Source organism: Nycticebus coucang, chromosome X (assembly GCF_027406575.1).
Source record: "Nycticebus coucang isolate mNycCou1 chromosome X, mNycCou1.pri, whole genome shotgun sequence".
Lineage (NCBI taxonomy): Eukaryota > Metazoa > Chordata > Mammalia > Primates > Lorisidae > Nycticebus > Nycticebus coucang.
The window spans coordinates 45,544,678-45,616,766 of NC_069804.1; positions in this window are offsets into that span (position 1 = coordinate 45,544,678).

A 72,089-nucleotide genomic window follows, 5' to 3' on the forward strand; every position below is an offset into this window, starting at 1 on the left:
TGCATATAAACATATAAAAGGTACAGTAAGAATATGATATAATCTATGGGACCAGTGCCATGTATGTATGTTTATGGTTGACTAAAATATTGTTATGTGGTGTATAACTGTATATAAGTGTATATACTGTCCTCCTCGGTATCCATAAGTAATTAATTCCAGAACCTCCCTCAAATATCAAAATCCAAGCATTCTCAAGTCCCTGATATAAAATGGTATAGTATTCGAATATAACCTACACCCATCCTTCTGTATGCTTTCAATTATCTCTAGATTACTTATAATACCTATGTACTGTTTAGGGAACAATACAATGTAAGTGCTATATAAATAAATAAAGCAATATACTGTATTGTTTAGGTAATAATAATAAAGAACAAAGTCTGAACATGCTTAATACTGATGCAATTTTTCTCTAATTATTTTAATCCGTGCTTGGTTGAATCCATGGATGCAAACCCCACAGATTTGAAGGGCCAACTATATATACACAAAATGAATATATAATATGTAGTCTTAGAGACAGGTGAACAACCATTTACAATTGTAGACATAAATCCATTTTTCAAGTAGTCTTGATAATTGTGAATACTTGGGGCCAACATTTTGCACATCTGATGAGATTGTCAGTATTTTTCACCCCACAATGTAACTAATGAAGAACAGAAACAATGAGTATCAGAGGGCCAAGAACAGGAGAGCGAGTCATCTAGTTGTAAAACACTCCAGCCACCCATATAATGGATATTACTGATGCTTTACACTGTTGCTGATATGGCTTCTGTTGATGGTGAGGATGCCCTAACATTTTCTGCATTGCTGAATTACTCTCGCCAGTCTCAAAGCACACACCCCAAAAGGTAGAATCTGGGTTACTAGTCTGTGGCTGGCTACCCTGGGGTGGAGAGCAGAAGAAATTTTTCAAATTCTACATGAAATGGCAGTTTCTACATGCCAGGTTCTACATGAAATGGCAGTTTCCCAACAATAGAAAGGGGATAGACGCTGAATAGCTGCAATAATGAAAACTGTCCACTATTGCATGCCTTATCAATTCATAGTGGCTGAAAGCATGGGCACAGAGTCAATAGACTGGGATCAAAAACTGGATTAGTATTTGCCAGCTCTATAACCTGACTACTTTTCTTAATGGGGTTCTACCAGAGAATTAAGCATGGATGTCCTGACCCAATTGTTCTATGTAATGCATTAATTTCTCTCTTATGTGTCCTACTTGGAAGAATTGAGAAAATAGCCATTTGAATCTTTTTTTTTTTTTTTTGTGGGTTTTGGCTGGGGCTCGGTGTGAACCTGCCACCTCCGGCATATGGGACAGGCGCCCTACCACTTTGAGCCACAGGCGCTGCCCTTGAATCTTTTTCTTTAGAGCTTACTTTTCTCACTGAACTCCTTATGAGAGAAGCTGCAGGGTTAAATAAAACATTTATCTTTTTATGCGTGTTTTTGGATAAAAATTGTGCTTGTTTATAATTTTTAAAGAGAAATTAATGAGCTAAAACGTGAAGCACTTAGAACAATGCAAAGCACAATAATAAATGTCACTGCTATCAATATCATATTCATATTTAATTTTCCACTTCTGCCTATAGCATAGATGCTCAGTAAATCATTGAGAAATAAATGGATATGCATGGGTGACAAGGAACAGCAGTGGTGTGAAAAATAAATTAGGGGAGACAGGAGGTAGAAAGGCTGTTTGAAACCTGATAGAATAATAACTCAAAGAGGTAAGTAAAGAAGCTGTGAAATGGGGAAACAGTAGTGAAAATGGAAAGAACAAAGAGATATGACTTGGAATCTGATAGAGTATGGGGAGTGAAAATTAACTCAGACTTGCAAACTTGAATAATTGAGTGAATGAATGATGGAGTCATTCATAGAAAGGAAAAATTTCCAGGGAAAAATTATGAGCTCAGTTTGTGACATGAAGGTAATGAATCTTAAAAGTAATTAAAAGGGGAGACATTTATTCAAAACAATTCTGATATCTTTTTACATTCCCAGAACAGTGCCACATTTGGTATCTTGGTCATATGGTTGTAAGTCAAGAAGACAATTGTTATTACCTTTGAGAGAAAAAGTAGGAGGGTACAGGAATTTACTATTGTAATATAGGGAAATACCATGGAATTAATGGGAAAGAATACAGCACAGTCTCAGAAAGAGAATTCTTGAGAAAGAAAGCCATCAGATACCCAGAAAGGACTCTGTATTAGGGTCTTCTTTCATGGGTTGGCTTTCTCATTCTCTCACTGCAGACAAACCATTTCTGCTATTTAGTCCACATGCCAGGAGGTGGCTAGGCCTCTGTAGCAGATATAAGTGTTCTATCTATACCCCTTCCAATACTATTATACTCTTTTTATGGATTCCTAGCTTTTGGCATGCTATCCTTCCAATTAGTTCACACCTACAAATCTGTTTCAGGTCTGCCAAGAAGGTCCTGGAATCCCATTTGCCTGAACGTAGAAGAGATGGAAGTGTCTGAGAATTTATCTTGCCCTCACTTCTAAGGTGGCTCTTAGCCAATGATAACGGCTAAAGGTATATGAACATCTTGCCTCCTTGTTTTCTAATCAAGAAAACTCTAAGGCTTACCTTATACTCCACTGTAGAGTGAGATTGAATTCCCCTACCCTCTGCAGGGTACTTTTGCTTACTGCCTTAACCTGCCTTGTTTCTATTGATGCCTTACTGATATCTACTGTGATTATTTACTTAGTGATTTACTCACAGTGTATTTTCATCTCAGGGTGTGCTTCTGGGGAACACAACTGTATGAATTGATTTGTCTTTCCCCAAAATGATACATTGGAATAAAGTTATTGCAGATGTAATTATTTGTATAAGACAGTTAGAGTGAAGCCTGATCCAACATGAGTGGTGTCCTTATAAAAAGGAGAAATTTGGATATACATGCAGATATGTACAAACAAGGAGAAAATGGCCCTGAAACCAGAGTGATGTGTCTACAAGCCAAGGAATGCTAGGAGAAGCAAGAGAGGTTGAGAAGGAAAGCTCAGGTAGAGCAGGGTCTTGATTATGGACTTTCGGCCTCCAGAACTCAGAGAGAATAAATTTCTGTCATATTAAGCCACTGAGTTTTTGGTGCTTTATTGTGGCAGCCCTACAATTAGCCCTAGAAAGCTAATACACTACTTGACAATAGCCATGCTCCCATGTCTTTCTACCTCTTCTCTTTAAGGGATAGTAGACTGACACTAGATTCTCTTCGCTTTTATTCCAAATTCTCAGGGTACAGATTCTAATTGGATCATCCTGGTCCTTCAACTATATCTGCAAGGTGGGTAACATTTTGTAAACACCTACTATGTGATTAAAAGAAAGCAGTTTCCATAAGAAAGAAAGGGCATTATTTGTCCCATGGACAGGAGAGATACCCCAATGGCCACTACAAAAAGAATTTTCAGAATGGAATTTTCTGAGAAAACTATACAGTCCTAAGGCCAAACTAGCAAGTATCCAACAAAAACTGATGAGAGAGTTTGGTGAAATTTTTCACATTCGAAAGCTGTTCTGAAGGCTTCTTATCTTTTTTTTTTATTATTAAATTATAGCTGTGTACATTAATGCAATCATAGGGCACCATACACTGGTTTGGAGAACGTTTGACACATTTTCATCACACTGGATAACATAGCCTTCCTGGCATTTTCTTAGTTATTGTGTTAAGACATTTACATTCTACATTTAATAAGTTTCACATATACCCTTCTAAGATGTACCACAGGTGTAATCCCACCAATCACCGTCCCTCTACCCACCACCCTCCTCCCCCTCCCCGCCCCTCCCTCCCCTCCCTTTTCCCCTTCCCCCTATTCTTAGGTTATAACTGGGTTATAGCTTTCATGTGAAAGCCCTAAATTAGTTTCATAGTAGGGCTGAGTACATTGGCTCCGTTTTCTTCCATTCTTGAGATACTTTACTAAGAAGAATATGTTCCAGCTCCGTCCATGTAAACATGAAAGAGGTAAAGTCTCCATCTTTCTTTAAGGCTGCGTAATATTCCATGGTGTACCTATACCACAATTTATTAACCATTCGTGGATCGATGGACACTTGGGCTTTTTCCATGACTTAGCAGTTATGAATTGGGCTGCAATAAAAATTCTGGTACAAATATCTTTGTTATAATGTGATTTTTGGTCTTCTGGGTATATGCCTAGTAGACAAATTATGGGGTTGAATGGCAGATCTGTTTTTAGATCTCTGAGTGTTCTCCAAACATCTTTCCAAAAGGAATGTATTTGCATTCCCACCAGCAGTGTAGAAGGGTTCCCTTTTCTCCACATGCATGCCAACATCTCTAGTCTTGGGATTTTGTGATATGGGCTAATCTTACTGGAGTTAGATGATATCTCAAAGTAGTGTTGATTTGCATTTCTCTGATGATTAAGGATGATGAGCATTTTTTTCATATGTAGGCAGGCTGTGCACCTGTCTTCTTCAGAGAAGTTTCTCTTCAAGTCCCTTGCCCAGCCTGCAATGAGATCACTTGTTCTTTTCTTGCTTATATGTTTGAGTTCTCTGTGGATTCTGGTTATTAAACCTTTGTTGGAGACATAACCTGCAAATATCTTCTCCAATTCTGAGGGCTGTTTGTTTGCTTTACTTACTGTGTTCTTGGCTGTACAGAAACTTTTTACTTTGATCAGGTCCCAGTAGTGTATTTTTGAAGCTGCTTCAATTGCCTGGGGGGTCCTCCTCATAAAATACTCACCCAGACCGATTTCTTCAAGGGTTTTCCCTGCACTCTCTTCTAGTATTTTTATAGTTTCATGTCTTAAGTTTAAATCTTTAATCCAGTGAGAGTTTATCTTATTTAATGGTGAAAAGGGTGGGTCCAGTTTCAATCTTCTACAGGTTGCCAGGCAGTTCACCCGGCACCATTTGTTAAATAGGGAATCTTTTCCCCACTGAATGTTTTTAATTGGCTTGTCACAGATCAAATAACGGTAAGTAGCTGGGTTCATCTCTTGGTTCACTATTCTATTCCAGACATCTAATTCTCTGTTTTTGTGCCGGCACCATGCTGTTTTGATCACTATCGATTTATAGTATAGTCTGAGGTCTGGTAGCGTGATTCCTCCTGCTTTGTTTTTATTTCTGAGTAACGTCTTGGCTATTCAAAGTTTTTTCTGATTCCATACAAAATGAAGAATTATTTTCTCAAGATCTTTAAAGTATGACAGTGGAGCATTCAAAGGGATTGCATTAAAATTGTATATAGCTTTGGGTGGTATGGACATTTTAACAATGTTGATTCTTCCCAGCCATGAGCATGGTATGTTTTTCCATTTGTTAACGTTTTCAGCTATTTCTTTTCATAGAGTTTCATAGATCTCTTTATAGAGATCTTTCACGTCCTTTGTTAGATAAACTCCCAAATATTTCATCTTCTTTGGCACTACTGTGAATGGAATAGAGTCCTTAACTATTTTCAGCTTGACTATTGTTGGTATATATAAAGGCTACTGATTTAAGAATGTGGATTTTGTAACCTGAGACACTGCTCTATTCCTTGATCAATTCTAAGAGTTTTGTAGTAGAATCCCTGGTGTTGTCCAGATATACAATCATATCACCATTGAAGAGCAAAAGTTTGATCTCTTCTGCCCTATATGGATACCCTTGATTGCCTTTTCTTCCCTAATTGGAATGGCTAAAACTTCCGTTACAATGTTAAAGAGCAGTGGAGACAATGGGCAGCCTTTTCTGGTTCCCGATCTGAGTGGAAATGATTTCAATTTAACTCCATTCAATACGATATTGGCTGTGGGTTTGCTGTAGATTGCCTCTAATCCCTTCTGTACCAATTTTCTTAAGTGTTCTGATCATGAAGGGATAATAGATATTATTAAAACATTTTTCTGCATTAATTTAGAGAATAATATGGTCTTTGGTTTTTAATTTGTTTATGTGCTGAATTATACTTATAGATTTACATATATTGAACCAGCCTTGAGAACCTGGGATAAAACTGACTTGGTCATGATGTATAATTTGTTTGATGTGTTGCTGGATTCTGTTTGTTAGGATCTTGTTGAATATTTTTGCATCTATATTCAGTAGTGATATTGGTTTGCAATTTTCTTTTCTTGTTGGGTCTTTTCCTGGTTTGGGGATCAGGGTGATGTTTGCTTCATAGAATGTTTTGAGTAGTCTTCCTTCTTTTTCTACATTTTTGAACAGGTTGAGTAATATAGGTACTAATTATTCTTTAAAGGTTTGGTAGAATTCTGACGTGAAGCCATCTGGTCCTGGGGTTTTCTTTTTAGGGAGGTTTTGTATGGTTGATGCTATTTCTGAACTTGATATGCACCTGTTCAACATTTCCACTTGATTCTGGCTAAGTCTTGGAAGGTGACATGCTTGCAAGTATTGGTCAATTTACTTCAGATTTTCATATTTCTGAGAATCAAGTTTCTTGTAATATTCATTAAGGATTTTTTTGGATTTCTGAGGAGTCTGTTGTTATTTTGTCTTTGTCGTTTCTGATTGATGAGATTAGATATTTTAATCTTTTTTTCCTGGTTAGGTTAGCCAAAGTTTTATCTATTTTATTGACCTTTTCAAAAAACCAACTTTTTGATTTATTGATCTGTTGTATAAATTCTATTGTTTTCGATTTCATTTAATTCTGCTCTAAGTTTGGTTATTTCTTTTCTTCTACTGAGTTTGGGATTGGAATGTTCCTCCTTTTCCAGTTGCTTGAGATGTCCCATTAAGTTGTTAACTTCCTCTCTTTCTGTTCTCTTGAAGAAGGCTTTCAGTGCTATAAATTTCCATCTTACCACTCCCTTTGTGGTATCCAAGAGGTTCTGATAATTTGTGTCTTCATTGTCACTTTGTTCCAAAAATTTGGCAATATTTTTTAATGTCATCTCTGACCCAGCTATCATTCAGCATAAGGTTATTTAACTTCCATGTTTTTGTATGAGTATGCAGATTCCTGTTATTACTGAGTTCAACTTTTATTGCATGGTGGTCGGAGAAGATGCAAAGAATAATTTCCATTCCTTTAAATTTACTGAGGTTAGATTTGTGACCTAAGATGTGATCGATTTTGGAGTATGTTCCGTGGGCTGATGAGAAGTATGTGTATTCAGTTTTGTTGGGATGAAATGTTCTGCAGATGTCTGCTAAATCCAAATGTTGGATGGTTAGGTTTAAATCTAAAATTTCTTTGCTCAGCTTCTTATTGGAGGATCGATCCAACACTGCCAAAGGAGTTTTGAAAGCTCCAACTATTATGGAGATGGAGGAAATCAAGTTGCTCATGTCTGTTAGAGTTTCTCTTATAAATTGAGGTACATTCTGGTTGGGTGCATAAATATTAATAATTGAGATCTCATCATATTGAGTATTACCCTTAACAAATATGAAGTGACCATTCTTATCCTTCCTTACTTTTGTTGGTTAAAGCCTATTGTATCTGCAAATAGAATTGCAACATCTGCTTTTTTCTGATTACCATTTGCCTGAAATATGGATGACCATCGTTTCACTCTGAGTCTATATTTGACTTTTAAGGTAAGATGTGACTCTTGTATGCAAGAATTATCTGGCCTAAGTTTTTGTATCCAGTCAGCTAACCTATGCCTCTTTAGAGGACAGTTTAAGCCATTCACATTAATGGAGAATATTGATAAGTCTGGTAAAATTTTAAGTATCATGTTTTTCGAAATTCCAGTGGACATTTTTAATACTTTTGCCACTTTGGAAGCTTGAGTTTGATCAAAAGTTTCTGAGTGAGTTTACTTTTGTGGCAGAGGATTGGGGTGGTCATTTTGGAAGATAAGTCTGAGAATATCCTTAAGAGCTTGTTTGGTTATGGCAAATTTCTTCTACATATGAATGTCATTAAATTATTTAATTTCTCCAACCTAAATGAAACTCAGTTTAGCTGGATACAGGATCTGGGGTTGAAAGTTATTTTGCTTTAGGAGATTAAAAGTCAATGACCACCCTCTTGTGCCTTGAAAATTTCAGCAGAGAGATTTGCAGTCATTCTAATATTCTTCCCTTTGTAAGTAATGGATTTCTTATGTCTGGGTGGTTTCAAAATTTTCTCCTTCACATTAACTTTAGTGAAGTTAATTATGATATGCCTGGGGGATGTCTTAGTCAGATTGAGTTGTGCTGGGGTTCTGAAACTGTCTGCTGTCTGAATTTCAGAATCTCTAGGCATGTCTGGAAAATTCTGCTTCATAATTTCATGGAGAAGGGCCTCTGTGCCTTGTGAGGCCACTTCGTCACTTTCAGGGATTCCAATGAGGCAGATATTAGCCTTCTTTGAATTATCCCAGAGCTCTCTGAGAGAATGATCCATTTTTGCTCTCCGTTTCTCTTCCTCTTTGAGAGTTTGGGAGCGTTCAAAGGCTTTGTCTTCAATGTCAGAAATTCTTTCTTCTGCTTGCTCCACTTTGTTACTGAGGGATTCTACTGTATTTTTCAGATCTTTGAGGGCTACAGATTCTTGCTTCAGTGCATCAAAATCTTTAGTGGTTTTGTCTTTAAATTCATTAAATTCTTGAGACAAGTTTTGAATTTCCAAATTTTCCTCCATTCTATTAATCTTGTTTGCAATTCAAATTCTGAATTCAATTTTTGACATTTCGTCCAGCTGTTTATGAATGGGATCTTCAGTTACATCTGCCATATCTTTCCTTTTGGGGGTTGATCTATTCTGGTTATTCATGTTACCCGAGTTTTTCCACTGAATCCACCCTATGATTGCTTTACACCATTTGATTTTCCCCTAGAGCCTTGTCGAGGACCTGTACAGTGCTATGGCGTGAGAAACTGTGGACCTCTTTGGTGTGGTGTGGCTAAGTGTTTTTGTCTTGTTTTCAGCTAGTCTCTGTTGGACCCTTGTGAAACAGTTACTCTGGGTTGAAGTCTCAGCTGTGGAGAAATACCAGAAATTAAGTCACCCCGCCCCCACATGTAACAATTGGAAAAAGAAAATCAAACCTTCCCATAATGACACACCTAGGGCACCACCTGAATAGTCCTCTTGTGATTGGCTCAGTTCAAAAAGTCCAAATTAATTGTCTCAGTCAGCACCTGTCTCAGGTGGGAGATTTTAAAAGGTCTCGGGCAACTGGATTGCAGGGGTCTTGTGACTACTCAGGTATGGCTTGCTCCATTGCTCCATGGGGTCAGGTGGACCCACCCAGTAAATAGATCAGTTTGGGAAGGTTGATTCCTCCTTCCACACCTTGCACCTCTGTCACACCTAGTCAGTGATAGCCCCGCCGGGCTGTGACACAGTTGCCTAGTGGACAGATACTGCAGGGGTTTGCACCTGCCTGAATCACAAGGAAATCTATTTCTCCTCAGTCAGACCACTGCACTCTGCCTCTATCTAGCAGGGGGAGGTAAGGCCTGACATCCTTGGGCGCTTGATAGAGGCTGCGGTGTGTTCACTCAGTTCCAGCCCCTCCCCTGATTTATGTTACTGACAGAACAGAGCAACTTTGCGGGAATTCGTTTCTGTCCCTGCTAAATTCCTCTGCAGAAGAGAAGCTGTTTTGAAGCTGCTCATCTGGCCCTGTCTTTGCTCCTGCAGGTTTGTATTCAGTTAGCTGTCAGTTCTAGACACCTGTCTTCCTTTGTCTATAGGCTGACAATCCCCTGAGGGCCGGGTGTGTCGTAGGCTCAGTAAAGCCGTCCTCTGGGTCAGCCCCACACTGGAAACTTCCCAGCTCTGTGCATGTGTTTCTAGTCCCTGTGCTCCACCCAGGCTGGTACCACCTCAGGCAAACCCTTTACTCAGAGGGCCTGCATTTCTGTCGCAGATCTGTTCTGTGGTGGTTGCCACCTGAGTAGATGCCTGGCCTCCTCTGGTTGCCTAGGGAGACAGGGTGTGTGGCTTTGAAGTATCCAGGAGTGAGCCCTATTGTTGCCAAAAGACTGCTGTTACTTTGCCCCTTCGGGCACCACTGCTCCAGCGTGATTCCATCTCAGCGGACCATCCTCTCCTCACTCATGTGCTGCAGAGTCAGCACTGACCAGCTGAAGTTTAGGCACTGTCCACACCCCTTGAGAAATCACCCAAGTATCTGGACTCCTGGAGGGCAGGCCTTCAGACCTCAGAGTAAGAGTGGAGGGGAGTGCTGGGAGCTCTTATTTGCAGGTAGAGAATATACACAGTTTTATACAGTTTTATGCCTGGCAGAAGAATGCCATGGCACCCTAATAGGGGAGGTATGTCCAGTTTTTAGAGGGTGTCTTCTGTGAAGTGTAGTGGGAGGACCTTTGAACTCTGCCCGTTTGTTTGTGGGGCACTCCAAGCTGTTCTCATGGTGAGGGAGACTCCCATCTGCTTGGTGATGGATTTTGTACCTTTTGTTTGTATCCTTGAGGTCACAGCTCACCTCAGCAGGGTTGATGTGCATTCTTCAATCTTCTCCTTTGGTGCAGCTCTAATCCACCAGGTTACTTGCTAAATTTCTGTCCTTTAACTCTCCTTCTGTACGGGAGCCTCTGTGGAAAGCTGGCTTCAATCAGCCATCTTGTCTCCGCCCCGTCAAAACTTATGCTAAATTTTTTGGGGGGAACAACAGTGGAAGATGTGGTGTAAAAGACCTAACTCTTCATTTTCTGCAGTAATGAATCTACAGATAATAATTGGTGTACAAATACATCAACTGGCATATCCAAAGGGCTTCCCTCTCTGTTTATCATGGAGATGAATCCAAATCCCAGGCGCACATTGAACCACTTGCAATAGCCAGTCCCATGCAAAACCTGGGAAGATTCTTCCTCTGCCGGCTCAGACAGTTTCCCTGGGTTTTTTCCACCACCTTTGCTCACCCTGCGTGCATTTTTTTCATTTAACTCCGTTTTTCAGCCACATATTACAGTACAGCCCGCAATACTTGTTATGTGGCTGATTTAACACTGATCTCATTTACAAACAGAAATTTTCAGAAAAACCAGTCTCTCCAGCCGACACAAGGAGGAAAGAGAAATCGTGAACATGGGTAGATTAATGCCCTGAAAGTTTCTAAAACATGTGATTTGAAAAGGCTTTAAAGTTGATTAGTGTTGCCATTTTTACTTCTTGATTCTACTTCTCAATAGCAACAATGCATGCTACAGAATAATGTTAATTCAGAATGAACAACAAATCTTGCTGTGCACTGAAACATGAGGTCAATTTATGTCAAATTTTGTTGCACGAGGATCAAAACTTAATAAACAGAAATCTTAACCAGTGTACCTATGAATTTGTCTAGCAGAACAGTATTTTATCTTTTAAGCCAACTCTAAAAGGGAGAAAAAAAGAGATGAAGTTAAGGTAAGTTTCCTTTGCTTTTGTCTTATGATTCAAACTGAAAGCAGAACATTTTGTACTCAGGCTCAAAGAGTGAATTTCATTTCTACTATCTCAGCAGCAATTTGAATCTTATTCAAAGTTGATTGTTTTCAAGCAGTTACTAGCTTACAAGCATTTATTAATGGACAGGCACTGAGTCTCATTTTTCTTCTACTTCCTCTACTAATCTAGTTATGAAATGTAATTTTCAGCAACTCTGAACATATGTGTAGTGAGATGAAATGCAATTTGTTTATTACAATATCCATCTAACATTTCTTTTTAAATAACATTTATTTTCATCCAGGTAAACATAAAAGATGTAAGGGAGAGGGGAGGGGAGGAAGGAGGATGGGAGGAGAGAGAGTATTTGGTGGAACCTCACCTGTTATGCACAATGCAATGGTACATTTCAAATCTATTAAGAATCTATTAAGAATAGAGTATAAATGTCTGATCACAACAAATAAGTAAGTAAGGTTTTAGTTATGTTAACCAGTTTGATGTAAGTATTCCACATTGTATATCAAATTAGCACGCTGTACCCCATAAATGTACACAGTTATGATTTAATAAAAACAAAACAAAACAAAACAAAACAAAATACAGCTGTGCAAGCAAAGAACTGAAAAAATAAGTAACATTTATTTCCTCCTTTAGGGTATAGGAATTTCAAAGGGACCCCAGGTACTTGAAGCTTCTTCTAGAGTAGAAGCAGTATTGCCAGCCTCTGAGTGGAGGTTTTTCCATGTTGTTGGTGATCATCAGAAAATGAATTTTAGAATGTACCATGTAAGTAAGAAAGTGACAGCTTTTTATTTAAAGTGAAAATACACTCTCAGGGAAGAAAGCAGGCAGGCCTGAAAAAGAGTAGCTGCACATGGAGGAAGTGGTTTTAGAGCTTTTGTAGTTTTACTAATTGAGAGGAGGAATATTCAAGACCAGGAAGTTGGTTTTCATTAAGAATTTAGGTAGTAATTTTTAGGATTGGGTTCCTTCCCATTTTCTTACATTATATTCTTGTCTCGGAACTGCTGTGGTGATTTCAAGTGCAGAGAAATTTTGAAATCGCAATGTAAATATTATTTGTAATCAGTCAAAATACACATAGGCCAGGAAGTGCCCGTAGCTCAGTCAGCAGGGCGCCACCTACATACACCAAGGGGGGTGGGTTTGAACCCAGCCTGGGCCAGCTAAAACAACAATGACAACTGCAACAAAAAAATAGCTAGGCATTGTGAAGGGCTACTTGGGAGGCTGAAGCAAGACAATCACTTAAGCCCAGGAGTGGGAGGCTGCTGTGAGCTGTGATGCCATGGCACTCTTCCCAGGGTGACAGCTTGAGATTCTGTCTCAAAAAAAAAGAAGAAGAAGAAGAAGAAGATTCACATAGGGTGACAGAGATAGCTGACAACCAAATTGAAGCTAGTTCTTGCCTGTGGTTATCAGACCCTCTACTTAGCTTCTTCTTGCAGGTTGTTTACTTTGATACCTGCCCCTGTATCCAGTCTCAGCCCTATTTCCTAGTCTCCTATCCTAACAGTAATGGCTTTCTAATTATATTATCTAAATATTTGACTATCACTGTCAGTTACCCAGAAGCAGATATTGCAATGAGGATTCAAAAGCAAGTGCTTTATGAAGTTCTTCCAGGAGAACCTGTCAAAAGAGTGAGGAAAACAGGAAAGGGAAGGGGAAGAAAGCAAGAAAGGATGTGATTTTAGGCCAAGTTGTACCTCAGCCTGATCCTAAGTCACAACTTAGAATTTATGCTATTTCGGGGTTAATAGACGTGTTTTCTCACTCCTACACCAACCAGTCATTGAATGAAAGTCACTGCAGGTAGGGGTAGAAGGAGAAGAGTATGTCAATTCTCAGGCACTTCAAACTTTTTGCTTCTGTGGCAAAGCAGACCCAGTAGGTTAAGGGCAGTCTTCCAAAGAGAATCATAGATATATCCTATTAAAATCAAAATACACAGAAACGGGAAAAACAGTGCTTAGAATTGCTAAAAGTGATCCAGCAGTGTATTTGATAACTTTTTTATGCCAGCCACCTTCTAACTGACTTCATTAAAATAGAAAATGCAGGGTGATGTCTTTGGCTCAGTGAATAGAGTGCTGGCCCCATATACTGAGGGTGGCGGGTTCAAACCCAGCCCCAGCCAAATTGCAACAAATAATAGTCTGGCATTGTGGTGGGCACCTGTGGTCCCAGCTACTTGGGAGGGTGAGGCAAGATAATTGCCTAAGCCCAAGAGCTGGAGGTTGCTGTGAGCTGTGATGACACAGCACTCTACTGAGGGTGACAAAGTAAGACTCTGTCTCTTAAAAAAAAAAAGAAAGAAAGAAAAGAAAAGAAAAAAGAAAATACAGTCTTTTGGCCCAGCTGCTCCCCAACCTCCAATGATCTTCTTTAGCCTTCTGCACTGTAGCACCTGTAGCTAGCCCAGACTCCGGGGTCACCACATCTCAGCCTGAACATCAGTGTCTACAGTCTCCACTAACTTGACAGGGTGGATTCAACATAGACTAATTGTTTGCTCTTATTTAATTTGAAATTGGATTGATTTGTGACATGGGCTAAATTGAAGGCAACACTACTTAATAATATTCCAGTCTGAATTGTCAGAATTTCAGTGTTTGTTAATCCGTTGGATATTGTGATATTTAAATTTTATTTCCTTGATTACTAAATAGGTCATAAAATATATTTATGACTGCTTTGATTTTTATGCTATTCTAAATATTATCTTTATTTGGATTCCATTTTCCTTTTTTTTAAATAAACTTTTTGAGATACAATTTACACAGACAGATAAGATGCATCCATTTTATATGTGTGGGTCAATGAATTTTGACAAATGTAGGCACCTATATGACCATAACTATCTCAAGAAATAGAACTTTTCTCTCACCCCCAGGAACTTCCCTTATGGCCACTTGCAAATCTTCATCCCTAATTCCCATCACTGAGCAATGACTTGTCTTTCTTTCACTAGATTTAGATTAGTTTTGCTTGTTTTGGAATTTAATATAAATATAATCATATAAGAAACATTTGTGATAGCCAGTATCCAATGATCTCTGCTTTAGCTCCTATCCACATGGTAGCAGGATTGGCCTGTGTGAGCAACGGCATATAAGGTCTAACAATGAAGTTTGCAAACTTAATCACTGTGCACTTACTTATACTAGAAGTACTATGCAAACAAGTCAGTAAGGTTTCATAACCTTGATATACTAGTGTCTCACAGCTATGTTCATGTCAACATGTGACAGTGCATTGCTGGGTGTGTTCATTATTGTTGCTCCTTGTTTTTGTGTGTCATCATGAGAATGTCAGAGCTTGAATTACAGCAACAAACAAACATTACATTTATTGTTAAATTTGGCAATAATGGAAGTGAAATCAGGAATATGTTAGTCCAAGTTTATGGGGATAATGTAATGAAGAAAACAGTAGTGTACAAACTTTTTGCTTCTATGGAAAAGCATATCCATTAGGTTAAGGGCAGTCTTCCAAAGAGAAGCATAGGTAGGTGCTGTTAAAATCAAAATATACATGGCGGCACCCATAGCTCAGTGTGTAGGGTGCCAGCCACATACACACAGGCTGGTGGATTCAAACCCTGCCAGGGCCAGCTAAACAACAATGACAACTGCAGCAGCAACAACAACAACAAAATAGCTGGGCATTGTGGCAGGTGCCTGTAGTCCCAGCTACTTGGGAGGCTGAGGCAAGAGAATCACTTAAGCCCAAGAGTTTGAGGTTGCTGTGAGCTGTGACGCCATGGCACTCTACCAAGGTTGACATAGTGAGATTCTGTTTCAAAAAACAAACAAACAAACAAAAAAATCAAGGGCGGCACCTGTGGCTCAAGGAGTAGGGCGCCAGTCCCATATGCTGGAGGTGGTGAGTTCAAACTCAGCCCTGGCCAAAAAAAAAAAAAAAAAAAAAAAAATCAAAATACAGAGAAACTGGAAAAACCGTGTTCAGAATTGCTCAAAGCGATCCAGCAGTATACTTGATGGATCAGTATTTTTCTGAGGAAAGAGAAAACATCACTGATGAAGAGAGGTCAAGGCAGCCAGTAATGAGCAAAACTGATGAAAAATTGCAAAAATTCATCAAATTGTGTGTCAAAATCATCAGCTGACTGTTAGAAGCACAGCAGATCAAGTAAACATTGATAGAGAAACAGGAAAATCTTGAAAAATCTTGAAAACCTTGGCATGAGAAAGCTGTGCAGAAATGGTCCTGAAGGAGCTCACCAATGAACACAAGCAGGCCCTTTCCAGGCCCTTTTGGAGAGATGAGATGATGTTTTGGGTTGTGTTATCACTGGTGATGAAACGTGGGTGTACCAATATGACCCTGAAACAAAGTGTCAAAGTGCACAATGGAAGTCAGCCAATTCTCCATGACCAAAAATGTTCGATCAGTTTGAATGAAGAGTCAAAATAATGTTGCTAACCTTCTTTGATATCAGAAGAATTATTAGTTATAAATTTATACCAACTGGACAGTTAACCAAGACTACTATTTGGAAGTGTTGAAAAGGCTTTGTGCAAAGGTAAGACAAAAACTCCCTGAACTTTTTGCCAGCATCTCATGACTCTTGCACCATGACAATGAACCAGCTCACATGGCACCATCTGTGAGGGAGTTTTTAGCCAGTAAACAAATAACTGTATTGGAAACCCCCCCTTCACCTGATCTGGACCCCAGTGATATTTTTCTTCACCTTATAATAAAGAAAATATTGAAAGGAAGACTTTTGGATGACATTCAGAACATCAAAGGTAATATGACAACAGCTCTGATGGCCAATCCAGACAAAGAGTTCTGAAATTGCTTTGAAGAGTAGACTAGTTGCTGGCATCAATTCATAGTTTCCTAAGGGGAGTACTTCAAAGGCGACCATAGTGATATTTAGCAATGAAGTATGTAGCACTTTTTCTCAGGCGAGTTTACAAACTTAATTGTCAGACTTTGTATATAACAGAAGTAATTGTATGTCACTTCTGAGGTTAGGTTATAAAACACATACCAGCTTCCATCTTGAATATTTCACTCTCACTCTGTTGGGTCACTTGTTCCAGGTGAAGCTACATCCTGAACAGCCTGATGGAGAGACACATGGCAAGGAACTGAAGCCTTCTGTCAAAAGCCATGTAGCCATGTAGGTGATTTAACTTGGAAGCAGATCCTCTACCTCTAGTCATGTCTCCATCTGTATCTTAATTGCAACTTCCTAAGAGCCACTGAGAACTATCTGGCTAGGTCATTCCCATACTCCTAACCCAGAAAATTGAGATAATATGTTGTTTAAATCATTGAGTTTGGGGCCAGTATTATGCAGCAACAGATAACTAATATGTCACTCTTTTATATTTAGCTTGTTTTACTCAGTGTAACATTTTTGAGATTCATCAATGTTATTACATAAATCAATTGTTCTTTTTTATTCCTGAGTGATATTCCATCATATGACTATAATAATATTTATTTAAATATTGCCAGCCAGACAGAGTGGCTCACGTTTATAATCCTAGCACTCTGGGAGGCCGAGGCAAGTGGATCCCTTGAGCTCAAGAGTTTGAGATTAGCCTGAGCAAGAGAAAGACCCCATCTCTACTAAAAATAGAAAAAATTAGCCATGCACTGTGGTAAGTGCCTGTAGTCCCAGTTACTTGGGAGTCTGAGCCAGGAGGTTTGCTTGAGCCCAGGAGTCTAAGTTTGCTGTGAGCTGGGCTGACATCATGGAACTCTAGTTTGGACAACAGAATGAGACTCTTAAGAAATATACATCGGCAGTGCCTGTGGCTCAAAGGAGTAGGGCACCAGCCCCATATACCAGAGGTTCAAACCTGGCCCCAGCCAAAAACTTCAAAAAAAAAAAGAGAGACCATGGAATATTATGCAGCCTTAAAGAAAGATGGAGACTTTACCTCTTTCATGTTTACATGGATGGAGCTGGAACATATTCTTCTTAGTAAAGTATCTCAAGAATGGAAGAAAAAGTACCCAATGTACTCAGCCCTACTATGAAACTAATTTAGGGTTTTCACATGAAAGCTATAACCCAGTTACAACCTAAGAATAGGGGGAAGGGGGAAAGGGAGGGGAGGGAGGAGGGAGGTGGGTAGAGGGACGGGAATTGGTGGTATTACACCAGCGGTGCATCTTACAAGGGTATATGTGAAAATTGGTAAACGGTCTGTGAAGCTAGTGAATGATGCCCCATGATTATATCAATGTACACAGCTATGATTTAATAAAAAAAAAAAGAAATATGTATCATTGCTGATGATGTGGGTTCAGGGTATGTTACTCCAACATATGGCACCTTGGCCTATTGAACATACTAAGCTGAAAGAATCTGAGAAATGGCACATTCAGAAAGGATTTTCTGATCATTCTCTGAAGCAGATCATAAAACCCCCATGTAAGGAACCCTCTGTGGGAGAACAATATGAAGGATTGTTGAGCTGCAGATAATTAAGAAGGAGCAGATATAGAGAAGCTCTCTGCCCTTCACTTGCTTGAAAGAAGAACACAGATTTACAAAGACTAAAGGTATCCTTCCTGCCTTCCAGGGACAGCAAAGTTTGACCACTGAAGATTTAGACTCTCATTAATCTGGAAACGGTAACAGAGGAATCTACATAAACAAGCTTTTCTAACTAGCTTTTATCTGCCATTTATTTACCTTCTCCCAAGTTGCTGACCCCAAGGATTCCAAGCACCTTTTCTGTCTTGTCACTTCTAAAAATTTACTGTTCTTTGTTGAGGCTTGCATTCAAAGCCACTTCTTTGGAAAATAGTCAATCCCTGGGTGCTCCCATGTATGTATGAAATATACAGGTTACTAAATACCTGTTTGTTTTGCTCTTGTTGTTCTGTCTTTTGTAACAAGGATCCATTCCAATAAGAAACTATGGGGTTGTTTTTCCCCTTCTTATTCCTATATGCCTAGGAAAGGAATATCTGAACAAAATGCCTTACGAAGTATCCCCAGTTTACTACTCTTAGCTCACATCCCTTTGACCTACCATATTTTTTCACAACTCTACACTCTTCATCAAACCTGATATGAAAACATTCACGTTTGATTTGCTTCATTGGGTCTTCATTTCCTTATTACACAAGCTCCTGTGTCACATATAACTTAAAAAAATGTGTATGTTTTTCTTTCATCAATCCGTCTTTTGTTACAGGGTCCCCAGGCAAGAACTCAGAAGGATAGAAGGAAAAGTATTTTTCTTCTTCTACACTGATATGTAGAAATGCAATTCTTTTTATTAACATTTGTGTTCCACAAACTTTCTAAACTGTAATTGATTCTAAAAATTTAGTTGTATATTCATCTTGATTTTCTAAATGCACATTGTGTCATCTGTGAAAAATGATAGCATGATTCTCCTTTCCTAGACTAATAACTTTTATTTCTTTTGCTTGCTCTACTTCACTGACCAGGGCACCTAATACAATAAAGGATGGATATAAGGATAACAGCATCTTTATCTTATTTCTGATATGAAGGAGAAAGTTGAAGCTGAATTCACCATTAAGTATGATGATTGCTTTAGATTTGCTCATGTTCAATAACAGTGTTAAAAAATGAACACATGTTGAATTTAATTGTTTTTTCCCTAAATCTATTGATATAATTATATATGCAATGTGTGTGTGTCTTCCTTAATCTGCTAATGTGGTAAATTATATAAATTCATTTTCTAATGTTTTGCCATACTTGGATTCCTAGGATACTGACAATACAGAATGATATATCATCTTTTTTCAAATATTGTAAATTATGTTTAATATTTTACATAGCTGTTTTATATTCATGAATAAGATTTACCTTTAATTATTTATTCTTGTATTGCCTTTGAATGACTTTGAACATTAAGTTTATACTAGCTTCATAAAATAGTTCAAAGTATGTTTCTCCATTTGTTTTATTGGAAAAAATTTGTATCAAATTAAAATTATTTCTTTCTTGACTATTTTCTGGAACTCCCCATCAAAGATTCCTGATCTGGATATTACAAATTTTTGATCACTGGTATTATTTAATAATTTTAGGTTTTTTAGTTTTTCTGGAACATTTTGGAAAGTGTGGTAGTAATTAGGGCTGTTAACAGATAGTCCTGTTATCCTACTTCCAGGCATTCAATGGAATCATATTGTTCCACTGTCTTTGAAATTAGGTGCCTGCTCTACCTGCCTAGACCTGAAATGGGAACAGAAGCAACAAGTGTCATTTAGTCAGCAGCACTGAATAGCTCTCACAAAACTCTGCCATGCTTTTCCTCCTTTGTTGAGCACCCAGAAAAAATGGAATTTTGGTCAGCCTGAGTCTCTGAGTAAATATGATGAATGGAGGGCACTGCCAAGTGCATGGTAATGTATAATGAATGACAAATAAACTTTTGTTGTGTGAAGCCTCTGAGATTATGAAAAAAATCTCATTTTAATACATTAAAGTTGTTTATAACTTGAACATATTACATCATAATCTACCCAAGCTGGCTGATTCTGTATTTTCCTAGAAATTTGTATATTTATTTAGATTTACTAATTTTGCTTATAAACCTATTCATGAGATCCACTTAGATTTTTTTATTGTTAAACCATAGCTGTGTACATAGTATAATCCAGGGGTACAATGCAATGTGCTGGTTTCATATACAATCTAAAATATTCTCATCAAACTGTTCAACATAGCCTTCATTTTCTTAGGCATTTTCTTAGTTATTCTATGTAGACATTTGTATTCTGCATTTAGTAGGCTTTGCCTGTACTCATTCTAAGATGCACTGTAGGTGTGGCCCCTCCCATTGTCCTTCCTCCACCATAACCTCCCCCCTCCCTTCACCTCCCTTGGACCTTTTCCCATATTCTTGTGCTATAGTTGGGTTATAGCCTTCATATGAAAGCTAAAAATTAGCTTCATAGTAGGGCTGAGTACATTGGATACTTTTTCTTCCATTCTTGAGATACTTTGCTAAGAAGAATATGTTCCAGCTCCATCCATGTAAACATGAAAGAGGTAAAGTCTCCATCTTTCTTTAAGACTGCATAATATTCCACGGTATACATGTACCACAATTTGCTAATGCATCCATGGATTGATAGGCACTTGGGCTTCTTTCGTGACTTAACAATTATGAATTGGGCTACAATAAACATTGTGGTACAGATGTTTTCGTTATATTGTGATTTTTGGTCTTCTGGGTATATACCTAGTAAAGGAATTATAGGATCAAATGGCAGCTCTATTTTTAGATCCGTAACTATTCTCCAAACATCCTTCCAGAAGGAATGTATTAGTGTGCATTCCCACCAGCAGTGTAGAAGTGTGCCCTTTTCTCCACATGTACGCCAACATCTCTGGTTTTGGGATTTTGTTATGTGGGCTACTCTTACTGGGGTTAGGTGATATCTCAAAGTAGTTTTGATTTGCATTTCTCTGATGATTAAGGATGATGAGCTTTTTTTATGTGTGTATAGATCATGCATCTGTCTTCTCTAGAGAAGTTTATCTTCAAGTCCTTTGCCCACCTGATCCCACAAATGGGATCACTTGTTCTTTTCTTGCTAATACATTTGAGTTCTCTGTGGATTCTGTTTATTAAACCTTTATCAGAGGTATAACCAACAAATATTTTCTCCCATTCCGAGGGCTGTCTGCTTGCTTTACTTACTATGTTCTTGGCTCTGCAGAAGCTTTTTAGTTTGATCAGGTCCCAGTAGTGTATTTTTTTTTTTATTTTATTTATTTATTTTTTTTATTAAATCCTAGCTGTGTACATTACTATGATCATGGGGCACCATACACTTGGTTCATAGACCGTTTGACACATTTTCATCACACTAGTTAACATAGCTTTCCTGGCATTTTCTTAGTTATTTTGCTAAGACCTTTACATTCTACATTTACTAACATTCACATATACCCTTGTAAGATGCACCACTGCTTCAATTGCCTGGGAAGTCCTCCTCATAAAATATTCACCCAGGCCGATTCCTTCAAGAGTTTTCCCTGCACTTTCTTCAAGTATTTTAATAGTTTCATGTCTTAAGTTTAAATCTTTTATCCAGTGAGAGTCTATCTTAGTTAACGGTGAAAGGTGTGGGTCCAGTTTCAGTCTTCTGCAGGTTGCCAGCCAGTTCACCCAGCACCATTTGTTAAATAGGGAATCTTTTCCCCACTGACTGTATTTAACTGGCTTGTCAAAGATGAAATAATGGTAAGTAGCTGGATTCATCTCTTGGTTCTCTATTCTGTTCCAGACATCTACTTCTCTATTTTTGTGCCAGTACCATGCTGTTTTGATCACTATCAATTTATAGTACAGTCTCAGGTCTGGTAGCATGATTCCTCCTGCTTTGTTTTTATTTCTGAGTAATGTTTTGGCTATTCGAAGTTTTTTCTGATTCCATATAAAACGACGTATTGTTTTTTCAAGATGTTTAAAATATGACAGTGGAGCTTTGTCAGGAATTGCATTAAAATTATATATTTCTTTGGGTATTATAGATATTTTAACAATGTTGATTCTTTCCAGCCATGAGCATGGTATGTTTTTCCATTTGTTAACATCTTCAGCTATTTCTTTTCTTAAAGTTTTATAGCTCTCTTTATAGAGATATTTCACGTCCTTTGTTAGAAGAATTCCCAAACATTTCATCTTCTTTGGCACTACTGTGAAAGAAATAGAGTCCCTGACTGTTTTTTCAGCTTGGCTATTGTTGGTATATATAAAGGCTACAGATTTATGGGTGTTGATTTCGTAGCCTGAGACATTGCTGTATTCCTTGATCACTTCTAAAAATTTTGTAGTAGAATCCCTAGTATTTTCCAGATATACAATCATGTCTTCTGAAAAGAGTGAAAGTTTGATCTCTTCTGACCCTATGTGGATACCCTTGATTGCCTTTTGTTCCCTAATTGCAATGGCTAAAACTTCCATTACAATGTTAAAGAGCAATGGAGACATGGGCAACCTTGCCTGGTTCCTGATCTAAGTGGAAATTATTTCAATTTAACTCCATTCAATACAATATTTGCTGTGGGTTTGCTGTAGGTGCCCTCTATTAGTTTAAGAAATGTCCCTTCTGGGGCGGCACCTGTGGCTCAAGGAGTAGGGCACCGGTCCCATATGCCGGAGGTGGCGGGTTCAAACCCAGCCCCGGCCAAAAACCACAAAAAAAAAAAAAAAAAAAAAAAAAAAGAAATGTCCCTTCTATACCAATTTTATTAAGAGTTCTGATCATGAAGGGATGCTTGATATTATCAAAAGCTTTTTCTGCATTAATTGAGAGAATCATATGGTCTTTATTTTTTAGTTTGTTTATGTGCTGAATTACATTTATAGATTTACATATATTGAACCAGCCTTGAGGCCCTTGGATAAATCCCTCTTGGTCATGCTGTATAATTTTTTTGATGTATTGTTGGATTCTGTTTGTTAGGATCTTATTGAGTATTTTTGAATCAATGTTCATTAGTGATTTGGTCTATATTTATTTTTTTCTTGTTGGGTCTTTTCCTGGTTTGGGGATCAAGGTGGTGTTTGCTTTGTAGAATGTGTTGGTAATATTCCTTCTTTTTCTATATTTTGGGAAAGGTTTAGTAATATAGGTAGTAGTTCTTTAAAGTTTTGGTTGAATTCTGATGTAAAGCCATCTGCTCCTGGGATTTTCTTTTTAGGGATATTTTGTATAGTTGATGCTATTTCAGAACTTGATATAGGCCTGTTCAACATTTCCACTTTGTTCTGGCTAAGTCTTGGTAGGTGGCATACTTTCAAGTATTGGTCTATTTCTTTAAGATTTTCATATTTCTCAGAGTAAAATTTCTTATAATATTCATTAATGATTTTTTGAATTTCTGAGGGGTCTGTTGTTATTTCATCTTTACCATTTCTGAATGATGAAATTAGAGATTTCACTCTTTTTTTCCTGGTTAGGTTAGCCAAAGGTTTATCTATTTTATTGATCTTTTCAAAAAAAACAACTTTTGGATTTATTGATCTCTTGTATAATTCTTTTGTTTTCAATTTAATTTAATTCTGCTCTGATTTTGGGTATTTCTTTTCTTCTGCTGGGTTTGGGGTTGGAATGTTCTTCCTTCTCTTGTTGTTTAACATGTCCCATTAAGTTTTTTTTTTTTTTCTGATTTTGGCCAGGGTGGGGTTTTGAACCCACCACCTCTGGCATATGGGGCCGGCACTGTACTCAGTTGAGCCACAGACGCCATCCCCTTTAAGTTATTAACTTTCTCTCTTTCAATTTTCTTTAGGAAGCCTTGCAGTGTGATAAATTTCCCTCCCTTTGCAGTATTCCAGAGGTTCTGGTAATTCATGTCTTCATTGTTGTTTTTTCCAAAAATTTGGTGATTTTCTTCTTAATCTCATCTATAACCCATGTATCCTTCAGCATAAGGTTATTTAGCTTCCATATTTTTGAATGGGTATTCAGATTCCCATTGTTGTTGAGTTCAACATTTATTCCATAATGGTCTGAGAAGATGCAAAGAATAATTTCTATTTTTCTAAATTTGCTGAGGTTAGATTTGTGGCATAGGATGTGGTCAATTTTGGAGTATGTTTCATGGGCTGATGAGAAGAATGTGTATTCAATTTTGTTGGGATTAAATATTCTGTAGATATCTGTTAAGTCCAGATGTTGAATGGTTAATTTTAAATCTAAAATTTCTTTGCTTAGCTTCTTTTTGGAGGATCTATCCAGCACTGCTAATTGGGTGTTAAAATCTCCAACTACTATGCTGCAACTGGAGGAAATCAAGTTACTCATGTCTGTTAGAGTTTCTGTTATAAATTGAAGTGCATTCTGGTTGGGTCCATGGATATTAATAATTGAAATCTCATCATATTGAGTATTACCTTTAACAAATGTGAAATGTCCATTCTTATCCTTCCTTATTTTGGTTAGTTTAAAGCCTATTGCGGCTGCGAATAGGAATTGCAATGCCTGCTTTTTTCTGTTTTCCATTTGCCTGGAATATAGATGACCATCACTTCACCTTGAGTGTATATTTGTCTTTTAGTGCAAGATGAGATTTGTGTATGCAGCAGATATCTGGCTTGAGTTTTTGTATCCAGTCATCTAACCTGTGCCTCTTTAGCAGACAATTTAAACCATTCACATTAATTGATAATATTGATAAGCCTTTCGAGAGTCCGGTGGACATTTTTAATCCTTTTGAGACTGTGGAAGTTGGAATTTGATCAAAATTTTCTGGGTGGGTTTACTTTTGTGGTGGAGGATTACACTGGTCTTTATGGAGGATATGTCTAAGAATATCCTTGAGAGCTGGTTTAGATGACAAATTTCTTCAACATGTGAATGTCATGAAAATATTTAATTTCTCCATCATAAATGAAACTCAGTTTAGCTGGGTACAGGATCCTGGTTTGAAAGTTATTTTGTTTTAGGAGATTAAAAGTCGATGACCATCCTCTTCTAGCTTGAAAGCTTTCAGCAGAAAGATCTACAGTTATTCTACCTATCCCTTGTGGGTAATGGTTTTTTTTTGTCTGGCTGCTTTCAGAGTTTTCTCCTTCATATTTACTTTAGTGAAATTGATTATGGTGTGACTGGGGGATGTCTTATTCGGTTGAGTCGTGCTGGAGTTCTGAAACTGTCTGCTATCTGAATTTCAGAATCTCGTAGCATGTCTTGAAAGTTCTCCTTCATAATCTTGGAGAAGAGACTCTGTGCCTTGTGAAGCCACTTCATCACTTTCAGGGATCCCTATAAGATGAATATTGGTTTTCTTCAAATTATCCCAGAGCTCTCTGAGAGAGTGATCAGTTTTTGCCCTTCATTTCTCTTCCTGTTTGAGAGTTTGGGAGCGTTTGAAAGCTTTGACTTCAATGTCAGAAATCCTTTCTTCTTCTTGCTCCATTCTGTTACTGAGGGATTCTCCTGTGTTTCTCAGATCTTTGAGGGCTGCAACTTCTTGTATCAATGTGTCAAAATCTTTGGTCATTTGGTCTTTGAATTTGTTGAATTCTTGAGTCATCTTTTGGGTTACTGCTTGGAATTCTAATTCGATCTTATTTGCTATCCAGATTCTGAATTTGATTTCTGACATCTCAGCTATTTGTTTGTGTATGGGATCTTATGGTGTGTCTGCCCCATTGATCCTTGGAGGAGTTGATCTACTCTGATTATTCATATTGCCAGAGTATTTCCATTTATTTCGCCTCATGATTGTTTTTCACCATTGCCTTTGGCCATCCTCAGAGTTGGGGAGGTGTCTCTCCAAGATTATACTCCAGTGGGATCACTCTATTGTTGCTGGATCTTTGTGGGGAGTGACCCTGTGTAGCTGCTCTGGGGCTGCCCCAGCCAGGGAGTTCTAGTTGTGAGAGCAGCTCCACAGTGTGACACATCTGGATCCAGCAACAGGCAGGGGGTGCTGCACACGGTTCTGGGAGTGCCTGATGCCCAGTGACTTTGGCACAGAGGACCCAAAGCTCCCACAGTCTCTGGCCAGGAGAAGGGCTCCACACAGAGGCAGGGAGGGTTCTGAAGGGCATGCGGCTACCAGAGTCCCTGGCCAGACAAGCAGGCAGGTGTGGAGGCAGGGAGGGTACAGGAGGGAGGATGGGGGGTTGCGCAGCTCCCAGAGTTCCTGGTCAGGGTGTGCGGAGGCCCGACGTGTCACGGGTCCTGGTGTAGCTCTTATGGAAGTACGGGCAGGCACTGATCTTGGGTGGTAGGTCGTGATGCAGCTCTTACGGAGGTCTGGGCAGGTGCCGGTCACAGGTCTCAGCGCAGCTCTTCCGGAGGTTCGGGCGGGCACCAATCATGGGTCGTAGCACAGCTCTTATGGAGGCAAGTTATCTTATTTTAAATGCTTATGTTACCTTACATTTGAAGATAGATGGTGAGTTTATTTGCTTAGCATGCACGAGAGCCTGTAGAACCATGTGGCGAGTTTGGGTAGCCAGGAAGGGAGGTCAGATCCTCTTACATTTTAATGCACATATGCTAAATAGTAATACTTTTTCATTCTTGATATTATTTGTGCCTTTCCCCATTTATCCCAGTCTTTTCTTTTCTAGTTCAAAATTTCTAAAATTTACTAGTTTTTAAGAAAAGAACTTCTTTTTCTTCTTTTTCTCCTTTTTTTTTTTTCTTGCAGTTTTTGGCCAGGGCTGGGTTTGAACCCACCACCTCTGGCATATGGGGCCGGCACCGTACTCCTTTGAGCCACAGGCAAAACCCTAAAAAAATAACTTCTTTTGTTGATCATCTTTATTTTATGGTTGCTTTCTGTATCATTTAATTTCTGTTCTTTATGACTTCAGTGCTTTATTGCTCCTCCTTCATTAACTTCTTAAGATAGTCATTTGCATCCTTAATTTTCTGCCTTTCTTAGTTTCTATCCTAAGGCAACAACTTTTTTTTCTACGTGCTACTTTAGGTGCATCACATAAGTTTTTATATGTCAGGGTTTCAACATCATCTAGTTTAAAACATTTTCTTATTTCCATGATAATTTCCTTTTTATTTTAAAAATGCCTCTAATAAGTTGTATGTATTTACATTGTTTTTATTCTGTTTTACAATCTTTTAGTTGGAACATTAATTCACTTACATTTATCACAATTACTGATATACTTGTATTTTCTTATTTTGTGCTATTTATTGCACCATCTGGATTTCTTTAAATTGATTCATTTTTGTCAATTCATATTTTAAATCTTGATTAATTCATAAGTAATATTCTTGGGTATTGTCTGTGGCTCAAGGAGTAGGGTGCCAGTCCCATATACCAGAGGTGGCGGGTTCAAACCTGGCCCTGGCCAAAAACTGCAACAACAACAACAACAGTAATATTCTCTTTTTCTTTTCTTTATTGGCTACACTAGAAATTTTAACAGACATGATTAACATAAAAATCTGAAGCTAATCAATATAATTCTCTTCCTTCTGAATAACATACTTAAACTTCACTTGTACTCCTCTCTTTATTTACATATTTTTTGACTTGTAAGTCTATATTTTTAAAATTTCAATTGACATATATTGTCCTATACAATTTAGTTTATTCATATTTACCCATTTTGTTTCCTATTTATTCTTTCTTATTGCTCAGATCCTCCATCTAGGAAATTTTTCCCTCTTCCTCAAGAATGCCTTTCAGAATTTCTGTTAGTGAGAAGCTATTATTCATAAATTCATTCTCTCTCTCAAGAAATTTCTTTACATTTTCTATACTCCTGAAATACGTTTTTACTTAGTATACAATATGATGCTGGCATTAATTGTATCCATTGCAATGGAAATATAATTTCCTTATTTCTTACCTCAAATGTCTTCTCTTAAAAAAATCAGTAATGGCCAGGTGCGGTGGCTCACTCCTGTAATCTTCACAGTCTGGGAAGCAGAGGGAGGTGAATTGCCTGAGTTCATGAGTTGGAGACCAGCCTGAGCCAGAGCATGACCCCAATCTCTACTAAAAATAGAAAAAACTAGCTGGGTGTTGTGGTGGGTGGGCACCTGTAGTCCCAGCTACTCAGGAGGCTGAAGCAAGAGGATCGCTTGAGCCCAGGAACTTGATGTTGCTGTGAGCTATGATGCCACGGCACTCTACCCAGGGCCACAAAATGTGACTCTGTCCCAAAAAAAAAAAGAAAAGAAAAAAGAAAAGAAAAGAAAAAACAGAAACAGACTAATTATCATTCTTTTGAAGGTCACTAAGGACTAGTTAACATTACATTGAAGATAATTTAGCTCATTCCCATCAACCTCCCTTCCCATCCCAAATGTTTTTTAAGATTTTTGTGTTTGGTATAATGCAGATTTATAATGCTCTGTGTATTTCTTTTTATAAGACCTTACTTATAATTTGTTTGGGTTCCATTCACCTGTGGATTATTGAACTTGAATCATCCTATAAAATTAACAGTAATTATCTCTTCAAATATAAATTCTGCTTTACTCACTAACTGTCCTCTATGTTTCCCTCCACTCTGGGTAGAGTGCCCTGGCATCTTTGTAGCTCACAGCAACCTCAAATTCCTAAGTTCAAGGGATCCTATACCTCAGCTTCGCAAGTAATTGGGACTACAGGCATGTGCCACCATGCCGAGCTACTTTTTTTTATTTTTAGTAGAGATGGGCCCTCACTGTTGCTCAGGATTACTCTTCTCTACTTTTTAAACCTTGATTGGACATTTAAAAACTTATCCTTTGGCCAGCGCAGTGGCTCATACTTGTAATCCTAGCACTCAGGGAGGCTGAGGTGGATGGATAGCCTGACCTCACAGGTTCAAGACCAGCCTAAGCCAGAGTGAGACCTCATCTGGGCAAAATAGCTGGGCATTGTGCAGGCGCCTGTAGTCCCAGCTACTCAGGAGGCTGAGGCAAGAGAATTGCTTGAGCACAAGTGTTTGAGGTTGCTGTAAGCAATGACACCATGACACTCTACTGAGGGCGACAAAGTGAAACTCTGTCTCAACAATAAAATAAAATAAAATAAATTCTTTTATGTCCTTTGCAACTCTTTTTTATTTTCTATTTCTTTTCTTTTTGTGCTTCATCCTGATATATTTCTTTGGAACAATCCACATTTTCACTAATTCTAGCTTCACCTGTGTTTAATTGACTAATAAATGCATTCATTTCATTTTTAATTTCACTTATTATATTTTCATTTTTTTAAATATCTATTAGGTACTTTTACAAATATGTTTTGGGAACTTTTTAAAAGTTTCTCTATACCATGAATAGTTTTCAAGTTTATCTTTTATTAAGTATCCTCTATACAATATCTTATAGAACTTTCCACAGAGGCTCCCATCCAGAAGGAGAATTAAGGGGCGAAAATTTAGCAAGAAACCGGGTGGATTTGAGCTGCACCAAGAGAGAAGGTTGCAGAACGCACATCAACCCCACTGTGGTGAGCTGTGACCACAAGGATGCAAACAAAAGGTACAAAATCCATCACCAAGTGGACGGGAGTCCCCCCTCCCCCACAAAACCAGCTCAAGAGCCCCATAAACACACAAACAACAAATGGGCAGAAATCAAAGGCCCTCCCACTACACTCCATGGGAGAGACCTTCTAAAAACTGGACCTACCTCCCCTACTAGGATGCCATGGCATCCTCCTGCCAGGCATAAAACTGTATAAAACTGCAAATATCCTTTACCTGCTACCCTGCACTCCCAGCACCCCCCCCTCCACTCACACTGAGGTCTGGAGGACTATCCCCCAGGAGTTCAGATTCTTGGGTGATTTCTCGAGGGTTGTAGACAGTGCCTGAGCTGCAGCTGGTGAGCACTGACTCTAGGGCATGGGAGTGAGGAGACGGCAGTCGTCTGAGGGGGAGCTAAGCCAGGGCAGCACTTCTCCTAAGTGTCTTGCAACAGCCCTCCTTGTGCAGCAATACAGCCAGGCATAAAACTGAGTAAAACTGTGTATCTTCCCCACTCACAATGCTGAGCTCCCAGCGCTCCCCTCCACTCTCGCTCTGGGGTCTGGGGGCCTGTCCCCCAGGAGTCCAGATTCTTGGGTGATATCTCGTGGGGTGTGGACAGTGCCGGAGCTGCACTGACTCTGGGGCACAGGAGCGAGGAGAGGATGGTCGGCTGGAAGGGAACCACTCCAGACTGGCGGTTCTCTGGGAGGCGGAGGGGCGGCTGTCTTCTGGCAGTGGTACGGCCAGGCATAAAACTGTGTGTAACTGTGTGTGCTCGCTACCTGCAGCTCTGGGCTCCGAACACTCCCCTTCGCCCTCACCCTCCTTCACCCTCACTCTGAGATCTGGAGGCCTGTCCCCCAGGAGTCTGGAATTTTGGGTGATCTCTCAAGGGGAGTGTGGACAGAGCATAAACTGCGGCTGGTCAGTGCTGACTCTGGGGCATGGGAGTGAGGAGAGAAGGGTCGTCTGTGTGTGAGCCACAACAGAGCTGCGGTTCCCAGAGGTGGATCAACAGCCATTCTTTTTTAATAGCAAAATGCCCCACTCCTGGATATTCTGAAGTCAGACCCCCTGTCTCCCTGGGCAAACAGAGGAGGCCACCTGTGAGTAAAGGATTTCCCAGAGGCTACTCACAATCCTGGGAAGCTTCGAGGGCAAGGACAACTCAGAGAGGTAACCGCATACAAACATCCAGCAGCAAAGAGGTTGGAACTAAGAACAGCTTATCTTCTGCAGGCGATTTTAGCAGGAACAGAGACAGAATCCCACATAGTTGTTCTGTTCTGTTCTGCTCAGTTCTGTCAGTAACATTAATCAGGGGTGGGGCTGAGCCTAAGTGAACACCCCCTGACCTTCATCAAGCGCCCGAGGATGTCAGGCCTCACCTCCTCTTGCTAGATAGCGGCAGAGTGCAGAGGCCTGGCAGATTTCCTTGTGATTCAGGCAGGTGCAAACCACTGGAGTATATGTTCACTACAGGCAACTGGGTCAGCCATCTGCAGTGATATCAGTGACTGGGTCTGACAAAGGGGCAAGGTGGGGAAGGAGGCATCAACCTTCACAGACTGATCTATTTGCTAGGTGGCTCCTCCTGACTCCATGCAGCACTGTAGTAAGCCATGTCAGAGTAGTCACCAGACCCCTGTGACCCAGCAACCAGAGACCTCTTGAACTCTCCCACCCGAGACAGGTGTCGACTGAGACAATCGATTTGGACCTTTTGAACTGAACCAATAGACTGAGGACTTTTTAGGAAGGTTTGATTTTTCTTTAACCAATTGGTGCCAGAGATGGACAGAGTGACTTAATTGCTTTTTTTTCTCCACAGCTGAGACTTCAACCCAGAGTAAATGTTTCACTAGGGTTGAACAGAAACCACCTGAAAACAAGACAGAACCACTTAGCCCCACCACACCAGACAGGGCCCCAGTTTCTCAGGCTACAACATTGTACGTGCCCTCGACAAAACCCCAGGGAAAAACCAAAGGGAGTAAAACAACCATGGGGTGGAATCAGTGGAAAAACGCTGGTAACATGAATAACCAGAATAGATCAACCCCCCCCAAGGAAAGATATGGCACATGTAATTGAAGGTCCCATTTATAAACAACTGGCTGAGATGTCAGAAATCGAATTCAGAATTTGGATGGCAGACAAGATTAATAAAGTGGAATAAGGAATTCGAGGAGTAATTCGAAAGTTGTCTCAAGAATTTAACGAATTTAAAGACAAAACCACCAAAGATTTAGACACACTGAAGCAAGAATTTGCAGCCCTCAAAGATATGAAAAGTACAATAGAATCCCTCAGCAACAGAATGGAGCAAGCAGAAGAAAGGATTTCTGACATCGAAGATAAAGCCTTTGAACACTCTTAAACTCTCAAAGAGGAAGAGAAATGGAGAGAAAAAACGGATCATTCTCTCAGAGAGCTCTGGAATAATTCAAGAAGGTCAATGTACGAATAATTGGAATTCCTGAAACCTATGAAGTGACCTCGCTGGGCACAAAGGCCCTTCTGTATGAAATTAAGAAAGAGAATTTTCCAGACATGCCTAAAGATTCTGAAATTCAGATAGCAGACAGCTTCAGAACCCCAGCACGACTCAACCCCAATAAGACATACCCCAGGCATGTCATAATTAACTTCACTAAAGTTAATATGAAGGAGAAAATCCTCAAACCTGCCCTCAGGAGAAAGAAAACCATTACCTTCAAATAAAAGAATACTAGAATGACTGCAGATCTCTCTACTGAAACCTTTCAAGCCAGAAAAGGGTGGTCATCGAATTTTAATCTACTACAGCAAAATAAGTTTCAACCCAGGATCTTGTATCCAGCTAAACTGAGTTTCATTTATGATGGAGAAATTAAATACTTTAATGACATTCATATGTTGAAGAAATTTGCAATAACCAAACCAGCTCTTCTGGATATTCTCAGACCTATCCTCCATAATGACCAACCCAATCCTATACCACAAAAGTAAACTCACTCAGAAACTTCGGATCAAACTCATACTTCCACACTGGTGAAAGGATTAAAAATGTCCACTAGACCTTTGAAAAACTCGATACCTAAAATTTCACCAGACTTATCAATATTCTCCATCAATGTGAACGACCTAAACTGTCCTCTAAAAAGGCATACGTTGGATGACTGGATACAAAAACTCAGGCCAGATATTTGTTGCATACAAGAGTCACATCATAACTTAAAAGACAAATACAGACTCAGAGTGAAAGGATGGTCATCCATATTTCAGGCAAATGGTAATCAGAAAACAGCAGGTGTTGCAATTTTATTTACAGATACAATAGGCTCTAAACCAACAAAAGTAAGGAAGAATAAGAAGGGTCACTTCGTATTTGTTAAGGGTAATACTCAATATGATGAGATTTCAATTATTAATATCTATGCACCCAACCAGAATGCACCTCAATTCGTACGAGAAACTCTAACTGACATGAGCAACTTGATTTCCTCCAGCTCCATAATAGTCAGAGATTTCAACACTCCTTTGGCAGTGTTGAATCAATCCTCCAATAAGAAGCTGAGCAATGAAATTTTAGATTTAAATCTAACCATCCAACATCTGGATTTAGCAGACATCTACAGAATATTTCATCCCAACAAAACTGAATACACATACTTCTCATCAGCCGATGGAACCTACTCCAAAATGGATCACATCTTAGGTTACAATCTAACCTCCATAAATTTAAAGGAATAGAAATTATTCCTTGCATCTTCTCAGACCACCATGGAATAAAACCTGAGCTGAGTAACAACAGGAATCTGCATACTCATACAAAAACATGGAAGTTAAATAACCTTATGCTGAATGATAGCTGGGTCAGAGATGAGATTCAGAAAGAAATTGCCAATTTTTTGGAACAAAACGACAATGAAGACACGAACCATCAAAACCTCTTGGACACCGCAAAGGCAGTTCTAAGAGGGAAGTTTATAGCACTGCAAGCCTTCCTCAAGAGAACAGAAAGAGAGGAAGTTAACAACTTAATGGGATATCTCAAGCAACTGAAAAGGAAGAACATTCCAACCCTAAACCCAGTAGAAGAAAGGAATAACCAAAATTAGAGCAGAATTAAATGAAATTGAAAACAAAAGAATAATACAACAGATCAATAAATCAAAAGGCTGGGTTTTTGAAAAGGTCAATAAAATTGATAAACCTTTGGCAAATCTAATCAGAAAAAAAAGTAAAATCTCTAATCTCATCAATCAGAAACAACAAAGACAAAATAACAACAGACTCCTCAGAAATCAAAAAAATCCTTAATGAATATTAGAAGAAACTTTATTCTCAGAAATATGAAAATTTGAAGGAAATTGACTGATACTTGGAAGCACGTAACCTTCCAAGACTTAGCCAGAATCAAGTGGAAATGCTGAACAGGCCCATATCAAGTTCAGGAATGGCATCAACTATACAAAACCACCCTAAAAAGAAAAGCCCGGGACCAGATGGTTTCACATCAGAATTCCAACAAACCTTTAAAGAGGAATTAGTACCTATACTACTCAACCTGTTCCAAAACGTAGAAAAAGAAGGAAAACTACCCAACAAGTTCTATGAAGCAAACAACACCCTGATCCCCAAACCAGGAAAAGACCCAACAAGAAAAGAAAATTATAGACTAATATCACTAATGAATATAGATGCAAAAATATTCAACAAGATCCTAACAAACTGAATCCAGCAACACATCAACAAATTATACATCATGACCAAGTTGGTTTTATCCCAGGGTCTCAAGGCTGGTTCAATATACGTAAATCTATAAATGTAATTCAGCACATAAAAAAATTAAAAAACAAAGACCATATGATTCTCTCAATCGATGCAGAAAAAGCTTTTGATAATATCCAGCATCCCTTCATGAACAGAACACTTAAGAAAATTGATAAAGAAGGGAAATTTCTTAAACTGATAGAGGCCATCTACAGCAAACCCATAGCCAATATCATATGGAATGGAGTTAAATTGAAATCATTTCCACTCACATCAGGAACTAGACAAGGCTGCCCATTGTCTCCATTGCTTTTTAACATTGTAATGGAAGTATTAGCCTCTGCAATTAGGGAAGAAAAGGCGATCAAGGGTATCTATATAGGGTCAGAAGAGATCAAACTTTCGCTCTTCGCAGATGATATGATTGTATATCTGGAAAAAAATAGGGACTCTTCTAAAGAACTGTTAGAAGTGATCAAGGAATACAGCAGCATCTCAGGTTACAAAATCAACATTCATAAATTGGTAGCCTCTATATACCAGTAATAGTCAAGTTGAAAAAACAGTTAAGGACTCTATCCCATTCACAGTAGTGCCAAAGAAGATGAAATATTTGGGAATTTATCTAACAAGGATGTGAAAAATCTCTATAAAGAGAACTATGAAACTCTAAGAAAAGAAATAGCTGAAGATGTCAACAAATGGAAAAACATACCATGCTCATGGCTGGGAAGAATCAACATCGTTAAAATTTCCATACTACCCAAAGCAAGATATAATTTCAATGCAATCCCTATTAAAGCTCCACTGTCATACTTTAAAGATCTTGAAAAAACAATACTTCGTTTTATATGGAATCAGAAAAAACCTCGAATAGCCAAGACATTACTCAGAAATAAAAACAAAGCAGGAGGAATTACGCTACCAGACTTCAGACATTACTAGAAATCGATACTGATCAAAACAGCATGGTATTGGCACAAAGATAGAGAATCAGATGTCTGGAACAGAATAGAGAACCAAGAGATGAATCCAGCTAATTACCATTATTTCATCTTTGACAAGCCAATTAAAAACATTCAATAGGGAAAAGATTCCCTATTTAACAAATGGTGCTGGGTGAACTGGCTGGCAACCTGTAGAAGACTGAAACTGGACCCACACCTTTCACCATTAACTAAGATATACGTTCACTGGATTAAAGATTTAAACTTAAGACATGAAACTATAAAAATACTAGAGGAGTGTGCAGGGAAAACCCTTGAAGAAATCGGTCTGGGCGAGTATTTTATGAGGAGGACCCCCTGGGTAATTGAAGCAGCTTCAAAAATACACTACTGGGACCTGATCAAACTAAAAGTCTTCTGCACAGCCAAGAGCACAGTAAGGAAAGCAAGCAAACAGCCCTCAGAATGGGCGAAGATATTTGCAGGTTATGTCTCCAGCAAAGGTTTAATAGCCAGAATCCACAGAGAACTCAAACACATTAGCAAGAAAAGAACAAGGGATCCCATAGCAGGCTGGGCAAGGGATTCAGACATATGAAAAAATGCTCATTGTCTTTAATCAGCAGAGAAATGCAAATCAAAACTACTTTGAAATATCATCTAACTCCAGTGAGACTAGCCTATACCACAAAATCTCAAAACCAGAGATGTTGGCATGGATGTGGAGAAAAGGAACACTTTTTTACTGCTGGTGGGAATGGAAATTAATACATTCCTTTTGGAAAGATATATGGAGAACACTTAGAGATCTAAAAATAGAGCTGCCACTCAATCCTGCAATTCCTGGCATACACCCAGAAGACCAAAAATCACATCATAACAAAGATATTTGTACCAGAATGTTTATTGCAGCCCTATTCATAATTGCTAAGTCATGGAAAAAGCCCAAATGCCCATTGATCCATGAATGGATTAATAAATTGTGGTATATGTACACCACGGAATATTATGTAGCCTTAAAGAAAGATGGAGACCTTACCTCTTTCATGTTTACATGGATGGAGCTGGACCTGAGGTGCATCTTACAAGGGTATATGTGAATCCTAGTAAATGTGGAACATAAAGGTCTTAGCAAAATAACTAAGAAAATGCCACGAAATCTATGTTAACTAGTGTGATGAAAATGCGTCAAACGGTCTATGAACCAAGTGTATGGTGCCCCATGATCATACTGATATACACAACTATGATTTAATAAAAAAATAAAAAAAAAGAATGGAAGAAAAGTACCCAATGTACTCAGCCCTACTATGAAACTAATTTAAGGCTTTCACATGAAAGCTATAACCCAGTTACAACCTAAGAATATGTGGAAGGGGAAAGGGAGGGGAGGGATGGGGAATGGGGGTAGACGGAGGGGCATTGGTGGGACTACGCCTGTGGTGCATCTTACAAGGGTATATGTGAAACTTAGTAACCGTGGAATGTAAATGTCTTAGCACAATAACTAAGAAAATGCCAGGAAGGCTATGTTAACCACTGTGATGAAAATATGTCAAACAGTCTATGAAGCTAGTGTATGATGCCCCAAAATCATATCTATGTACACAGCTATGATTTAATTAAAAAAATATATCTTATAATTTTTTCTGATAATTTCATCACCTAAAGTCGTGGATTGGGGTATAAATTCCTGTTGTCTATTTTTTTCTATTCATTATGCCTTGTTTTTTGTTTGTACTTGACTTTTATGTATGTATATATTTAATATTTATTTATATATTATAAGCTACTTGCTTTCTAGACAAGCATTTAGATGAGCTCTTTGATATCCAGCATGAATATATTGAAAAGATGTGTATCTACTTCTACTCAGTACTCAAATGCTTATATCTAAATTCATGGCTTAAAGCATTTTTGACTACTTTAATGATTTAAGTTGTACATCACAAAAGGTCTGACTTATGGTTACAACATTTTAAGAATACTTTTTCATTTTTTTTTTCAGAGCCAGGTTTCTGGGGCAGGGGAATAGGGTAGATTTCCTCTGTTCACACTTTATTGATTGTATGATAATATAGCTTTATGAGACCATCAGTTTATGAGACAGAAGTCACTTGTACTTTTATACTTGGGAAGATCCTGGGCTTTGTATAACCTCCTCAATCCCCTACCAGGATATAGTCTGTCAAATCTGGCTAATGTCCTCAAGGCAACAGTGACTTCAGTGGTCTTCTTTCCCTTTAGCTTTCTGTCTCCCTTAGATTTGGGACTTGATCATTTTATGTTTGTTAGCTCTTTAATGCTTTTAAGTATTTGTAACTTTGTTTAGATTTTAAAATGCTTTAGTGGAGGGCAAGCCTACATTTTTGACCTGTTGTATTACCGTAATCCCCTGTTTATACCCAGAATGGTTTGACCTGGAAGCTAGAGTTTTATAATTATTATTATTATTAACAGTATTTCTAGATTAGCATAATTTTGAAGGTATTTTTCTTCTTCTTACTGCTTGGGATTTGGGGTGGTGGTAGGTATTTGGCTAATTATCTACTTGTTGATAATAGTGCCCAAACTCAGAACATGATATCTCAAAGTATGGTGCCATGGCATGCTGAGTTGAGGTGAAGGAGATTGGGAGAGCCTCAGAAGAAGAAAGGTGTCTCTGACTTTCCCTTGCCTCTTTCTCTCCCCTGAAGCAGATCATAGATACTAGGATTTTTCTCAACTGCCTAAAACAATCCATAAAACCTAGAAAGGTCACTCTCTGACCATTTCCATTCTTTCCTAAATATCATCATATGACAGTATTCTGTCCCATACCTTTGGGGTAAGGTATGTCATGGAGAGATACAAAAAAAAAAAAAAATCTGGGAGACAGGACTTTCTGAGTTCCCCTCAGTCTACTACTATTAGATCAGACTCATTTTATTTAATCATACTTTTATATGACTGCCATTCTTCATCAGACCTAAACATAAAAGCACATAATTTTTCCTGGGTCATTGGATCTTCATTTCTGAAGGCTCTGTGTCATGTAAAACTTTTATTAAATAAATTCGTTATGCTTTTCTCTTATTAATCTATCTTTCATTACAAGGATATGTCAACTAAAGAATGATGAGGTTCATAAATTTGGAAAGAAAAGCTTTAATTCTCATAAAGGGTTGTGGCCTGCAGGGCAACCATTTTGACAAGACAGGAAGCATAGCCCCCGGCCAGAAGCCAGACATAAGTACTCAGGAGAAAAGCAATGAGTCAACAAGGGCACCAAATATATGTTTTTTAACAAGTTATAGGAGTAATTGTGAATGTTTATGAAAGGAGAAAAATGCACATGTGGAATTGAACATCATATTTCTTTGTGAAATCCATGTTCAGAGAATGGAAGCATCAGTATAATCCAAGGGTAGAATGTCTGGCCCTCTGATGTCATAAGGTGAAGCAAAGGACACAAAACCTCTCTCTGTGCAGCCTCCATAGACTTGTCCAAATCACTCTGTGGCCAATGGTTTCTTATCAGGAAGGAATACTGGTCAGTTATGCTGAAACTACAAAAGGGAGGAGCAGCATTAGGCAGCTCATTGAAATCAGTGGTGAAGTGAAATGTTCCAAAAAGCTAGGTTTTTTAACCCTTAGAGACGAAAGCCTAATGGTGGCGGTGGGAGGGGGATAGTTATAGTGAGGTACATTTGACCGCCCATCCTATCATGAGTGGGAACTCACTTTTAAGGTTTCTCTGGATTTCCCTTGACCAAGAGCGGATCCTTTCAGTTAGTTGGGAGGCTTAGCATTTGTTTTTTATTTCTCATGTGTCAGTCATAAACCTAGTGATGGGTACAGAAAATATATTACTTCTTCTCCCTTACAATAGTGATGCGTTTGTATATTTGGCCCAGAAAAATAAAGTTCTATGGATAATTTTTATGCTGATGAAATTCATTGTAATGGAACATTTCACATTAGTATTATATATGCTTTTCAATTTAAATACACGTGAAAATGGGTCACGTGTATTTTACAGATGGGAACCAGGACTACTTTGTTACTTGATTCTTTTATTTTATTTTATTTTTTTTTCCAATTTATTTATTTTTTTATTAAATCATAGCTGCGTACATTAGTATGATCATGGGGCACCATACACTTGGTTCATAGACCGTTTGACACATTTTCATCACACTAGTTAACATAGCTTTCCTGGCCTCTTTCATGTTTACATGGATGGAGCTGGAATGTTACTTGATTCTTTATGGAATACTATCATAGAGTAAGTTCAGGGTTGTCCACTCATTTTTATTCTCTGCTGCAAATAGAAGATGAAGAGTTGTCATGAGCCGCACATTGAATAAGAAAATGCTAATGAAAGCTGATGATCAAAAAATAAAAGGTCCATGCATATTTATTACAATATCTCACACCACAGATGAGCAAAAATTCCTCAGAATAATCAAATAATCTGCACCCATGCCATAGGCTGGACAGCCCTGATAGGTAGTCCCTGACTTATGATGGGTTCAATTTACAATTTTTGACCTTATCATGGTGTGAAAACTATACACACTCCAACTTTTAACTTATGATGGAGTTTATCTGAACAAAACCTGATCAGTAGTCAAGGAGCATCTGTACTCCATAGATATTTGTGGAATGAGTAAGTTAATGAAATTGTTGAAGTATTCTATTCTGCATTTTCTGCCTCCTCTACTGACTACCATTACAGTTTTCTTTTTTCTCTTTTTGTTTTGTGGAAGTCAATTTATTTTTTAAAAATCCATCTAAGGGCAGCGCCTGTGGCTCAGTGAGCAGGGCGCCGGCCCCATATGCGGAGGGTGGCGGGTTCGAGCCCAGCCCCGGCCAAACTGCAACGAAAAAATAGCCGGGCGTTGTGGCGGGCGCCTGTAGTCCCAGCTACTCGGGAGGCTGAGGCAAGAGAATCGCTTAAGCCCAGGAGTTGGAGGTTGCTGTGAGTGTGTGAGGCCATGGCACTCTACCAAGGGCCATAAAGTGAGACTCTGTTTCCACAAAAAAAAAAAAAAAAAAATCTATCTAAAATGTTCTACTGTAATATAATCTAAGAGTTATTTGTGTGGTAAAAGAAGAGGGCTAGCAGTTAAAATTCCCCAGGAGAGCAGAGTAAAAAGCAAAACAGTTGTAGGTATTCTGTAAAATTTTGATTAGCCAGGGAACTCCTATGAAGAGATCTGACTGTTAAAAGCAGAGCTTCCTAGCCGGGCGTTGTGGCGGGTGCCTGTAGTCCCAGCTGCTTGGGAGGCTGAGGCAAGAGAATCGCTTAAGCCCAGGAGTTGGAGGTTGCTGTGAGCTGTGTGAGGCCACGGCACTCTACAGAGGGCCATAAAGTGAGATTCTGTCTCTACAAAAAAAAAAAAAAAAAAAAAAAAAGCAGAGCTTCCTCTCCCACTTCCCTTTGAATAGAATAATGTACATGAAAAGCATGTATGAAAGAGGGGAAGCATAATCTTAGGAAGTGTGCTATTTTATTATTTCTTCCATGATGAGCTAGGCTGACAGACATATACTATCTACACCAGTGATTTTCAACCTGCGTGCCATGAGAGGATCTTAGGTGTAATGTGAAAAGATCATTAATTCTTTTCTTTTCTTTCTTTTTTTTTGAGACAGAGTCTCACTGTTGCACAGGGTAGAGTGCCAGAGCATCATAGCTCACAGCAACCTCAAACTCTTGGGCTAAAGAGGTAATAGCTGCAACTACAGGAATGCACCACCACATCCAGCTAGGTTTTTATTTTCTATTTTTAGTAGAGATGGGTGTCTAGCTCTTGTTCAGGTCGGTCTCAAACTCCTGAGTTCAAAGGATCCACTTGCCTCGGCCTCCCATAATGCTAGGATTATAGCCATGAGCTATCACACCCAGCTATGAGTTGGTTGATTATTATGAGCTTAAAATATGTTATAATTAGTAGAGGAATTATTGAATCTTGAACACCTTAGTATTAGCCCTATAAAATGTATGCCATAATCATTAAAATCTGATAAAATTGATGTAAATGCTCATCATGAATGCATGAATGTATACACAATCTATGTGTTTATGGTTTAATAAAAAAAGGAATTCACTTAGTTAATAACATGTCATATCTTTCATAAGAATAAAAGTTGACGGAGGGAGGGTGATTGGTGGGATTACACCTACAGTGCATCTTACAAGGGTACATGTGAAACTTACTAAATGTAGAATATAAATGTCTCAACATAATAACTGAGAAAATGCCAGGAAGGCTATGTTAACCAGTGTGATGAAAATATGTCAAATGGTATATAAAACCAGCGTATGGTGCCCCATGATTGCATTAATGTACACAGCTATGATTTAATTAAAAAAGAATAAAAGTAGAAATCTATACATATGAAAAAGATTACCCACTATGAAAAATATCTTTATATGCTATCATTTGTCTTATACAAAGTTCACTTAGGGTAGGTTGAACTTCTTTGATTTGACAGTTTTCTTCAGATTTTGCACAGCTAGTAAAGGACAGCTCTTGTCATTCTGCTGAACCATTTAAGAACATAATGAACATACCAAACAAACCATTTGTAACATTCTTTCTTGCTCATAAGTACCACTTTATGGGTTGTAAAATGAAGACAAGTCCTTTAGTGCTATCTACCAGTTGCCTCAGGAACAATAAAGACAGGGTACAAGAGATATCTTTTCAGTTGTATGATTCTAAATTTGAGGTCTGAACTTGCAGGAAAACAGCATCATAATAATTTTCAGATGAAAACACAATTGTCTGAAAATAAGAAAGATCCAGAGAGTAGCAATAGCATATAGCGACCTTAACAGAATGGTTTCATAATGAACAGTGGGAAGTCAGTTCTTTATGTCAGTTAGCTTACAGTTGTCTCTGATCATGGAGTTACCAAAAGCAGATAAGAACATAAAAATTAACAGACTCTTTTGATAATGTATGGTCAGGGTGAGTGAGACAAAAATTATTTGCCATCTGGGTAGAATATGCTGAAAGCAAAGAGTATCTTTTTATTGCCTCACAATCAGAACAGACAGCACTCTAAAGACTTTTTTATTTTGTCTTCTGTGCTACCAGCATTTCCTCTCACTTGAACATAAAATTTCTTTTTTTTTTTTTGGCCGGGGCTGGGTATGAACCCACCATCTCCGGCATATGGGACCGGCGCCCTACTCCTTGAGCCACAGGCGCCGCCCTGAACATAAAATTTCTTAACAAGTAAAATATACATGCATCTATGTCATACTACAAAGATAATAGATTACAACATAATTTGAAAATTTAAGCTGTAGCTTTCAACCTTTGTAAACACATAAGAAACTATTTTTTCTATGTTCCCAAATATGGTTAAATATAAATGAAAACTATTGCTTAATGACCACTTTTTCTGTCCTACATTTATGTTTATTAAAACTTGACACAAACAAAACCTGAACAGAAAAATTCTAAGTCACTCATTACTTTGAAACAGTAATGTTGACAGACATTATAGCCTAGGACCCCTTCTTCCTCTGTCATGGCCATGTCCACTTCCTCTGCCTCAACCTTGGCTTCTTCTTGCAATAGTTTCTTTTTTCTTAAATTTCACCTTAGGCTCAACATCCACAAGTAGTGTATCCAGAGGTAAGCTGTCTGGTAGAATAAAATATCAAATGTTATTTCCTTGAATACTCAGTGTTTTAGCTGTACAGGTTTCTGTCCTTCAGGGTCATTTTCATATCTTTAAGATGTGAAATGAATATGCTGATATCTACACCTGTGATTGTTCCATGGCCCTGTGCCCCACTCTTCAATTCAATAGTTACTGTTAAATCAAAAGTCTTACATGCTTCATCCCAGTGGTGCTGGCACCTTTGAGTCAGACAGCAAACAGAATCCAGCGGTCAATTGAGGGCTAACCAACTGTACATATAGATAGCCAGAAACTATTTAGTGACCAATTACTTTTGCTCTATTATTTTATTAGTATGCTCTTATTATTTTATATCTACTCATTTTGATTTCTTTAAAATTTTTCCAGGTAACTTAAAAGTATTTATTTATAATATTTATAGAAGATCTAAAATATCTTCTAAAGATCTAAAAGATCTGGGCGGCTAAGTGGGCAGGGCACCAGCCCCATATGCGGAGGTTCAAACCTGACCCCAGCCAAACTGCAACAACAACAACAAAAAGATCTAAAAGATCTTCTAATATTTATAGAAGATCCAAAATTATAATTGTGAGATCCTTAATTAGCTAATTAATAATTAATTAGTAAATTAACAGTGCAGTCATTGTTGATATTACAAAAAAAATTTCTCAGAAAACTGTAACATCCCCAAATTTTACTCAGGTAGTGAAAATGGTGTAATTCATGTATCCTGGAATGTCGCTTAGAGTTCACAAAAACAACAACAACAAAAAAAATCAGAAGGATATTAGTATATTCAATTTAATTGAATATTCATGTTTAAATTTACATTTTCCTAGAGTTTTTGTATCAGTAATGATCACTTATCTGACCCCATAAAAAAAGTATAGGAAAATCTCAAATATACTATTTTGTGAGAAAATAAAATAAAATATTGTATATACCAAATACTAAACTATACTAAAAGCAAAAAAAAAAAACATGTAACTATCTTCAAAACAATGCTAACAAGGCAGTTTAATAGTACATGACCTACTGTAAGAGTAATAAAACAAATTTGATAATCCTCTTATTAATCAGATAATATTAAAACTATTTCAATTTTGCTTAAAATACTTCATTTAGAATAGTTTCTTAAAATTGGCCTGCTAGGCTTGGCAAGGGACTTGAAGAGAAACTTCTCTGAAGAAGACAGGTGCGCAGCCTACAGACATATGAACAAATGCTCATCATCTTTAATCATCAGAGAAATGCAAATCAAAACTACTTTGAGATATCATCTAACTCCAGTAAGATTAGCCTATATCACAAAATCCCAAGACCAGAGATGTTGGCGTGGATGTGGAGAAAAGGGAACACTTCTACACTGCTGGTGGGAATGCAAATTAATACATTCCTTTTGGAAAGATGTTTGGAGAACACTTAGAGATCTAAAAATAGATCTGCCATTCAATCCTATAATTCCTCGACTAGGCATATACCCAAAAGAACAAAAATCACATCATAACAAAGATATTTGTACCAGAATGTTTATTGCAACCCTATTCATAATTGCTAAGTCATGGAAAAAGCCTAAGTGCTCATCGATCCACAAATGGATTAATAAATTGTGGTATATGTACAGCATGGAATATTATGCAGCCTTAAAGAAAGGTGGAGACTTTACCTCTTTCATGTTTACATGGATGGAGCTGGAACATATTCTTCTTAGTAAAGTATCTCAAAAATGGAAGAAAAAGTACCCAATGTACTCAGCCCTACTATGAAACTAATTTAGGGCTTTCACATGAAAGCTATAACCCAGTTACAACCTAAGAATAGGGGGAAGGGGAAAAGGGAGGGGAGGGAGGAGGGAGGTGGGCAGAGGGAGGGAGATTGGTGGGATTACACCTGTGGTGCATTTTACAAGGGTATATGTGCAACTTGGTAAATGTGGAATGTAAATGTCTTAGCACAATAACTAAGAAAATGCCAGGAAGGCTATGTTAACCAGTATGATGAAAATGTGCCAAATGGTCTATGAAACCAGGGTATGGTGCCCCATGATCACATTAATGTACACAGCTATGATTTAATAAAAAATAAAATAAAATAAATTGGCCTGCTACTATTGCTCCTTTCTTTCTTTCTTATCTCCGTTACCTAAAGTTCACTCATGTACCTAAAACTTAATTCTTCCCTTGTGAGCATATTTTTTTTCTTTTCAGTTTCTCCCCTTTTGTCTATGAGTTTTTGAGACCATTTATTCTAAAAGTTTATAAACTTAGTTCCAAGACCAATTAGAATATAAGCTCCATTAAATGTGATAAATTTAATAACCTTGTTAATTTCCTGCCAGATTAGGCCATTTAGATTCACAAAAATGGTAACTAAGAAGGGTGATCCCTTTATGCTCTATACAGCCCCAACCTCAGGAAAGAACTTGCCTCAGCTGCAGGGAGCTGTATCAGGGATATCTTAGCCACAAATTTTCCTCTACTATTCTGATCTATGTGGAGATATAAATGGATATAAATGTCTGGCCACCTCCATTCAACAGAGAACTCAGAACGCCACTCTAGAGTGCCCCATAGGGCTGCCCCAAACTATTGTTTGGTTTACATTATAGCTTGGACCTTCTCCCTCTGACCATGCCTGCTTGAGCCCCCTACCTTTCACATGTACTGATCAATTCATAAATATTCTGCATCCCAAACTCTATGTCAGGAAATTCCTGGCCTGGCTCAGGAAATTGTCTTGATCTTTAACATCACAGAAAAAGATAGCACGCTTTTGTAATATTACCCTCCATTTCTTCTTCATCTCAAGATAGATCTGTTCATTTATGTTTGAATTTCATGTTTTCTTGGTGCATACAGATGACCAATTCCTCTAACCAATTATCTTTAAGTTTTCAGAGATACTTTAAACAAATAGGCAGCTGTATATCTACAATCTCTCTTATCACACACAGAAATGACTATTTACAGACACTAGCTGACATGAAAGATTGCTAGGCAACATATGAAAACATAGCTAAAAGAAAAATAAAATAAGACAAATATTTTGTGGAGGAAACGCAGAAAAAATTCCCGGAACAAAAAGAAATAAATAATTATTTTCTTACTGTTCCTTTGCTAGGGGCTGTGGTTATCTCCTTGTAACATAATTTAATACACTGACAAAAGCCTGTGGAAACATACCGAACTCTTCTTTCCTCCACTTCTATGCCACATCCTTCAGACATCAAATGACCTTTCAAGGCACTCATGAAAAGAGCAGTGTTGGAGACATTTACTTACTGTAACTGCCCAAACTATTAAGACACCAAGTACACTGTTGCCAAACTCCCTCTCCAAGTTTCTCAAAGTTTTTATTTTTTTAACTCTCAACAAGTTTTATTTTATTTTATTTTTTTAGTCTCAAGATTTTATTTGATTTTATTAAATCATAACTGTATACATTGATATGATCATGGGGCATCATACACTCGCTTCCTAGACCATTTGACACATTTTTATCAGAGTGGTTTACATAGCCTTTCCGGCATTATCTCAGTTACTGTGCCAAAACCTTTACATTCTACATCTACCAAGTTTCGCAAATACCCCTGTAAGATGCACCACAGGTGTGATCCCACCGATCCCCCTCCCTCTACCCACCCACCCCTTTCCCACTTCCCCCTATTGTTAAGTTGTAACTGGGTTATAGCTTTCATGTGAGAGCCCCAAATTAGTTTCATAGTAGGGCTGAGTACATTGGGTACTTTTTCTTCCATTCTTGAGATACTTTACTAAGAAGAATATGTTCCAGCTCCATCCATGTAAACATGAAAGAGGTAAAGTCTCCATCTTTCTTTAAGGCTGCATAATATTCCATGGTGTACATATACCACAATTTATTAATCCATTCATGGATCTATGGGCACTTGGGCTTTTTCCATGACTTAGCTATTATGAATTGGGCTGCGATAAACATTCTGGTACAAATATCTTTGTTATGTTGTGATTTTTGGTCTTCTGGGTATATGCCCAGCGGAGGAATTACAGGATTGAATGGCAGATTTATTTTTAGATCTCTGAGTGTTCTCCATATATCTATCCAAAAGGAACGTATTAATTTGCATTCCCACCAGCAGTGCAGAAGTGTTCCTTTTTCTCTGCATCCACGCCAACATCACTGGTCTTGAGATTTTGTGATATAGGCTAGTCTCATTGGAGTTAGATGATATCTCAAAGTAGTTTTGATTTGCATTTCTCTGATGATTAAAGATGATGAGCATTTTTTCATATGTCTGAAGGCCGCACGCCTGTCTTCTTCAGAGAAGTTTCTCTTCAAATCCCTCACCCAGCCTGCGAAGGGATCCCTTGTTTTTTTCTTGCAGATGCATTTGAGTTCTCTGTGGATTCTGGTTATTAAACCTTTGTCAGAGATATACCCTGCAAATATCTTCTCCCATTCTGAGGGCTGTCTGCTTGCTTTGCTTACTGTGTTCTTAGCTGTGCAGAAGCTTTTTAGTTTGATCAAGTCCCAGTAGTGTATTTTTGAAGCTGCTTCAATTGCCCGGGGGGTTCTCCTCATGAAATACTCACCCAGACCAATTTCTTCAAGGGTTTTCCCTGCATTCTCCTCTAGTATTTTTATAGTTTCATGTCTTAAGTTTAAATCTTTAATCCAATGAGAGTCTATCTTAGTTAATGGTGAAAGGTGTGGGTCCAATTTCAGTCTTCTGCAGGTTGCCAGCCAGTTCACCCAGCACCATTTGTTAAATAGGGAATCTTTTCCCCACTGAATGTTTTTAATTGGCTTGTCAAAAATCAAATAGTGGTAAGTAACTGGATTCATCTCTTGGTTCTCTATTCAGTTACAGATATCTACTTCTCTGTTTTTGTGCCAATACCATGCTGTTTTGATCACTATCGATTTGTAGTAAAGTCTGAGGTCTGGTAGTGTGATTCCTCCTGTTTTGTTTTTATTTCTGAGTGATGTCTTGGCTATTCGAGGTTTTTTCTGATTCCATATAAAACGAAGTAATGTTTTTTCAAGATCTTTAAAATATGACAGTGGAGCTTTAATAGGGAGTGCGTTGAAACTATATATTGCTTTGGGTAGTATGGACATTTTGATAATGTTGATTCTTCCTAGCCATGAGCATGGTATGTTTTTCCATTTGTTAACATTTTCAGCTATTTCTTTTCTTAGAGTTTCATAGTTCTCTTTATAGAGATCTTTCACGTCTTTTGTTAGGTAAATTCCCAAATATTTCATCTTCTTTGGCACTACTGTGAAAGGGATAGAGTCCTTAACTGCTTTTTCAACTTGACTGTTGTTGGCGTATATAAAGGCTACTGATTTATGGATGTTGATTTTGTAACCTGAGATGCTGCTGTCTTCCTTGATCACTTCTAGGAGTTTTGTAGTAGAGTCCCTAGTGTTTTCCAGATACACAATCATATCATCTGCGAAGAGCGAAAGTTTGATCTCTTCTGACCCTATATGAATACCCTTGATGGCCTTTTCCTCCCTAATTGCGGTGGCTAAAACTTCCATTACAATGTTGAAAAGCAATGGAGACAATGGGCAGCCTTGTCTGGTTCCTGATCTGAGTGGAAATGATTCCAATTTAACTCCATTCAATATGATATTGGCTGTGGGTTTGCTGTAGATGGCCTCTATCAGTTTAAGGAAAGTCCCTTCTAGACCAATTTTCTTGAGTGTTCTGATCATGAAGGGATGCTGGATATTATCAGAAGCTTTTTCTGCATCAATTGAGAGAATCATATGGTCTTTGTTTTTTAATTTTTTTATGTGCTGAATTACATTTATAGATTTACGTATATTGAACCAGCCTTGAGACCCTGGGATAAAACCAACTTGGTCATGATGTATAATTTGTTTGATGTGTTGCTGGATTCTGTTTGTTAGGATCTTGTTGAATATTTTTGCATCTATATTCATTAGTGATATTGGTCTATAATTTTCTTTTCCTGTTGGGTCTTTTCCTGGTTTGGGGATCAGGGTGATGTTTGCTTCATAGAACGTGTTGGGTAGTCTTCCTTCTTTTTCTACATTTTGGAACAGGTTGAGTAATATGGGTACTAATTCCTCTTTAAAGGTTTGGTAGAATTCTGACATGAAACCATCTGGTCCCGGGCTTTTCTTTTTAGGGAGGTTTTGTATAGTTGATGCTATTTCTGAACTTGATATGGGTCTGTTCAACATTTCCACTTGATTCTGGTTAAGTCTTGGAAGGTGGCGTGCTTCCAAGTATCAGTCAATTTCCTTCAGATTTTCATATTTCTGAGAATAAAGTTTCCTGTAATATTCATTAAGGATTTTTTGGATTTCTGATGAGTCTGTTGTTATTTCGTGTTTGTTGTTTCTGATTGATGATATTAGAGATTTTACTCTTTTTTTCCTGATTAGGTTGGCCAGCGGTTTATCTATTTTATTGACCTTTTCAAAAAACCAACTTTTTGATTTATTGATCTGTTGTATTATTCTTTTGTTTTCAATTTCATTTAATTCTGCTCTAACTTTGGTTATTTCTTTTCTTCTACTGGGTTTGGGGTTGGAATGTTCTTCCTTTTCCAGTTGCTTGAGATGTCCCATTAAGTTGTTAACTTCCTCTCTTTCCATTCTTTTGAGGAAGGCTTTCAGTGCTAGAAATTTCCCTCTTAAAACTGCCTTTGCAGTGTCTGAGAGGTTCTGATAGTTTGTGTCTTCATTGTCATTTTGTTCCAAAAAATTGGCGATTTCTTTCTTAATCTCATCTCTGACCCAGCTATCATTCAGCATAAGGTTATTTAACTTCCATGTTTTTGTGTGAGTATGCAGATTCCTGTTGTTACTCAGTTCAAGTTTTATTCCATGATGGTCTGAGAAGATGCATGGAATAATTTCTATTCCTTTAAATTTACTGAGGTTAGACTTGTGACCTAAAATGTGGTCAATTTTGGAGTAAGTTCCGTGGGCTGGTGAGAAGTATGTGTATTCAGTTTTGTTGGGATGAAATGTTCTGTAGATGTCTGCTAAATCTAAACATTGGATGGTTAGGTTTAAATCCAAGATTTCTTTGCTCAGCTTCTTGCTGGAGGATCGATCCAACACTGCCAAAGGAGTGTTGAAATCTCCGACGATTATGGAGCTGGAGGAAATCAAGTTACTCATGTCTGTTAGAGTTTCTCTTATAAATTGAGGTGCATTGTGGTTGGGTGCATAGATATTAATAATTGAGATCTCATCATAGTGAGTATTACCCTTAACAAATATGAAGTGACGATTCTTGTCCTTCCTTACTTTTGATGGTTTAAAGCCTACTGTATCTGCAAATAAAATTGCAACCTCTGCTTTTTTCTGATTACCATTTGCCTGAAATATGGATGACCATCCTTTCACCCTGAGTCTGTATTTGTCTTTTAGGTTGAGATGTGACTCTTGTATGCAACAAATATCTGGCTTGAGTTTTTGTATCCATTCAGCTAACCTATGCTTCTTTAGAGGACAGTTTAAGCCATTCACATTGATGGAGAGTATTGATAAGTCTGGTGGAATTTTGGGTATCGAGTTTTTCAAAGGTTCAGTGAACATTTTTAATCCTTTCGCCAGTGTGGAAGTTGGAGTTTGTTCCGAAGTTTCTGAGTGAGTTTACTTTTGTGGTATAGGATTGGGTTGGTCATTGTGGAGGATAGGTCTGAGAACATCCTGAAGAGCTGGTTTACTTATGGCAAATTTTTTCAACATATGAATGTCATTGAAGTATTTAATTTCTCCACCATATATGAAACTCAGTTTAGCTGGATACAAGATCCTGGGTTGAAAGTTATTTTGCTTTAGGAGATTAAATGTTTATGACCACCCTCTTCTGGCTTGAAAAGTTTCAGCAGAGACATCTGCAGTTATTCTAATATTCTTACCTTTGTACATAATTGTTTTCTTTCACCAGACTGCTTTGAGAATCTTCTCTTTCATATTAACTTTAGTGAAGCTAACTATGATATGTCTGGTGATGACTTATTGGGGTTGAATCGTGCTGGGGTTCTGAAGCTGTCTGCTATCTGAATTTCAGATTCTCTAGGCATGTCTGGAAAATTTTATTTCATAATTTCATGCAGAAGTGCCTCTGTGCCCTTGGAGGCCACTTCATTGTTCTCAGAAATCCCTATAATTTTTATATTGCTTTTTTTCGAATTATCTGAGAGCTCTCTGAGTGAGTGATCCGTTTTTGCTCTCCATTTCTCTTCCTCTTTGAGAGATTGGGAGCGTTCGAAGACTTTATCTTCAATGTCAGAAATCCTTTCTTCTGCTTGCTCCATTCTGTTGCTGAGGGATTCTACTGTATTTTTCATATCTTTGAGGGCTGTAAATTCTTGCTTCAGTGTGTCTAAGTCTTTGGTGGTTTTGTCTTTAAATTCGTTAAATTCTTGAGACAACTTTTGAATTTCTCCTCGAATTCCTAATTCCATTTTATTAATCTTGTCTGCAATCCAAATTCTGAATTCGATTTCTGACATCTTAGCCAGTTGTTTATGAATGGGATCTTCAATCACATCTGCCATATCTTTTCTTAGGGGTGTTGATCTATTCTGGTTATTCATGTTACCAGAGTTTTTCCACTGATTCAGCCCCATGGTTATTTTACTCCCTTTGGTTTTTCCCCTGGGGCTTTATCGAGGGGCCGTACAGTGTTGTGGCCTGAGAAACTGGGGCCCTGTGTGGTTTGGTGGAGCAAAGTGGTTCTGTCTTGTTTTCAGCTGGTTTCTGTTCGATCCTATTGCAACTTCTACTCTGGCTTGAAGTGTCAGCTGTGTGGAAAAATCAGCAATTAAGTCACCCCGCCCGCCCCCCTCTGGCCCCAGTTGGAAAAGGAGAATGAAACCTTCCTACAACCGCACACCCAGGGCACCGCCTGAAAAGTCCTCAGTCTATTAGCCCAGTTCAAAAGGTCCAAATGAACTGTCTCAATTGGCACCTGTCTCGGGTGGGAGAGTTCAAGAGGTCTCTGGGAACTGGATCATAAGGGCCTGGTGACTCCTCTGACACGGCTCACCCCAGTGCAGCGTGGAGTCAGGAGGAGCCACCCAGCAAACAGAGCAGTCTGGGAAGGTTGACGTCTCCTTCCCCACTTTACCCCTCCGTCGGACCCAGTCACTGGTATCTCTGCAGACGGCTAACTCAGTTGCCTGTTGTGAACAGACACTCCAGGGGTTTGCACCTGCCTGAATCGCAAGGAAGTCTGCCAGGCCCCCGCAGACTGCCGCTATCTAGCAGGAGGAGATGGGGCCTGACATCTTTGAGTGTTTGATGCAGGTGATGGGAAGGAGGTGTTCACTCAGGCTTAGACCCATCCCTGATGGATGCCGCTAACAGAACAGAACAGAACAGACAACTTTGCGGGGTTCTGTCTTTGTTCCTGCCGAAATCGCCTACAGAAGATGGGCTGTTCTGAGTTCAAACATCTTTGCTGCTGGAGGTTTGTGTCCTCTTTGCTACTGGAGGTTTGCCGATCACCTCTCTGGGTAGGCCCTCCCCTGGAAGCTTCCCAGGTTTGTGAGCAGTGTCAGGAAATCCCCCGCTTACCCGTGGCCTCCTCTGGTTGCACAGCGAGACTGGGGGTGTGGCCTCAGAATATCCAGAAGTGAGCGTTCTTCCGTTAAAGAAAAAACGGCTGTTGATCTACCTCCAGGGAACTGCTGCTCTTGTGTGGGCACTCAGCCGACCCTTTTCTCCTCTGTCTCGCGCCTCAGAGTCAGCACTGAGCGGCCGCAGTTTATGCTGGGTCCACACCCCTCAAGAGATCCCCCAATAATCCGAACTCTTGGGGGATAGGCCCCCAGACCCCGATTGGGAGTGGGGGGAAGCTAGAGTTTCATTCAGTTTTACGCCCGCCGGGGGAGGGCTGTTGCACCGCACCACAGGGAAGTGCCGCCAAGGCTTGATTTCCCCTCAGCAGAGTGCCCTGTCCTTGCTCATGTGTCTCAGAGTCAGTGCTGACCTGACGCAGCTCGGGCACTGTGCACTCCCCTCGAGAAATCACCCAAGGATTCGAACTCCTGGGGGATAGGCCTCCAGACCCTGAGTGAGAGTAGGGGCTCTCAGCTCTCAGTGGGGAAGCTAGAGTTTCATTCAGTTTTATGCCTGGCCGTATTGTTGCCTGGGGAGGGCTGCTGCACTGCACCACAGGGAAGTGCCGCAAAGGCGTGAGTCTCCCTCAGCCGAGTGCCCTCTCCTCACTCGCATGTCTCAGAGTCAGCGCTGACCAGTCGCGGCTTGGGCACTGTGCACTCCCCTCGAGAAATCACCCAAGGATCTGAACTCCTGAGGGATAGGCCCCCAGATCCCGAGTGAGAGTGGGGTGAAGCTAGAGTTTCATTCAGTTTTATGCCTGGCCGTATTGATGCACAGAGAGGGCTGCTGCACCGCACTGCAGGGAAGTGTCGCCAAGGCGTGACTCCCCCTTAGCCGGGTGCCCTCTCCACACTCGCATGCCTCAGAGTCAGCGCTGACCAGTTGCAGCTTGGGGACTGTCCACTCCCTTTGAGAAATCACCCAAGAATCTGAACTCCTGGGGGACAGGCCTCCAGACCTCAGTGAGTGGGAGGGGAGTGTTGGGGATTCAGGGTTGCTGGCAAAGGATTTTTAAAGTTTTATACAGTTTTATTCCTGGCAGGAGAATGCCATGGCACCCTATTAGGGGAGGTAGGTCCAGTTTTTAGAAGGTCTCTCCCGTGGAGTGGAGTGGGAGTGCCTTTAATTTCTGCTCGTTTGTTTAATTGTGGGTCTCTTAAGCCAGTCTCATGGGGGAGGGGTCTCCCGTCAGCTTGGTGGTGGATTTTGTACCTTTTGTTTGTGTCCTTGTGATCACAGCTTGCCTCAGTGGTATTGATGTGAGTTCTTCAACCTTCTCTCTTGGTGTGGCTCAAATCCACCAGGATACTTACTAAATTCCTGTCCCTTAACTCTCCTTCTGGATGGGAGCCTCTGTTGAAAGCTGGGTTCAGTCCGCCATCTTGTCTCCCCCCCTCAAAGTTTTTATTGTCAGACTTTTGACAAGTAAAAACTCTAAAACTGAGCTCAAATGCCATATCTCATCAAAAACACCAATTAACAGCAGCATTTGCATAACAGTAAGGCTAAAGAGATACGAAGATCTCAATGTCATTTTTGGTGCAGTGTTGCTTGTTTTAGAGCTGTTCTTGCTTCACTGTGGTAGGTACTAAAATGGTGAATCTCCAAATTCTTAAAAAATGTATATGATGATTGTAAGAGGGACTTTACCTAACAAATGTAATTAGTGTAACCTGGTTTCTTGTACCCTCAATGAATCCCCAACAATAAAAAATAAATGAATAAAAATAAAAAAACATATATGATAAATTCATTATGTAAGAGTTTATTTTTAGTTTGCTGCAAGAAACTAGTCCTCTACATCAGACAAGTAAATGACTTTATCCTTGGTAGAGACACAGGAAAAGAACTGATTATGAAATTATTGTTAAACTAAGCAACAAGATGAAAAAAAATGTTTGCTGAAAGATATTTAGACTGCTGCCATATAGATAGCTGGGTAAATTAGTGAATAACATCACCAATTTTTTAAATTTTCATTTGTGTTTATCAATCAATGCCGAATAATTATCAGTATTAATAATTACTTCTCCAAAGGAGATTTGAAACTACATTACACCAGGTTTGAGTCATATCTTTTCCCTTTGCTCATCTATAATCAAAATTCTGCTATCTGCAAGGCCAAACTCAATACTTCCTTTGAACAGAAATGGCATTCCAAGGTGGAAGTGGATAACAGGAACAAAGAGGTATTGTTAAGAGAGTAGATACACAAAGATGTAGAAGAAAAAGTAGTATGGCAATGCAGAAGTCAGGATGAGATCTACCTAACTCAGGTAGGTATCAATTGCTAGGGACATATGGGAACAAGATTCCAGAGTTAGAAGTTCCCCCACATTTTTTTCAAGTGGATGAATTAAGATTCTTTTTTTACAGTTTTGTCCGGGGCTGGGTTTGAACCCACCACCTCCGGTATATGGGGCTGGCGCCCTACTCCTTTGAGGCATAGGTGCTTCCCTAAGATTCTTTTTTTAAATTTAATTCATATTCACTTGGCTAATTACTGTGTAGAAATCCTTTTTTCAAGTATCTTCCAGACCAAGGTAAGTGAGGAAGCTCATGACCTGCTGTCTTCCTGGTCCATAATGTTTTTTTAATCAGAAAAGGGCAACTGTTTGGGTAACCACAGGTGTATTTCTGATTACAGTAAAGATTTTTTGATGTACTGAAACTCCATTGGAGTAGAGAGTAAGTGGGGCTCTTTTATCCTTTGCAGTGCAGCAGAGTGCACCTTTTACATGATCTCTTGTGCCAAAGAGAGAGATGAAGGACAGAGTATTTTTAAAGTCTCCAACTACTCATAGAAAAAATTATTGACATTGGAAAAAAATACAGACTAACGAACCCACTACTAAATGTTATCTATCTTATAGCTGTAAACTTGCACTATTTATAAGGTAGACAGACACTAGATATATGTAGCTATTTGAATTTGAATTGGTTAAAATAAAAATTAAGGATTCAATTTCTCAGTCACACTAGCTACATTTCAATTGCTTGACAGACATATGTGGCTAGAGTCTACAAATTTACAGAGCATTTCCATCATTGAAGTATCCTGTATGGGAAAGTGTTACTCCAAATAAGACAATGTCTAAACAAAACCCAAACTAACGTGCCCATTATTAAATGTCTTATTGTTAAAAACACACAAGCATGTATGGAAAGTGTGTATATATGTATAAAAATTCTATATAACAGTATATTTTAATTAAAAACAATAGTCCACTGCCAATTACCATAATGCCTTATTTTAATATATTTTCTTCAACTTGCATATATAATTGTATACACTCACATTTGTATATACCACATTATATTATGCTGGTTTTACTTAACATTATATAAAACATTCTGTTTATGCTTCTACATAATCTTAATTCTCATTTAATTCTTTCATAATATTCCATCATGTTGCTGTACCATAATTTATTAAACCATTTCTCTGATGTTACACATTGTCTTAGTGCCTTTTTCTTTCTTTATCCTGATTTAGGTTACAAGCCATTTTCTGTGTGTAAATGTTTCTGCTGTTCTCTTGTATTTCATAACCACCTCCTCTACTCACATATGCTTTACAGCAGCTACCTCATTTAGAGCCTCTCTATTTCCCAGAATATAAAGCTGTCTCTGACAAATTTAATCTAACAACACTCAACACAAATAGTTTATGGAAAGCAGTTGATTTAGCAGTTATTTTGATTGTGTGCCTTTGGTGGATGACCTTGATTTAATTGTGCAATTTTCATTATGCTATAGTTTTCATTTCTTTGTATCCTATAATGCTTTTGAACTCAGGGACAGTCTCCAGAATAATAGAAGTCATATTAACCAGCAGGAATAAATGTTGGACCCTATTTTCTTTTCACCTGCAAGATCAGTCCTCCCCCATCCCTGAGGTGTATTTCTAATAGCGCTAGTGAGACTGGAATCTGGTGTCTCAGTTGTGTCTACTCTGTGCCTATGTTACTCACCTATTTCCCATTACTTACACCAAGAACTAAGATCTAGGATTCCACGGGCCTCTTCATGGCCTCTTATCCAAGCCTAAAGCAAAGATTGAGACCCATACTACTTTGCCATTCTTTCCAATGTACAGTCTCCAAGACTGGTGCTTGCTTCACCTATTAAGGTAAATATTAGGAGAGAGCCCAAGGTCTCACTTTGGAATCTAAGTTTCATGGGTATAGCATTCACACAGAATCAGACAATCCAAAAGACTTACACTTCACATGTATGGCTTTAACAAAGGCAAGTGCAGCAAAAGAAAGAGAATAAAGTCAAACACTGATGTGTTCGATATGTCCAAAATAGCTCCCAGAGTCCTTTCTCGGTTGCAAAAGACATGCTTTGCATTCAAATTATGAGCTGCTGAGACAAGTTCAAGATAGTTTTAGGGAAGAGAAGACACAAGTTTACTGAAGGGTCATTTATACTCCACCAATCATAATGTAGAAAAGTAAGCACAGATATCGCCAAGGGATTTTTGAACTTTAAGTAGTGCATTATGAATCATTAACTAGCACATTTCATCCCTATATAAGAAAAGGGTCAGTATCAAATTTTCTGACATCTCTGGAGACAAGCATTTTTTTTAATTGTTGGGAATTCATTGAGGGTACAAAGAACCAGGTTACACTGATTGCATTTGTTAGGTAAAGACCCTCTTATAATTGTGTCCTGTCCCCAAGAGGTGTGTCACACCCCATGACCTCTGACCCCCTCCCTCCTTCTCTCTTCCTACATCCCTCTTCCCCCACCCCCATAATGTACTAGGTCATCAATTATCCTCATATAAGAATTGAGTGCATAGGGTTCTTCCTTTTCCATTCTTGTGATGCTTTACTAAGAAAAATGTGCTCCACTTCCATCCAGTTTAATAGAAAAGATGTAAAGTCTCCATCTTTTTAGTGGCTGAATAGTATTTCATGGTATACATATACCACAGCATGATAATCCATTTCTGGGTTAGTGGGCATTTAGGCCATTTTCACGTTTTGGTTATTGGAAACTGAGCTGTGATAAACAGTCTAGTGCAAATGTCCTTATGATAAAATGATTTTTTTTTCTTCTGGGTAGATGCCTAGTAATGGGATTGCATGATCAAATGGGAGGTCTGGTTTAATTTATTTGAGGATTCTCCATCCAAAAGGGTTGTATTAGTTTGCAGTCCCACCAGCAATGTAGAAGTGTTCCCTTCTCTCCACATCCATGCCAGCATCTGCAGTTTTGAGATTTTGTGATGTGAAACATTCTCACTGGGGTTAGGTGATTATCTCAGGATAGCTTTTATTTGCATTTCTCTGATAATTAGGGTCAATAAGAATTTTTTCTTATATATGCTTGCTTGCCATTCATCTATCTACTTTAGAGAAGGTTCTATTCATTTCTCTTTCCCAGTGATATAAAGGATTGTTGACTCATTTATTTATTTATTTATTTATTTATTTATTTATTTGAGACAGAACCTCAAGCTGTCACCCTGGGTAGAGTGCCATGGTGTCCCAGCTCACAGCAACCTCCAACTCCTGGGCTTAAGTGATTCTCTTGCCTCAGCCTCCCAAGTAGCTGGGACTACAGGTGTCCACCACAATGCCCAGCTATTTTTTGTAGTTATCATTGTTGTTTAGCAGGCCCAGGCTGGATTCAAACACACCAGCTCTGGTGTATGTAGCTGGTGCCTTAGCCGCTTGAGCTACAGGTGCCCAGCCAAAAACTTAGATGAACTGGTATATTTAATACTCCAAGGTATAATATTTATTATCACTTTACGTATTGTGGTGTTTATTTTTAATTTTTTTTTTTTTTTTTTTTTTTGCAGTTTTTGGCCAGGGCAATGTTTGAACCCACCACGTCTGGTATATGGGGCCAGCGCCCTACTCCTTGAGCCACAGGCACTGCCCCAGGATTGTTGATTCTTTTTATGTTGATTACTTTGCGCTCTCTGTAGATCCTAGTTATCAAGCTTTTCTCTGATTCATAATATGCAAATATCCTTTCCCATTCTGTATGTTGTCTATTTGCTTTGGTTGTTGTCTCCTTAGCTATACAGAAGCTATTCAGTTCAATTAAGTTCCATTAATTTATTTTTGTTGTTGTTGCAGTTGCCATGGAAGTCTTCTTCAGAAAGCCTTTCCCTAGGCCGATATCTTCCAAGTGTCTTCCCCATACTTTCTTGGAGGATTTTTATTGTTTCATGTCTTAGATTTAGATCTTTTATCCATCTTCAATCAATTTTTGTGAGTAGAGAAAGGTGTCAAGTTTCAGTCTTTTACATGTGGATATCCTGTTTTCTCAGTACCATTTACTAGCTCAGTCTAGGTGCAAGTTAACCCTATCCTCATACATTGGGATAAACTATACACACACACACACACACACACACACACACACACACACACACACAGCTTATAGCATATAGTATTTATATGAAGGCTGTCTGGAAAGTAGCCATATATGTCTCTATTTTTGATGGTACATGGCCATATTATATCCTGCTGATTTTACTTAACATTATGAAAGAGACCGCTTATGCTTCTACATAATTTCAATTATCATTTTAATTCCTTCATGATATTCCATTGTGTTGCTGTACCATAATTTATTAAACCATTTTGCCAATTTATACATTCCCTTAGTGTTTATTTCTTTCTTTATCCTGATTAAAGTTACAAGGCATTTCCTTGGAATCAATATAAACATATATGTCTCTATCATTCATAGTACATGACTGGATGCTTTCTGGATGTCCTGTATATTCACACACACACACACAAGGTCTGACAATTAAGTTTGAAAACTCATCCTAGAAAAAATGCATTTTACCTCATTGCTGGATATCACTCTGGTCACCTTTGAAGTACTCCCTGTGGTAAGCTATGCACCAACACCATTGCCTGTTCACTGCACCATTCCACTGTTCAAAGCAATGTTGGAGCTCTTTTTTTCTGGAATGACCATCAGAGCTGTTGTTGTTGGAAGTCTAACAATTAAGTTCACAAACTTGCTTAAGTTGTCGACACTGTACAAACAACTCAGTAAGATTCCATAAACTAGGTGTATAAATGTCTCACAGCTATGCATGTGTCAACATGTGGCTGTGTCTTGTTCAGTGGCATTCATTATTGTTGTTCCATGTTTCTTTGTGCATATATGAAAACTTCCCCTTGGGAAAGGGAGTACTTGGAAGGTGATCACAGTGAAATATGCAGCAATGAGGTATATAGCACTTCTAGGATGGTTTGGTGAAGTTAATTATTAAATCTCATCTGTGTATGTGTGACAGCATGTGTATCCTCAATACGTTGATTTCCTTTATCACCATTGCTTTATGCAACAAGTACTTAGTGCAACAAGGAGCTTGCTGAAGAATATATGTCAAGTCTCACAAAAGTTGCTTGGGTTTATTGCTTTTCTTCAGGCTGAGGGTCTTAAAGTTAAGAAAGCCTTTGAACTTTGATTAACTTATTGAATAGCTAGAAGAAGTTGGGATAAGAAAAAGTATCTGGGAGCTATATTATCAAAGACACCCTCAATTGCCATTAGAAAAGTGCTGCAGGGCATTTCCTGGCAGAGGGGTAAGTAGCCATTCAGTTCACTTTCTTATCCAACTTTGAAAGAGAAAAAATATAGGAAAATATTTCCAGCAACCTTTCTGTGTACTTTTCTCAAGAAACCAGAGCTGTCCATAGGAAAATGAAACGTGCTAAACTCCACTTTTATAGCCATGTTTGGCTAGAAACCTACTGCTATGGCTTTTTGCTCTTTGGAACTATATTAATTTGCTAGGATTATGGTAACACTCTTCCTCAACTATATTCTAACCTCTCACAACTTCCTTCAACTACAAAACTTGGTGCTGGAGCCCCTAGGACTGAGCATCCCAGAGTGACCATGGCACTGGTAAGGAGGATTGGGAAAGAGCTGACATGTGGGGCTCCTGGCCAGAATTTGGACAATAAGCATTGCATCAGACATCATGGGGGGAATTTTTGTCTTTTTGCTTTTTCCTTTTTTACTTTTTAAAATATGGGGAGGGAAGAGAAGGGGGAACATAAGCCCCTGTTGCTGTCAAAATGAGAATTTATTTGTATAAATATTTTCTATAAAATTTTTCCAATTGAAAAGTAAAGAAAAAAATTCTTGGTATAGTGGCTCACACCTGTAATCCTAGCACTCTGGGAGGCTGAGGCAGATAGATTGCTTTAGTTTAGGAGTTTGAGACCAGCCTAAGCAAGAGAGAGACCTCCATCTCTATAAATAGGTAGGCATTATGGATGGCACCTGTAGTCTAAACTACTCAGGAGACTGAGACAAGAGGATGTCTTGAGCCCAGGAGTTTGAGGTTGCTGTGAGCTATGATGTCATGGCACTCTAGCCAGGGTGAGAGTAAGACTTTTAGATGAATTTTTATAATAATGCATGCTTATATTAGAAATTAGAAAATGTGTCTCAAATCAATAATCTCAGTTTTTACATTAAAAAACTAAAAAAAGGAGAGAAAAATAAACCAAGAGCAAGAAGGCAAGAAATAATAAAGATGAGAGTGAAGTCAAAGAAATTCAAACAGAAAAACAATAGAGAACAATGATGGAACATGTTGATGGGTCTTCGAAAAGATAAAACTAATAACTTTCTAGTAAGACTTAAAAGGAAAAAAGATAAAAAGCACAATTTGCCAATATTAAGAAAAGAAGAGCTTATATAACTGCAGACACAGATAGTAAAAGGATAATCAGAAAATACTACAAACCACTCTATTTAGTAAAGTTTGATAATTTAGATTAAATGGGCCAATGTCTTGAAAACCATAAACTATTAAAATTCACTCAAGTTGAATCATAAAACTTATTAAAGGGGTTTAATCTCTAAGTAAAATCCTTTAAAATTAAAACCTTTAAGTCTTTGGGGCTTCATTGGTGAATTTTACCAAACATTTAAAGAGAAAACAACCAAAAGAGAGAGAGAGAGTGAGAAACAACATAAAATTCACAAATTGTTTTCCAGAAAATAGGAAAAGAAGAAACATTTCCCCCAAAATGTTATGATATCTACATTACCCTGAAAACAAAACCAGTTGAGAGAAAGAGGAAAGAAAGGAAAGAAAAGAAAGGAAGGAAGGAAGGAAGGAAGGAAGGAAGGAAGGAAGGAAGGAAGGAAGGAAGGAAGGAAGGAAGGAAGGAAGGAAGGAAGGAAGGAAAGGGAGGGAGGGAGGGAGGGAGGGAAGGAAGGAAGGAAGGAAAGAAGGGAGGAAGGGAAGGAGAGAGGAAGGAAGGAAGGAAAAAGGGAAATTCATATACCAAGATCTTTCATGAACATAGACATAAAAATTCTCAAAAAATTAGCAAATTGAATCCAGCAATACATAAAAAGTATAATACACCATACCAAGTAGGAGTCATCCTCAAAATGCAGAGCTAGTTTAATATTCAAAATTAAAGGGGGTGGAGCAAAATGGGAGATGAAAGACATCTCCTTGCTGGTTAATTGTAATGAGACAGGGGAAAGTGGAAATCAGCCACCTCTGGCTGGGGGAATCTGCGCAGAAACATCACTCCAGGGGCACACAGAAGCAGCAGGAGACTTCAGGAGCCAATGAGGAGGCCTGGAGCTGAGTAAACCGACACAGAAGGGAGATGCTTAGTATGGGCAGAGGCCAGCCAGTTGGTTGGCTCTCCCACAGAGGGCTGGAGATAGGAAAGGGCTGTCCTGCAGTATTTTGATTTTGGACCAGGTTGCTCAGTGGAGCAAAATGTAGACTCAAACATTATCCAGTGGCCAGAGCTAAACACCAGGTGGGGGTGGCTCTCTCATCTGCTTAGCTACTGATGGGGTGCCACCATTGTGGGAAGACTTCACATGCAGGCGGAACCGTCCACAGGGTCCTAGTGCATGGCCAATTCTGACATGCCTGCTGAACTTGAGCAGCCATCCTTTGGGTGAGCTGAGCGGGCCCTGCACCCCCTGGGAGATCTGCTTTGCTATCAGGGAATACACTGTGTGATGGGCTTCCTGGGAAGTCTGGCAAGAGATATGGGACCCCAGTCCCATCGGGACTGAATGCTGACAAAGTGAACAGGCCCAAATTGAGGGCACAGAAGTTAGGAAGACATGATCCTGTCTCTTTTGTAACTAGTGAGTGGCTTCTGACACCAATCATATACAATTAATCTAGTATGTGTTCTCCATCTCCTAACACCCCAGTGCCACCTGCTGTCCAGACAATATATTACTATATATGTGTGTGCGTGTGTACATACATACACACATACATATTGTTTTACATATTTTGCTTTTATCAATTTTTTCCTAATTTTATCTTTTATTTCTATTTTTTTTTATATTTTTGTTTAGTTTTTCTGCTTGGTTGTATCTTTATTTTTTCACTTTTACTTTTTTCAATAGCAAGTAGTCCTCCATTTTTATAACAGTATTTCAGCACATTTTATTCTTTCATTCTTTTTTATTTCTCTCTTTTGGTATAAATTTTTCTACTTTTCTCATCTTTCTCACATAAGTTTTTCATACAACAGCTAAGATAACTCTGTTTTTTTTTTCCTCTTCTTTATCTTACATAATTATATTTTAATTTTGACCTATTTTTCTCATTTTTTTCTCTCTCTGAGGGCTGGAGAGTGATGGAATTGGTCTGGCTCAAGGAGACCATAAGCTCATAAGTATGGGGCATCCTTTTAGCTGTGTCCTTTGAAAAGATGGCATTGGTGGGTACTACTGTGATACATTGCTGATTTATTTCTATATTGGAAAATGTAGGGTATTGCTTTAGCCCAGGCTGGTAAGGTGCTACTGACTTAGAGGGACCCACCTAGCCCAGCCCCCAAAGTCCTAGAGCTATGGGTATGGTTAAAGTACATCACAGAACACTGCCATTACTCCAATCACTCTCTTTCTCTCTTAGTGTCCTTTTCCTCTCCTTTTCTGCAATTCTTTCTTTCCACTCCCTTCTTTTTTCCCCCACTTTGCCTTTTTTTCTTTCTTCCTTCTCACTCTTTACACTTATCTTCCTTTTGGCCTTATACCAAAAGGCCACTTCAACACCTAAGCTCTGAGACAAAGAAATTTAAAGTGAAGGAGGTAGAAAGAAGGAAAAGTAGGGGAAGGGAGTGAACAAGAAGGAAACACACATGAGGAGGAACAAATAGAAAAAGTCAGACAACATGAAAAACAAGAGTAGAGCAACCCGCCTTAAAGGGATCATGAGGTAGCCACCACAGAGGACACCACCTGTAATGAATTAATGGAAATGACAGAAAGGGAAATTAAAGTATGGATGGCAAAGTAAATAAAGGGAATTGATGAGAAACTGGAAAAACAGAACCAAAATATGGATGAAGGAAATAAAGACTATAGAAAGAATATGGTGGATCTTGAGGACTTACAGGAGTCAATTGGGAAACTTAAAGACGCAATAACATATTAGACCACAGAGAAGAAAGACTCTCATAGCTAGAGGAGAAAGGTCTTTAGCTAACTCAGGCAGTTAAAAGGGCAGAAAAGAAGAGAGACAAAGTAGAATATTTCCACAGAGAATACTGGGACTTCATGAAGTGTTCAAACATATGAATTATAGGTATTCCTGAAGGAGAAGAAGAATGTCCCAAAGGAATGGAAACCCTACTGGAGGATATCATAAATGAAAATTTTCCAAGTATCACCAAAGATTCTGAAACACTCCTTTAAGAGGGATATCAAAATATGGGTCATCACAACACAAATAGAGCATCTCCAAAATACATTGCATTGAACCTGTCCAAAGTCAAGCCAAAAGAGAAAATTCTGCAAGCAGCCAGGAGTAAGCGCCAATTGTCTTATGGGGCAGATCCATCTGGGTGATAGCATGCTTTTCAGTTGAAACTGTATAAGCCAGAAGAGAAGTATCAGCTACCTTTAACCTTCTTAAACCAAATTTCAGCCCAGAATTCTGTATCCTGCTAAACTATGCTTTCAAATCAATGAAGAAATCAAATTTTTTACTAAAATGTTTACTCTGTAAAAGCCCATATAAAGAGGATGAAAAGGCAATCTACAGACTGGGAAAAAATACTTGCAAACCAGTATCTGACAAAAGACTATTGTGTAAAACAGCGATTTTCAACTGATGTGCCATGGCACACTGGTGTGCCATGAAAAAAATTAAAGATAATTAATTAGATTATTTCTGAAAGAAGTTCATAGCACAATAAGTATATTCTTTTTAAAATTCTTTTTTATGATTAATATAATTTAAGTGTGCCGTGGAAGTTTAATTGTAAGTTCAAAGGTACCATGAGATATAGAAGGTTGAAAAACACTGATGTAGAATATACAGAAATCTTAAAGCCTAACAGGAAAACCACATACAATCTAATTAGAAAGTGGGCAAAGATTTGAAGAAACATTTCACCAAAGAGTATATACATATGGCAAATAAGTATATGAAAAAACATTCAAGACCATTAGCCAGAAAAATTCAAATTAACAACAAAATGAGATACCATTACACATCTACCAGAATGGCTAAAATAAAACAAAGAAGTGATAGCACTGAATGCACTGAATCACCTGCATTGCTGATGTGACTGTAAAATGGTACAGGGACTCTGGAAAATAGTTTGCCATTTTCTTATACAACTAAACTTGCCACTACCAGATGACTCAGAAATTATACTGTTTGGCATAACCAAAGTTATGAAAATAAGGTCTTATAAAAACTTGTACATAAAGCTTAATATGTAAGTGTTGGAAATTCAAACCAGCCCAGATGCCCTTCAAGGAGTGAATGGCTAAACAGGGTATGTATACACTAAATAAAAAGCAACAAACTATTGGTAAATACAACTTGGAGAAATCGTTGAGAAATCATACTGCATGTAAAACGCTAATCCCAAAAGGTTACATACTGAACTACATTATACCTAAATATTGCAGTAAAACATTTTATTTTATTTTTAATTAACAAATAATGATTGTATACATTTATTAGATATCAATGTCAATATCCTGGTAGTGTTATTACTAAGTACACTTTTACAAATTTTTATCATTGTTAGAAACTGGGTAAAGTATACAAGAGACATCTCCACATATGTTTTACAACTGCATGTGAATTTACAATTATCTCAAAAATTTCAAAAAAAAATTGCAAAGTGCCAGAACATACACTTCACCAAAGAACATATAAGATGAGCATATAAAGATGTCAAATGAACTTGACCCTTGCAACATGAACCGTAAGAAGTAAAGAGTATAAATGTCTTAACACGATAATGAAGTAAGTGAGGTGGAGGCTATGTTAACCAGTTTGATGTAAGCATTCCTAATTGTATATAAAATAAGTACATTGTACCCCATAAAGGCACCAATGTATACATGATCTATGTGTTTAGACTTAATAAAAAAAGAAAGATATCAAATAAGAAAAAAATGATGTCAAGTAAGCACATGAGAAGGCATTTGTCATCTTTAGCTATTAGAAAAATGCAAATTAAAATAATGATACCATTACATGCCTATCACAATGACTAAAAAAGAAATACTGACAATATTACAATATCAACTATTTGCAAAGTTGTAAAACAACCAAAACCCTCATACATTACAAATGGGAATGCAAAATGGGAAAGCTACTCTAGAAAACAGCTTGGCAGTTTCTTATAAAGTTAAACATGCATTTACCATGTGATCTAGAATCTTATTCCTTGGTATTTACCCCAAAGAAATATGAAGTTATGCTTATACAAAAACCAATGTATGAATGTATATTGCAGCTCTATTATTAATTGTGCCAATCTGCAAACAACCTATACATCCATCAAATGGTGAATACACAAACTGTGATATAGCCCTGCAATGAAAAGGAATAAACTATTGATACCTGGAATACATCAATTATGTCATTATGTCAAGGACCTTATGTTGAGTGAATGAAACAAGTCTGTTATATACTGTGAGACTCTTTGTGTAACACTTTCTGGAAAGACAAAACACATCAGTGGTAGCCAGAGTTGGGAGAGGGGAACAGGGTGTGACTATAAAGGAATAGCATTAGGTCATTTGGGGGGGCAATAATGGAACTTCTTTGTGTCATGACTGTGGCGGTTAGATACATGAACTTATACACCTACTAAGCCTCACAAAAATGCATGCCCAAAAGGTAGGGGTAGTAAAAAAATTGCACGTAGCCTTCCATAAACAATAGCCCTTCCCAGCAATTTGTACTCAATCCTTCAAGTGCCCTATAGTAGTTACTCAGAGACCTGAAGGCTCAGTGCCTAGTTACTTTTATGTTTTATCTTAATCTCAAAATTTCTATTCTGCCTTTCAAGGAAGTTAGAGAACAGAGAAATTGGAGAGGATGTTTCAGTTCCCTTTCCAAAATTTTGCTTCCTTTCTTCATATATGGCATAGAAAAAATTATATAATACTCCCTTAAAGTAGTGCAAGCCCCAGTTTTATTACTTTCTCTTCTTAACCCCAAATTGTACATTTACAGTGAATGCTTCTTAGTTTCTTTCTCACATAAGCAATTTGCCTCCTTAAATGGAATTTTATGCCACTTGGATTTCACAGAATGATTCCACTTAGAAAACCTTTATTATTAGAAAAATCTTATTGTTACAAGCAGTAACTTAAAGTCATATTTTTACGCAGTCAAAATAATTCTTAAAATAAGTCTTTTTCCTAAAGAGTTGAATCCACAAACACAATTACATTTTTTCTTTTGCCTACAATTTAAACTAATTTCATTAAAACACCAGTATGGTTATTTCCTTTCAATTTTTAAAACATTGGCTTGTTATAAGGTAGTGTGACATTGAATACATTCATTTTGAAATAAATTTGTAAATTAGGAATTGTCAAGAATTTAGGAGCATTACCAAAAACATACCAGTTTGTTGAAAACGACATCATAATTAAAGGATTCTGTTTCCCCTCAGTCTTCTATCCATCTCAATGTTGAAATGGAAGTTCCTTTGGACTAGTTTGCTTCCTCGTAATTGTAAAGCCCTGTTATGTGTGTACCTACCACTCACTGGACACTCAGGAACACTTTATTGAGACAAAGAAGTAGAGGGGTCACTGAGATGCTTAGTTAAAAGTGCAATTTGAAACTTGGACTTTACTTTATAAACGCAAACAATGTAACCTGATCATATGTACCTTCATATTAATCCAATTTTTTAAAAAGTATATACGATAGACCAATTAATTGATGTGGTTGTCTGGTCCAGAGAAAGAAATTAAAGGAGCATCACACAAGGAAAAAAAAAAAAGGAAAGTCCTGGATCTGACACTAATCAAAGGGATGAACTGTGACAAATTATTTAATCTTGCTGGCCCTCTGTTTTCTCATCTATAAAATGAGGATATTAACATTTTGTAGATTGTGGTGAGGATTAAAGATATTTTATGCAAAGTGTTCGGCATTTAGTGCTAAAAATAAGTGCCATTTTTACCTCCTCACATCATTGCCAAATGTCATCACTGCTTTTTAAACACCAGGTACTTAAGAAAGCATTCATGGATCAATTTCCTAAGTAAACAAGTTTTCCCATTACCATACCCAAACATAAAATGTATTTTGACTTTCCACACACTAATCCCTATGTAAATTGAGTAACTCCTTACTTCCACATAATTCAAACACCTGAACCTTATGCTTATTCATTTAGATAAATGTTTGTTATTCAATTATCTGTGTATCATGAACATTGTCAGTATATCATAGTGCTGCATTGTAAGAAATTAACCATATTCTAGAGTAATTTATGATCTGCTTCTCTCCTATTTATAAACTGATACTTAATAAATGCTTTCAATGATAAGGATGACTTTATAAAACTCAAGAGGCAAATAGATTTTACCCACATTTTATATCTGTGACAAGAGATACAGGGAAATTAAGAGGTTTGATTAATACAGTGAGCCATTATCAGATTTGGCTATAACAGCACTACCCAAATTTTCAATATTTAAGATATTTACGATTCTGATAGAATAAAGCCCTGAGCATTGCTTTGATTACCCAACACCACAGTAGTTTCAGGACAGTAGTTCATTTTAGGGAAGGACTTAGCATAAAGAAATAAAAGTCTTTAAAATAAAGTTTATATGATTTATATGAATGTAATCTTACTTTTACAGTGTGAAAACAATTGCAGTAGATCCTGATCAAATTTGGCATTTACTTCAAAGTAGATATTCTGTCCACAAACACCAAAATCAAACTTATGTGTGGAATGGAGCATATTGGAAACCTTTCTATGAGAAAGACATTTCCAAAAAGAAAATCAAGTGAAGGGATAAAAACAAATCAGTCATAATTTAAAACCTTGTATCCATATGTGAACTGAACTAGTTCTGACCACTAGGGATAAATTTTTAATTTAGAAGCAAGTGTCCAGCTCTGCATATTAGAGATTTGCAGAGCAAGTGGCAGGCAGATTTCATGATTTTATCACATTTACTATAAACGATTTGCAAATGTTGCCCATTATCATTTAATTTGATTTTCTTCTCTGAACCTCCCTTACCTCAGTAAACACAGGTTTTATAATAACAGAGTATATTTTTCTTAGCTGTCTTTCAAGCCTAGGAGAGTAGCCATGTAACCCACACAATACTCATTGTTTCAAAATGTAATAATTCAGGACAGCAGATTTTTCTTTATTCTCCAGAACTTATTGCAGGTTTAGAGCACAGGAAACCCTCTGGGCTCCTACCACTTCTTAAAAGACAACTAAGGCAGTGATTACCTAGTAGGCAAGTTTAAATAAATTGGTTTGCTTTGCTTTTTGCTTTTGATATATTATCATATCTTTGAAAAGGAAGATTGAAGGAAATGATGAAGACAGGCTCTTTATTCATTCAATACAAGGATGTCCAAAGGGGTCAAACTTTAACTTGGACTTGAGGAGTGTTAACAGGAAAAACAGATCTTTCATAGTCAGGTTATAACAGTAGTTACTAGAAATATGATTTTTGTGTTTTCTCTATAATGCTAGATATTGATTCCTAAGCTTTTAAAGAAATCTTGAAAAAGAAAAAAATTCTCATCCCTTTGAGTGCTCATAGTTTCTGTCTAAGAACTTGACTTGTTTCTTTTATCTGTTCTAATTTATTTCAAGTGAGGGTGTGAACAAAAACACATGCTTTAAATGTGTTTAAATCTTACTTCCCAAGAGAAATGCAGAGCAAAAATGGATTATTCACTAAGAGAACTCTGGGATAAACGAAGAAAAGCAATATATGAATAATTGGGATTTATGAGAATGATGAAGTGGCCTCGATGGGCACAAAGGCCCTTCTGCATGAAATTATGAAAGAAAAATTTCCAGACGTGCCTAGAGAATCTGAAATTCAGATAGCAGACAGCTTCAGAACCCCAGCACGATTCAATCTCAGTAAGTAATCCCCCAGGCATATCATAATTAGCTTCACTAAAGTTAATATGAAAGAGAAGATTCTCAAAGCAGCACGGTGAAAGGAAAACATTACGTACAAAGGAAAGAATATTAGAATAACTACAGATCTCTCTGCTGAAACTTTTCAAGCCAGAAGAGGCTGGTCATTGACTTTTAACCTCCTAAAGCAAAATAACTTTCAAGCCAGGATCTTGTATCCAGCTAAACTGAGTTTCATTTATGATGGAGAAATTAAATACTTCAATGACATTCATATGTTGAAAAAATTTGCCATAAGTAAACCAGCTCTTCAGGATATTCTCAGACCTATCCTCCACAATGACAAACCCAATCCTACACCACAAAAGTAAACTCACTCAGAAACTTTGGATCAAACTCCAATTTCTACACTGACAAAAGGATTAAAAATGTCCACTGGACCTTTGAAAAACTCGGTACACAAAATTCCACCACACTTATCAATACTCTCCATTAATGTGAACAGCTTAAACTGCCCTCTAAAGAGGCATAGGTTAGCTGACTGGATACAAAAACTCAAGCCAGATATTTGTTGCATACAAGAGTCACATCTTAACTAAAAGACAAATACAGACTCAGGGTGAAAGGATGGTCATCCATATTTCAGGCAAATGGTAATCAGAAAAAAGCAGGTGTTACAATTTTATTTGCAGATACAATAGGCATTAAACCAACAAAAGTAAGGAAGGACAAGAATGGTCACTTCATATTTGTTAAGGGTAATACTCAATATGATGAGATCTCAATTATTAATATCTATGCACCGAACCAGAATGCACCTCAATTTATAAGAGAAACTCTAACAGACATGAGTAACTTGATTTCTTCCAGCTCCATAATCGTCGGGGATTTCAACACTCTTTTGGCAGTGTTGGATCGATCCTCCAGTAAGAAGGTGAGCAAAGAAATCTTAGATTTAAACATAACCATCCAATATTTAGATTTAGCAGACATCTACAGAACATTTCATCCCAACAAAACTGAATACACATACTTCTCATCAGCCCACAGAACTTACTCCAAAATCGACCACATCTTAGGTCACAAGTCTAACCTCAGTAAATTTAAAGGAATAGAAATTATTCCTTGCCTCTTCTCTGAACATCATGGAATAAAACTTGAACTGAGTAACAACAGGAATCTGCATACTCATACAAAAACGTGGAAGTTAAATACCCTTATGCTGAATGATAGCTGGGTCAGAGATGAAATTAAGAAAGAAATCGCCAATTTTTGGAACAAAACGAAAATGAAGACACAAACTATCAGAACCTCTGGGACACCGCAAAGGCAGTTCTAAGAGGGAAATTTATAGCACTGCAAGCCTTCCTCAAGAGAACGGAAAGAGAGGAAGTTAACAACTTAATGGGACATCTCAAGCAACTGGAAAAGGAAGAACATTCCAACCCCAAACCCAGTAGAAGAAAAGAAATAACCGAAATTGGAGCAGAATTAAATGAAATTGAAAACAAAAGAATAATACAACAGATCAATAAAACAAAAAGTTGGTTTTTTGAAAAGGTTATTAAAATAGATAAAGCTCTGGCCAACCTAATCAGAAAAAAAAAAAAACAGTAAAATCTCTAATATCATCAATCAGAAACAACAAAGACGAAATAACAACAGACTCATTAGAAATCCGAAAAATCCTTAATGAATATGACAAGAAACTTTATTCTCAGAAATATGAAAATCTGAAGGAAATTGACCGATACTTGGAAGCACGTAACCTTCTAAGACTTAGCCAGAATCAAGTGGAAATACTGAACAGTCCCACATCAAGTTCAGAAATAGCATCAACTATACAAAACCTCCCTATAAAGAAAAGCCCGGGACCAGATGGTTTCACGTCAGAATTCTACCAAACCTTTAAAGAGGAATTAGTACCTGTATTACTCAACCTGTTCCAAAAGGTAGAAAGAGAAGGAAGACTACCCAACACGTTCTATGAAGCAAACATCACCCTGATCCACAAACCAGGAAAAGAACCAACAAGAAAAGAAAATTATAGACCAATATCACTAATGAATATAGATGCAAAAATATTCAACAAGATCCTAACAAATGGAATCCAGCAACACATCAAACAAATTATACACCATGACTAACTTGGTTTTATCCCATGGTCTGCAGGCTGGTTCAATATCCATAAATCTATAAATGTAATTCAGCACATAAACAAATTAAAAAACAAAGACCATATGATTCTCTCAATTGATGCAGAAAAAGCTTTTGATAATATCCAGCATCCCTTCATGATCAGAACACTCAAGAAAATTGGTCTAGAAGGGACTTTTCTTAAACTGATAGAGGCCATCTACAGCAAACCCACAGCCAATATCATATT